The sequence below is a fragment of the Diadema setosum genome, chromosome 14 (genome assembly GCF_964275005.1).
Source record: "Diadema setosum chromosome 14, eeDiaSeto1, whole genome shotgun sequence".
NCBI lineage: Eukaryota > Metazoa > Echinodermata > Echinoidea > Diadematoida > Diadematidae > Diadema > Diadema setosum.
In genome coordinates, this window is record NC_092698.1 from 33636047 (window position 1) to 33708135 (window position 72089).

General features: G+C 37.3%; 3 protein-coding genes across 5 annotated transcripts in view; 1 reads left to right on the forward strand and 2 right to left on the reverse strand.

Moving 5' to 3' along the window:
• Positions 1-1064: 1064 nt before the first annotated feature.
• On the reverse strand, positions 1065-22221 carry LOC140237391 (kinesin-like protein KIF28). Its single transcript, XM_072317311.1, has 19 exons — positions 22039-22221; positions 21106-21238; positions 20319-20513; positions 19614-19833; positions 19003-19133; positions 18242-18373; positions 17500-17670; positions 15006-15121; positions 13768-13955; positions 13162-13293; positions 12643-12794; positions 11567-11715; positions 10840-10974; positions 10437-10520; positions 9685-9894; positions 8753-9040; positions 5276-5356; positions 3598-3775; positions 1065-1711 (listed from the first exon to the last, which is right to left on the reverse strand). The coding sequence occupies exons 1-19, from the start codon at positions 22195-22197 to the stop codon at positions 1677-1679; spliced, it is 2889 nt and encodes a 962-aa protein (XP_072173412.1). The 5' UTR covers positions 22198-22221; the 3' UTR covers positions 1065-1676.
• Positions 22222-28291: 6070 nt separating this feature from the next.
• Positions 28292-53345, forward strand: LOC140237403 (uncharacterized). Of its 3 annotated transcripts, XM_072317324.1 has the most exons (20): positions 28292-28592; positions 30376-30561; positions 31605-31691; positions 35408-35531; positions 36305-36419; positions 37172-37300; positions 37649-37841; positions 38525-38598; positions 39287-39344; positions 41763-41852; positions 42663-42673; positions 43655-43780; positions 44418-44529; positions 46936-46989; positions 47628-47822; positions 48260-48438; positions 49068-49193; positions 49873-49974; positions 51022-51156; positions 52714-53345. In XM_072317324.1, exons 1-20 carry the CDS (start codon positions 28523-28525, stop codon positions 52759-52761), a joined length of 2214 nt encoding a protein of 737 aa, XP_072173425.1. In that variant the 5' UTR covers positions 28292-28522; the 3' UTR covers positions 52762-53345. The 3 variants fall into 3 exon arrangements, with proteins under 3 accessions (XP_072173425.1, XP_072173426.1, XP_072173427.1); XM_072317325.1 differs by lacking the exon at positions 46936-46989; XM_072317326.1 differs by lacking the exon at positions 31605-31691.
• Positions 53346-66720: 13375 nt separating this feature from the next.
• Positions 66721-72089, reverse strand: part of LOC140238302 (ankyrin repeat and MYND domain-containing protein 2-like) — a 10421-nt gene continuing 5052 nt past the window's right edge. The window contains exons 6-10 of the mRNA XM_072318237.1: positions 71196-71404; positions 70504-70639; positions 69441-69569; positions 68024-68186; positions 66721-66830 (exon numbers count right to left, since the gene is read on the reverse strand). Of these exons, the coding sequence (XP_072174338.1) occupies positions 66721-66830; positions 68024-68186; positions 69441-69569; positions 70504-70639; positions 71196-71404 (747 nt within the window). The remainder of the gene's footprint in view (positions 66831-68023; positions 68187-69440; positions 69570-70503; positions 70640-71195; positions 71405-72089) is intronic.

Below are 72089 nucleotides of genomic sequence, written 5' to 3' on the forward strand. Positions count from 1 at the left end.
AAGCGAATACCACATGACGGTACATATTTCCTTCTATGGAGGTCAATTTGTTGCAAAAGCCAAATTAAGCAGAGCTTACGACAGCATGACAGCATAAACATGATTTGAGACATATGTCTGGAAGAAATATGGTTTTAAAAAACATGATTCCAGTTTGCTGTTAGACTTATGAAAATATCTTGATTGTGATGATATGTGTCTTTTAACACACATATAACAAGGTCTTTTGTAAGTGTGCAAACCCTCATTGAGATAGAATAGACTACTGTAGTATGGGAAGTAATGCCCACATATCATTTTTTTTCTGTTATTCAGTCACACACACATTCACTCAGATACATACATAAACACATCTTTACAATTACGTGCAAGACAAAAATAGACTCTGCACCTGTTATTGCCATTAAAGATCAAGCACTCGGATTGTCACATCTCATTGCAGAATAAGACTGTGTTTTGCGGACCCACTACGCAATTATCAAATGAAATGCAATACAGTGCTGCTGTTGGTGCGGCTGCACAGAAGCACATCTTATTTTACATAGTCACATAATCATAATAATTTGTTACATTTCATCTCTTTCACAACCACTTTCAAGCAAAGTAACATCTTTACAACCAATATTCCACACATTGTTATCAGGACCAGCAGGTCCGAAGATCTAAGATTAGCATCGCACGCATCTTGTCGTACAATAATGTAAAGACCAGTAGTCCGAAAGAGTCTCTAAAAATAAGTTTACAGGTACATATGAATAACAAATCTTGATAAAGTTTTCAACATAGCCTCTATGAATGAAAACAAAACAAAACAAAAATATGATATTGGTAGATCCTCTCAGTTTTGTGATACTTTTTTTTTTCAGTGTAATAAATCACTCCCAGCAAAATATAATGCCATCTTTTAAAATTTCTCATTAATATCAAATATACAGATGTACGCTATATACATTACAAGGTGATAACAGAGTGAGCACTGACTTCAAGAATTCTAATATCTTCAAATCTGGTACTGTCACAACACTTCAAAAGGGATCTGACTAAATAGAATTTGATCAAATATATATTTCATATACAGCATTCATTCTTTGGTATCAGTCAAAGAAATGTGTCTTCTTTATTTTGAGGTAATACAAGATTCGGACGGATAGATTTTTGATTTTGTGTTTTTTATTTTTGTGAATTCATACTGCCCAGTGATTGCTTCTGTCAATGACGATGTAGAGGTATTTGTGGTACATTTTGTTGTCACTTGCATCCAGTGACATTTCTGAGGAAGCATTAATGAAAAATTCAATCTGGCATCATACAACATTGCTACGATGTTTCAGTTCATTTATCATGTTCAGCAAAGGAGTATGCGTGTCTTACACCTCCCATTCATTCATGCTCCCTTGTGAAGACAGTAAGTTTTTACACCATGAAAGACTTTTCAAGGAAAACATTGTGATAGATATTCCTTTCACCCTATTTAGTGAAGAATCATGATGCAATCACAGAAATCACAGAAAAACAATTTTCTGTGTCAGTTCATAACATGTACCATGATCGTAAAAGCTATGTAGTGCCTGAAACAGTACTAGTATTCATTTTTGTAATGTAGCAGAGATAAATAAAGGCAGAATGCAACTCTCCAGTTCATCTTGGCTGGAATGTTCCCCCAGACCCACAGCTGTTTACATAATGGCGCACACTGATGAGCTGGTTTCTTCTGTTCGTCAGACAAAACAAATTGTACAATTGAATATGGTTAAAAACATTAAAACAACAAAAGACACACACAAAGACAAAAGCAAGCTTACACAATAATAATTACATGTACTGCAGCACATAACACCTAGAGTTGAGTGCACACGAACAGAATCACAGTTGGAGATATACATATATTATATGACCTATATAGATACCAATGTGTGATTGGTCGAAATGCTGTCACGTGACCATGTTCACAAGGATGAAAAGCGTTATATTTCATAACATGACGTAAATTACGTACAATAATGGAATATAACAGCGACTACGTTAAACAAATGGCGTTATATCTGGAGGGGTGACGTAATCAAAAATCAATTGTTATGATGCGAGCAACATACACAGAGACGCTTTGCACACACACACACATACTTACGAATGTAATCGTGACCGGTCGACCGACCACACGCACCATACCACTTACGTTTACAGAATGCGCTAGCGGTAATGAGCATCACACTGACACACGCTAGAACACTGTAAGCGCAAATTACGAAATTGCAACTGATTTGTTTTAGTCAAACTGGCATGGCAGCTTTGATGAGCAGCTGCCCTTCGCTTGTGAGAGAGAAAGAATTGTTGTCCTGATAGCTCCTACTCTAATCAATGTTAGACAGTCGTGACAGGAAAGCCAAAGGATTTCCCATGACATTACCAGAGCCTGAACTGAGTAAGTTTTTATGCTACTTGTACTAGCGCAGGACCTGGACCAGGGCCAGGTCCGTAGTCTAAACAGCTCTTGTACCAGTGACCGCAGGCAGAAGAGATTAGGCCCTACATTATCAGAAAGTTCACATTCTCATACATCACCACAAACAAAATGTCAACAAGCTTGCTTTACCCAGACCAAAAGCGGCATTTGGTCTAGTCTTCTACAATTTTTACATCTCTCATTACAAAATCTGGCTCTACCGCTACGAAACTAGGCCCTACGTACGATTGATTAACGACTGTTCTAGAAATTACTTTGTGATAAACAGGCAACGGTCGTACTCCACGGAAGAACGAATTCCCGGTAGGCCTACGTGAAAGCCATCGGAGTTAGATCTACGTATCAAAAGGTTACTTGTGGCTCGATTGAATACCACTGGCACTAGCGCACTGTTGTCATGCGGTACGCGCGTTCATGCAAAGGAGTAGTGTTTCTAGACCTAGTCGTTTTGCTTTAGGGCCTATACAGCAGTTTATTTCTTGTACTGTAGGTCATATAATATAACAGATATTGACTTTTTCCTTCGGTAGGAATATAACATTTAATTTCCCTTGGGAAGTTATATTTTTGTCTCGGAATACTATATTTTTCCTCAGCGCTACGCGCTTCGGAAAAATATAATAATCCTCGACAAAAATATAACTTCCCGCGAGGATCTCAAATGTTATATTCCATCTCTGGTAAGTCAATATCTGTATAATATTTCAGTCGCGCCTGATAACTTCTCACGCTATTCATCGTTTGATGGATATACACATTCATGAGCATGAATCTTATCTGGAGTTGATTGCATACTGCATCTCAGCACTACAGAATGTACAATACTCCTTGCATAGGGTTGGACTTATGCTAGAAGAAGGCAAAGATAGAAGAAAAAGAACAAACAGAAGAAGAAAATGCAAAAGAAGAACACAAAAAGCTGGAAGAAGATGAAACAGATGGAGAGACAGACGAGGAAGATAAAGAGGAAAACAATAGAAAACAAAGACATGGAGAAAGAAGGAGAAGCAGACGGAGAGGGAGAGAAGGATGATGAAAAGGAAGATGAAGAAGGAGATGCAAACAAAGATGAAGGGGAGGGAGATGATGCGGTGATAAAGAAGCTTGAGGATAGCAGAAAAATGTGAACTTACTTCCTCCAGCAGCCCTGGGCTCTGGAGCGGAGGACCCACGGGGCTCCTTCAGGATCCCTGCAATGATCTTGTCAGCCACCATGTGGTTGGATGCCACCAGGACTCCCTTGATGACCTGTGTCGGGATGCTTCTATGACCACTCTGCTCAGCAGCATCCAACATCTTCTTCAGCAAGGCCTGAGGGTGAGACATAGTGAGCAAGGAAAATAAGGACAGGGGAGGGGGATGAGTCTAGAAGTATGGATGTGTACCATCATTATAGAAGTAGACGGACTTACTCCAATGGGTTGTTCGTTTGAGCCTGTGTTTTTTAGAGCATTATTACATTCCTGCTTCTCAGCTGATGACAGTTCGGGTCATTGCAACATTGCACGGTTAATCTAAATCAAAATTTACTGAGGAAATTCAAAGAAGACAAGGAAAAGTAGAAATTACGCGGTGCGTAATATATGTCCCCGCCATAAGTAGCATTTAGTAGCAAAATGTACAATATAGGTAAAAAGATCAAGGTCAAAGGTCAAAGAAGTCAAAGGTCAAAATTCTATGTAGAAGTTTTGAAGCCCTCACCTAGTGCCATCACATAAAGCAAACAGAATCGAAATCCGGTTAGAAATGGCGAAGGAGTAGCATTTTGTAGCCAATGTACAATATAGGTAAAAAATCAAGGTCAAAGGTCAAAGAAGTCAAAGGACAAAATTCTGTGTAGAAGTTTTGAAGCCCTCACCTAGTGCCATCACATAAAGCAAACGGAATCAAAATTGGGTTAGAAATGGCGAAGGAGTAGCATTTGGTAGCAAAATGTACAATACAGGTCAAAAATCAAGGTCAAAGGTCAAAGAAGTCAAAGGTCAAAATTCTGTGTAGAAGTTTTGAAGCCCTCACCTAGTGCCATCACTTAAAGCAAACGGAATTGAAATCGGGTTACAAATGGCGAAGGAGTAGCATTTTGAAGAAAAATGTACGATATAGGTCAAAAATCAAGGTCAAAGGTCAAAGAAGTCAAAGGTCAAAATTCTGTGTAGAAGTTTTGAAGCCCTCACCTAGTGCCATCACATAAAGCAAACGGAATCGAAATCGGGTTAGAAATGGCGAAGGAATAGCATTTTGTAGGCAATGTACAATATAGGTCAAAAATCAAGGTCAAAGGTCAAAGAAGTCAAAGGTCAAAATTCTGTGTAGAAGTTTTGAAGCCCTCACCTAGTGCCATCATACAAAGCAAACGGAATCAAAATCGGGTTAGAAATGGCGAAGGAGTAGCATTTTGAAGCAAAATGTACAATATAGGTCAAAGGTCAAGGTCAAAGGTCACAACTGAAATTCTGTATAGAAGTTTCAAAGCTCCCACGTAGTGCTATCATATAAAGCAAACAGAATCAAAATCGGGTTAGAAATGGCGAAGGAGTAGCATTTTGAACATTTTGATCACACACGGACACACGGACGGACAGACGGACAGACGGACACACGGACACACAGACACACACACGTACGGAGCCCGTTTCATAGTCCCCTGCTCGAACTCGTTCGGCGGGGACAAAAATGGCTGTAAAACGAACATACTGTATCTGTGAAGCTTGTTTTCTGATTTCTTTTCAGCTTATGAACCACTTGTCAAGATTCTTTCACTGTTAATGAGTGAAGAGGGTCACATGAGTGACAGGGATGACTAATACTCACCATCTTCATGTCCATGCGTTCCTGCTTCTTCTTGTAGATCGCCAGTTGGAAGTGGTGCGCCACCTTGTTTGAATCTACAGTCTGGGGGACATGTAGGAAGTGACAAAAAAAATGATGTTATTAAAGGTGCTAATCAATAACAAGGTCTTATTTACCCAGGGTAGCCTCTTCAGTGTTACCACTGCTCTACCAGAGGGCCCTGCCATTATTATTACCTTAGCATCGCCAGGTACCCATTTATACACCTGGGTCGAGAGGGACATTGGGAGCCAGGAGTCTTATCCACTATGCCACAGCACCCCCATGTAAATTGACACTTGAGAACCACCCCATTTCCATGATAAGAGACTTTGACATCTCCTTATAGCACAACCCTAACTTCTTACTTTTATGCAAGAAACTATTTTTTTCTAATGGTGGCCTGATCAAGCCACCAAAACATATCTCTTCCTAAAAGTGGTGGCCTGATATCTATTTCTGGTGGCCTGGGCCACTGCTATTGTCTAGCGTTGTGTTATAGTAGCCTTTATTTTCTTATTTTCAGCATATAACAGTGTCATGTGCAGGTGATAAATTTTTGGTATTACAGTTTTGAATGTGACCCAAGAGCAAAATAGATTGTAAAGTTCTCCCAGGATATAAAACAATAGTCACAGATAATATTACTGTCACCTGTGGATATGTAATGCAATATGTTTATAAGTGTTTCCACCATACTCTTACCACAGCCTGCTGAAAGAAACTGTGCATGATTTTGAGCTGGTAAAATGCTTCAATAGTGCATTTTTGTTAGCTAGCTCATGGGGCTGTTAACAGCTGCGTCAATTTGCTTTGCATTGAATACTTTATCAGGATAGAATATCAGTTAGGAAAGAGAGCTGGCATTGAATCCAGACACAAGAAGCCATAAAGTAAAACCACAAGAGGGGAACAAAGACAAAGAGACAAACTACAACTAATTAGTATGCCCGTTTTTTTAAAACAAAATATTTTTCTTTCTTTTTTTCTTAAGAAAAAGAGTGCTTTAAAGTAAATGCCTTGAATATTAAATACAGCACATGAAAACTAGACCTCCTAAAGCATAAGAAGCCTTTTATCTAACACCAAAAGGAGTGAATATACTCATCCGAGCAAAAGTGTGTGCATTTGTGCATTCATAATTGGTGCAACTGATTTGGGGCATTAACTGATTTGTACTGAGACAGTGTTCACTATTTTAAATGCAGCATAAATGATTGATTATTCCTTCTTTCTTTGCTCACTCTCCCCGCGTTCACATTGGTCCCCGCAACGCGGGGACAGCCACAAGAGATCTTATCTTTTTTACGACTGACCGTTCATATTGGTATCTCATCTGTCCCCGAGCTGTGGGGGCATTTTGGGGCTTGGAGCGAGCTCTGCCACTTGAATCCAGGCATAGCGCATGCGCACATTTGATGACCACAGCTGGACGCTATCAATTGCGCCCCAAGGTCACTCTCCCCTCCAAATCTTGTCCCCGTACCCGACTTGCTTCGCGGGGACGAGGGGACAAGTCCCAGCGAGCGTTCACATTATGGTTTTTGAGGAGAAAGTCCCACAGCTCGGGACTTTCCCCGCGTCGAGGGGACCAATGTGAACGCGGGGTCTGTCACTTTTTTTCTACTTTATTAACATTCTTTAGTATGTCCATATCAGCGGTATGGATTATGATTTATCAGGTAATCTTAAAATCTACCACTGGAATTACATATAATATTTGACTTTGCATCGGAGGTAGAGAAAATTTTTGAGCAAGGATCTGCGGGATGTCTTTCAAAGCGAAATGTGATAATCTTGGGTGGGTTATCTATTGTAATAATGACAAAGAATCAGCGGCGGCATCTCAGCAAACCACACAGTTCATATTTACTGCGGCACTTAGATTGAGGTAGTTCGCACCAACAAGTGCTCTGTGCTGGCAAACTGATTACCTCTTATCCTCTTGCATAGCAAACACAACCCTTCGCTAACTCTGCCCCCTTTGCAATCAACGATCACTTGTGAATTTAGTCGAACAAACTGTGATTATCCAACATTAATAATGTTATTTTTCCTTGACATTCAACAATCCAGTGGCATCACAATGAAACAATGATGCACTACCTACTCATCAATCAACGAAATCAACAACCAAGCGGTGCTATTTCTTTAGAGCCCTTCAAGCACCATGAGGTTGTGGCAAGGCCTTCTACAAAAACAGCCATCATAACTCTTCTTAGAAGTACACCTATTACAAACTTTTTACATAAGAAATATCACCAGTGACTGAACAGTCAACACCTAGGAAGATTCATGCAACTGAAAATAATTTCATCTGTGTGTATTCAGCCAAAGACAAAAATCCAAATAATTCCAAATATTTAGAATAGAGAATTTCATGAAAGTCATCATACTTGTTGATGAACACTGAGATACACTATCAAGACAGCAGTGCATGGTTATGACACAAGGGCAAAATCACAGCAAACATCTCTGACATGAATGTCATCTGTTAATCACTCATCCACCATAAGTCATAAGAAAAAGAAAAAACAGAAAAAGAAATCAGACTAAAACTTACAAAAGGATTCCCGTCTGGAGACTAATAGGAAGTATTATGGAATCAGTGAAAATGGATTACAGAAATGTCTATCACATCAGTACCATAATAATGATAAAAGTTAGAATAGGGACTATTTGTATAGCGCTCATGTCCATCTTTCGGTGCTCATGGCACTAAAATCAAATATATAAACAATGCACTGCCAGAATTGTAAGAGTAAAAAATGACTATAACTTAGAACAGTGACACACATCAAGCATTTCCTATGTTTTGACAAAAATCCAGACTCCAATATTGCCAAAATATTAATCAAACTTATTATTACCTCATGTTACACTTATGATCTTATGTCTTGAACAATCAAAGTTGAATAGGATATTTGTCTTTATCAATGCAGCAGGATATAAAAGGACAGTTTATTTGTTTTTAATTCCCAAAATATGTAATTAGAACATGCAAGTAGTGCATATTCTTTCATTAATCAAAGAGGGTTACAGAAAACTACAAAGTTACAGTCACCTTAACATTTTGAAAACTGTGTCATGTGTCAAGTTTTCTACAGGCAGAGAGAAAAAGGGGTCAACACATAATAATTTACTCAGGAATTACAAGGAGCAGAAAAAAGAGAATAGGGAAAAGATCCCTAAAATATCAAACAGAAATAATCTGAGTTTACATATTCAATGAAACATGCCATCACTTTCAGTTCTATCAGTCTAGCAGTACAAACGAGATGTAACATGCTGCAAAGTGCTCTGAGCAACATGGCATGGAGAAGAAGTGTTTTGTAACAAACGATTGTATCATTACCATGCTATACTGTACAAAGGAACATGAAATCAAATAAAAACAATCAGCTGCTAACTTCTACCAAAAAACAACAACAAAGCCATAGCGACGCAAAGTTCTTTCACCTTCTCGATGGCCGCCACGGACGACGAAGACGCACCCTTGGCCAGCGTCTCGGACATGTTGATCTGCTTGGTGTTGAGATTCTTGGTCCGGCTGGACGTTTTGGGTTCCTGCCTGCCCCACACCTGTATCGTCAGCATGCCGTTCTGGAGGTAGTCCACCAGCTGGGAGGTCGCAACCTGAAAGTTGTAGAACTTCCGGTAGTTGAAATCCGAGCTGCCGGCACTGTCCTTGCAGTCAGTCTTGTTCTCCTCGTTGTCGAGGTACATCTTGTACATGCAGAACACGTCCTGTGGACGACAATAAAGAAGGCGGCAACATTTAGCTCTCTAAGGAAATCATACTTGATCTCTAGTCGGTTATGTTGGCTTTGCAGCGCTATGATAAGTCATAACGTGACAAATGATTGCAACATGAGAGGCAAATGTAGCTTACAATTCATATACAACACAACAAAGGACATACCACAGTGACAGCAAAAAGGATGATGATAATCATAAAGATGATAATGCTGATTATGATGATTATCATCATCTATCATCATCAACATCACTATCAGCAGCAGCAAAATTATTATCATCTATCATCATTATCATTATTATTACCACTCTCTCCTCCCCCACTTTACCACATGAGAAACAAACAGACACGTACCTAAAGGCAATGGCATATGAAATCTTCAGTTTTGTTTCATTTTTTTTTTCCAAACTGCTAGATGTATTTCAACCAACCTCTAGCAAGGAACACCAAACCACTTTACTCAGGAACCTCAACTTGTTTCTTACCTGAAATGTTTTAAAATGGTAATTTACCACCACAATGTTAAAAAGAATGATGTTTTTTTTTTTTAAATCAAAAGGGGAAAATATATCACACAAGAACTACCAAAAAAAAAGAAAGAAAAGAAATAAAACCACACACACAAAGCCATTACCTTGTACTTATTTGGGATTCCAGTGACTGCTCTTATCTTCACAACAAAGTTCACACATCGTCCAATCAGCTCCTTGGGGTCATCCACGAAGACATCATCAGCCTCTGTGAGTTCCTTGCCATTGCTATCACAGGGAACGATCTCAACGTCGAGCAGACCTTGTTGCTTACCACGGTAATCGCTGACCTCGATGGACTCCTTGGTTTCAATCTGTAATGTGGTGGAAGAGAAGTTGCTGGTGGTGATTTTGATATCATTAATTTCTTTTTCATTCTGACAGCAAATTGGTAATGAGGGCCAAACCAATTTTGAAATATCTTCTGGCGAGCCTGCCTCGGTATGTTGAGCAGGCTTCTCAACAGCAGCCAGAGAAGAAAATTTGCCAAGCTACTGGTTCAGCTGAAATATCTGGCTGGGTTTAATTAGTGTTATCTGCTTGTGTGTGTGTGACTGGTACAACTAAAGAATGGCTACAAGCTATAAAATAAGTCTATATCTCCAAAGAGAAGAAATATGACAACTGTAATGGCAGACGACAAAACTAGTATTGCTCTTGTTAAAAGTGTTGGGACACAGTTCATTTCTTTGGAGTCTACACCTCAAGAATCTTTAACGACAGGCAAACTGCAATATCAGCAGAGAGGCAGTACCTCTGCAACTACATGAGATGGGAGCAAATTCTAATGCTAACACTTTACACTAATACAAACACAAACACTAAAACCACTCCTTTCATCAAGGTTGTCACTGACCATGTATGCGAGACTCTGGAGGTAGACATTGACCACTCCAATCTGGACCTTGGTGTCAAGGGGCTCGGTGAAAGGATCCTTCTCCTGTTCATATCAGACATAAATGAGTGGGAAACGAAAGAAGAATCAGACAAATGATAGCATGTCACTACATTTGTAAGTTCAGAAACTGAATGCAGATCATGGACACATTTTTATCATGAAGATCCCCAATCATTATCTTTTGTAAGATGAGTGCTTGAAAATAGAACTCACGTTTCCCAAACAAATCTACTTTCTTTATATTTCAACATACAGAACATCTCTGCTACATAAGATAAGCTAAAGATAGTACAAAATGCAGAAAGAGTTGTTGAAGAGAGTAAGATGCAAACTGAAGTCAATAGAACAAAGGAGAACTTACATCAGGCAGCTGCCAGTCAGATCCCTCAGCAAAGTTCTGGTACATCTCCTGCATTAGGTACTTTCTCCTGACAAACTTATCCCTTGGCCAGATGTACTCCAGCTCGTTCTCCAGGTTTCGCACTTTCACACAGACCTGGCAACATCACAATAATCAGCTCAGATTAGTGCTTGTTACAAAAAAAAAAAAAAAAAAAAATGTGTGAAATTACATAAGTGGCTGGTAACACACACTCCTTCATATTCTTGAGGATATACATGCACCTAAACAAGCTAACAAAAATACAAACTGAGTTGTTATCAAACATGCATTAGCCTGTGATATTTGCTTAGTTCTTTAATCTGGCCATATATGGAAACAAAATAAGTTCTACTTTTGGAGAGAGGCACAATGCAAGATGGGCCCCATGTTTCCACATACATTTGTAGAGTGACATGTTTTCAATATGCATTTAGATGTGATTTGCAGTGTAGTGGCTTTATCTAGCAAGTCTACAGAGCAAAAATGACATTGATGATAATATTGATGGTCATGCTGCTGCTGCTGTTGATAAAGTTTATCATGGAAATGATAATCACAATAAAAATTATAGTAAGAATAACAACAATTTATGATGCTAGCAACAATGACAATACTAGTAACAACAACTTACAATGCTAGTAACAACAGTCAGATTAATGCCAGTTGTTTCCTTATGGCCGGTGTATACCACACACTTTTAACTTACCTCTGTGCGACCATGAGTGAGCCCCCTGGACTTGGGCGACATGACGATGACCTCAAACTTGACCTTCCTGTCCAGCTCTTCACTGATGGCGTTGGCTTCCTCGACCAGTGGGATCATCTCTACCAGCTCTTCCTGGAGCAACAGGTCCTCTGCAGCAGACAAAACATTTACATTCACCCATTGAGGACAGACTGATTTTGCTACAACATGCATTTCCCATAGACACTTGCCCGAGTATACTGAGGACTTGTCTGCAACGGGTTAAGGGGATGGTGCAGTTACCGTTGAAACAGGGCTTCAGGTTTCCTTTGCTTTTTGATGATGATCTTTTTTATATGGTTTCTTTTTTTAATAATGAGAAACTTCTTATGAAATATGAGGTAAATAGCATAAAATTCTAATAGGAATTCAAAGTTTCTTCGATGAAAATTGGTTTTGAAATGGCCAAGACATCCAAAACAAAGTGATCATCATAAAAGATTGGACCCACCTTTTATTAGGATCACATCGTTTTACTTTATTTTTGGAAATCTCAACCATTTCAAAACCAATTCTCATCAAATACACTTTGAATTCCTCTTAGAATTGTATGGTCCTTATCACTTCATAAAGGGATTTCTAAGTATCTCACAAAAAGGTAAAAGCTGAATCCTCACCTCAACCAGTACTATGACATCCCTTATTTATCAATATAAGAATAGTGGGCTCCAGAACTGGAGAACCAACAGTAAGGCCCCCAAAAGAAAATTGTTGTATTCGCATAATCCACTCAACCCTAAAATATTTCAACCCTATACTTTTTTTCTTTTTTTTTTTTTTTTTGGGGGGGGGGAGGGTTAATTATCAACATTGTGCAGTACTGCTGAACTCCATGATCGCGAATTTAACCACTTGCGAAATTGTTGGGAAGTCCCGATTCACAAAAAATTAGACTCGCTAAATATATGGCGTATACTAAGAAAAGTGCACATACTTGGCAACACATAAAATATGATATACTAGCAAAAATGAATAATAGCCAATTGTAGTATTGTGTGGACCTTCCATGAGAATCAATGACAGCAAAGTCAAATCACCTCCTGATTTTTTGGAGGACATGTCAAATCCATTCTTCTGGGCAATCTCCTGCTGAGCCATCTCATATGTGACAACGCCATACGCAGAGGGTGTGGCAAGCTTGAGGGCCGGATGTTGGAACACATACAGGTGGTTGGACCCAAACATTATCCTGGGGGAGAAGAGAAGAAAAAAAAAAAAAAAAAAAAAAAAGGGTGATGGTTATAGGACATACCAGTACTTGACAATACGACTTTTAGTGGAAAACTTATTACCTTTATGTATATTGAATGGACTAAGAAAAATTTCACTTTGTTCAAACACTCCTACATGTAGACTCCATCCCTGGTGTAATCGGTATCAACGAGTTGAGCTAACAATGTCCGGTTCAGCCCTAGAAGTAGCCATCAGACTGTCTGTCTGTCTGTCTGTCTGTCTGTCTGTCTGTCTGTCTCACAAACACACACACACACACACACACACTCACCCACACACATACACACACATGCTGCATTGTCCAATCACTTTCTGCTCCTCACCTGTCATTATGGTCCAGTTCCTGCCTGGTGGTGATGGGGTCGCCGTTCACCAGCAGCTTTGCCTCTGGGCTGACCTTGTCGATGAACACCTTTCCTCCATCATTGGTGATCACTGCATGCTGCTTCTGGATGCTGTATGGTGTAACATTTGACATGAAGTAACGGTTTAATAATGTATACCAGTAAAACAAATTGTATATGTACGTATGATACATGTAATCATACATTTATCCATGTTGCGGTGAAAGAAGAACATGAAGACTGATTTACTGTATTCTAATTAGCTATGTCAAAACACAAAAAATGGTTATTTCTATTAACCCGTTGAGAATGAGCTGATTTTGATAAAACACACACTTCCCATAGACACCTGTGCGAGTATACTTGGGACAGGTCTTCAGTGGGTTAAGTGCTCCACGTGGGTGAAACTTTTCTTTCCTCCCCCTTTCCCCATATGTCAATTAGGTAACTATTTTCCTGAGCTGATACAATAAAGAATTTTTTCACTGACAAGAAATTCAAACGAGCCATCTACAGGAATATTTCAAGCAGGCATAAATACAGACGATAGGCCTTTGTTTCCTTCACTTTTCATGTAACACTCACTTTAGACCATTGAGGACAATCTCTGGTTTGACATCAGCCTTGTCGCTGCCAATGTTGTACTTGCCGGGGCCGAGGAGGTGCACGATCATACCGGTCAGGGCGGGGTCAACGTTGAGATTGTAGAAATGCGGGGTAGTCTTGCACGCCTCTTTCTTAGCCCTTTCTGAGTCATCTCCACTGTTTGCAGCCTGTAGGAACCATAGAGGAGGTAAGACATAGATTGAATAAAGCATACTGACTGCTGTGAAATGATTGAAGTATGCCAAATTGGGAACTTCTGTCCCTAAATCCCTGTTGCCAATTTAAAGATTATCTTGAACACTTATGGGATTAACATTTCCACAAAGGAAGTTGCTCAATGGAACTATATTTGTACTGTCTATCGTACAAAAACAAAGATGAAGTATAAAAAAAATAAAGATTTGTTGAAAAGATCTGCACTTTTTTTGGGGGAAAAAAAACCCAAATCTCTATGAGCATGCATGATGAAACTATTGCGCTTCACAGATTGCAAAGCAGTGCCTATACTCTGTACTCTTTTTCTGGCACTAAAAGTGCATTTTCTACATGCATCTGACATGTGAACCTTTGCCTGAGTACCACCAAAGTGTTAGATGTAAATATTAATAATCTGTACAGTCCTAGATATTCGATCCTATAGTGGCTGAAGAGTAAGTTTTGTGATCACCCAATGTCCACATCATAAACTACAACTTAAGTAGGCAAAATAACCTTATTGAATAGGTGGAAACAAATTTATAAGGAAAAGAGTTTACTAAGACAATTTCCTTCACTAATCTAATGTTACTTCATAAGTAAACAGTAACAGAGCTGTATGAAGAGCCATAAGATAAGCATAAAAGTAGAACAAGTGATAAATAAAACCTAAAATCATCAGTAAATGTAATAAATATTTATTATGACACCTTTGTAAGAAGAAAATCTAGATTTATTTTTGAATAGGCCTACCTTTAATTGCAAATGCTAGACGCATAAAACACAGTGATAAACAGACCAAAAAAAAAAAAAAAAAAAAACATGTCTTGCACATAAATAGTACCATAAATGATTTACAATGAATGAAAACCATGTAAGCTGTTTTACAGCAGGCTGACATGCGGATCATCCAAGAGCATGACCAGTGTATTCCTAGATGCCCCCTCCCAAACCTTTAGGGGGTGGGGTATAAAGAAGGTGATATTTCTATTACTTTGGATGTAAAATTTGCATTCACTCACATGAGCCTGTCTGAGTTTCTCTTCCCAAGTCTTCTTCATCTCCTCCATCTCCTTCTCGTTGTCAGCGAGACGGGCCTGCATCTCTTCCTCCAGCTCAGCCTTCATCCGCTCTTTCTCTGTGGGCCAAGAACAGGACCACTGACTATTACTCAATTGACCAGCTCACAATCACGACAAATTCTTCTTCTTTTTATTAAAATTCTTCTTCTTTTTATTAACTAATCTTTAATTTGTTGCCATGTGGGAAATGTCTGATTTGCATAGTTCATGCCCCATCTACGAAATATCCTTAATGCACGTTCTATATTCCAGTTTCCTCAAGAGAGCAACTTCTTTGTGTTCATGTGTCCAGAGTTAAATGAAACTAATAAAAGTATTTTGTGAGCCATGCAAGAATGGCTACATATATAGCTGTTTGGATCATATTCACTGATCTGCTAGAGGACACTTTGGACTAACTCACACTTCCACTTAATGTTACAGTTAAAAAGAAGGTACACCAAACAACTAATAAGCCACAAGGATTTACACATTGGTCATAAAATGATGAACTGATGCCAAGCTGCACTTTCTTGATACTGTATACGCCATATATTTCGCGAGTCTAAATTTTCGTGAATCGGGAATTCCTGGTGATTTCGCAAGTGGTTAAATTCGCGATCGTGGAGTCCTGTACTCAACAGAGAAGTCTACACATGTACGTCACATTCACATTGGGATCAGACAAAGTCAACATTTTCGCGTGTCTTTAATTTCGCGAATAGCACCTAACTCGCGAAATTCGCAAAAATAAAAACCTCGCGAAATATTCGGCGTATACAGTACTTGAGCTGCAACTGAAAAAAAAAAATCATGATTCCTTTTTTTCTGCTCACATTTTGGATACTTACAAGCAAACAACAGTTACAATGCACAACAGCAAAACACAAAGATCTATATCATCATTTCAACAAGACTCTGCTCACTCATTTTTTTTTTTTTCAACAGAAGTTAATAAATCAACTTGGAAACACAGAACAAGGAGAAGTGTATGGGGGGTGGAGTGGGATGAGAGGTGTCGGGAAGAAATACATCAATTTAGGATGTGAAACTGCTGCATTACAGAAATTTTGGGGAAAAACCACAAAATACCTTTGTAAGATATTCACCTCCAACTTGTGGTAATGAAATGAAATTAGGGTCAAAGGGGACATACAAGCACCACAATGTCACAATTTTATTTACCCTTATGCCATGCTTCATCTACAAAACACAACATCCAACTACACAGAACATGTTTGTGACACAGTATAGCTGCTTTATTGTCTATGCCAAATATTTCAGAGGGGTTCTCTGTTTTTGTGAATCAATTAAATACTGATAATTGAGATTCACAAATTAACAAGCCAGAGTACTAACACAATATACAACAATGAAATACAATTACTGTATGTACTACTACTGTAATACTACTACTGTATGTAGATACTGTCCATGAAACATACAACTAGTGGCAGCAACACTGGAATATCCATGCTTACTACAACAGTTCTTGATCATTAATCTAACCTCTGGCAAATTTGTCTTTCACATCCCAATATACACAAACAAAAAATGTTCATAATACAAAAGTAACGATTATGCAAAATATTTGGCATAGACAGTGGACACAAAACACAAGATGTGTGCTGTGAGAAACAACATGGAAACCAGAGAAAGGGAAAGGTAAGCTGTTGTGAAATACTGCTAGAGCACAATGAGTGATTTCTTCTTGATTTGCTGTACGAGGTGAAAACAAAGCAATTTTTGTGCAAACAAATTGTTGTGTAATTTACCTGCTTCAATTTCTGTCAATGCAGGAGACAGAGGTTAATGTTGGCAAGAGGCGGAAAGATGCAAAAATCAGAACAATGCACAAGTCAGTGACCTAGTGACTCAAAGATCACACCTAAAAGACTGTAACTTCAGTAATGTTTACTTACAGGATGTTTATCATGTGTACTAAATCAAACTGTATGTATAATTAGTTGATTGTACATTTCCATGTTGACCTAATAGCAAAGACTTTACACCCACTCATTACAGGATATTTGTTTGTGTTTTTGTTTGTTTGTATAATTTGATATCCTCTTTCATAAAATATGCCAAACAAAGCTTTCATGAATTGAAAATGAGGTACTTTAAAACATAGCAAACATATCAGATTTTCATTCACATTTAATACCATACACTCAGAATTTCAAATTTTAATGGGCTCCATATGTAACTTTTTGCATCAATCAACTTTTACAATTTTCTTCTATCAAAGACAACATCAAAACAGATCAAACAGCTTGTTCAGTTTTAAGTGGGTGAAGGAGAGAGAGAGAGCAATAGTCTTGTTTAATTTTGTTATGTCTTCTCGTTTTTTTTTGTTTTGCTTTTTTTTTGGGGGGGGGGGGAATGGGAGGTGTAATCATTTTCACTACCTTAAGATTGTTTTTCTAATTTGGAGTTTTGAGGTTCGACTACTGACCTTCTTCTGTCATCCCAGCAGTGTCCGAGTCGCTGGGGGCGATGGCGGATATCCCACCCTTCTTGATAGCCTCCATTAGGCGGGCATTCTCTTCCTTCAGCTCCCGGATCAGCTTCTCCGTCGGGTCCTCATTCACCATGGCAACGGTCTTGATCTGCTTGGCTCTGTCAGCTGGTGAGGGCAGCAGATAAAGGACAGATGGATGAAATAGTTTGCACCATCTTTTTTCTTTTTCTGGATGTGTTTCTAATCAGTTCATGCCATCACTTTGCGTAGTTTTTGTCACTCCCCACATGCCAAATATTATTTCTTATTTTTGAGCTCTTCAATTAAACCAGTATTTTGTCTGTCCTCTTATACTGTACATCACAACTCAAAGGCTCACCTTAGACACCTTAGATGTTGTAACCATCTGCTTCAACATCTTTGACTCTCTAAAATTCATTTAGATTTTGATTCGATACATTTGGATAAATCCTTGTTTGGATAAGATCACACTTATCATCTGATTCCACCCACACAGGTGGACACTTGTGGAGATGCATATATGCTGTGTTGATCTCAAAGACATTTGACATCAAAACCTCTGGGGTCCATTTCATGAAAGTCTTATGAGAGGCTTCATGTAATGGATTTGAAAGTCTCATATAGCTACATATGAGCGACTTTGGCTGTTCTGAATATATACAGACTTTTGATACGTGATGACTTCATGAAATGGACCCAAGGAAAAGTTTCTCACCATATCGGAGTGTCGAGAGGGTTTCCTCGTAGTTGATGTCAGCGGGAGAGAGGGCGGCCACCATGACGGTCTTGCTGTTGCCTCCCAAGGCATTCTTCAGCAGCTTAGTCAGTGCAGAGTCACGGAAGGGAACTACAGAGAAATGGGCACATAGTCATTCAAATTACTTCAAGGATGAATTTGTCATACTGTTTTGCCTTGCACGAGCTGAGCATCAAGTGTGTGATTCACACATACACATAGGCTTGATAGCACATAAAGACCCTACATGGCGAGTTTGCAGATCAATGAAATATGGCCCTAAATTATAACAATCTATATGTTGATTTAGGCTGTTTTAACCAGATCACATTCATTACGCTTCATTTTATTTCTCTTCTTGAATATGAACAATGTGATTCTTTCTACAGCATTGAAAACACAGCGAACTATATTCAAGAGACGGTATGTCAAGTATTCTTTGAAAAAATAGTCGATGACTTACTTTGGAACTAAGTCACAAAACGTATAACTGTTGTTTTCAGTGGGATTATAGTATATTTGTGTTTGCATTGATCATCTGATTATTATTTCAGTGAGCTGCTGATCCAGAAAATTTAGTTAAGAATGACTACATTTGTTTTTCACTTCCCTTTCTGCTAGTGTAAATTCGTTACAGCACATTTCCATTGGTTTTGCATAGAGACATCGACAACAGTAATTGAAATCAAATCAAATGTTGAATTGATAAGATATGACATTCCATCAAAACTGGTGCTAACCTTTGACATTCATTCCTTTGGCCTTGTCTGCCAGTGCTGCGATGCAGTTTCCGAGAGACGACAGGGACTTGTTGATAGCCGCACCCTCCTTCAGCCGATCCCCAGTGGCTCCCGTTGACTCAGCCCTCTCACTGGGTGAGAAAAAAGCAATGATAGAATGCATGACTTGGTGTGACTACAAAGAGGATGATTATGCAAACATATTGTTACCTGTGCTTACAGATTTGTTGTACTCAAGCTAGTTCATTAGCACCAAGGCGTGAGTAACTATTATGCTCCGACATTCATGAAATACATTCATCACAAATCAATGCCTACACCTACTCCAGGGACATATTCTACATCAATTTCAATGTCTACATCACACACATATCTTCTTTAGACCAGTTTTCCTAGACTGAAGTAAAAATTGCTGCAAATACAAGCCTTTGTATACAGAAAATTTCTACCTCACAGCTTTCTACACACAATCAAAGGTATCTTCCTTCTTGAAAGTTCATGTCGTTATACTTGCTAATTTACAAAACCTTTCAAACACTCTTCCTTACTGGTGTTGGCACACAGGCATGCTACGAAGTTTACATGATTCCTAAGCCATTCTGGTGACTCACCTTCCGGCCAAGTCCACAAGATTTGCAATGGATGTCTTGGCCATCTCCTGTCCTGCATCATTGATTGTCTTCTGCGTGAACGTGATGCTCATGATGGTGTGGGCACGGCTGCTGGTGGCGTTCATCTGGGTGGCAGCCACGGTCCGGTTTCGCATGCCCTCTTCATTACGGGCCTCAATCTCTGCATAGCTCTGCACTGGGGTGGCTCGTAGTTGCTCCACTGTTTGAGAGAGAAATAAACAATAACTTACTTCATCTCTCTTGCTACATTGCAGTGTTGCCTGAGTTTTGTGTTGTGCTTAAAATATTTTAAAATATTAACAGCAAGCTACATGTTAAGAGACAACAACTTCTGGTGCATTCCATGAATGCTTTTCATATTGTAAGTCATTCAAATATTTGTACATACAGATGTGTGAACTTATGTAAATAGAGGATATATATACAATCTACAATGTACGAGAATAAGCTTAACATAGCAACAACAATGAAAAAAGGCAAAGAAAGTTTAGCAGACTGCCTAAGGTACATGCAACATTATATCAAGCAGCAGTATTAGTATGTACAGGTGTGGTTTTTCAGATGCTAACACAGAAAACCAGCACCTGTTGTGCTACATGGGTCAAGGCGGGATGTCACAACGCTCTTGCAATGAGCAGCAAGTCATATCTATCTGATGCTGAGCCTCCTTTTCTGCTGACTCACCATAGAAGCCCTTCTTTGGGTGCTCCCTGATCTTCAGCCCTCCCTTCTTGTTGGAGGCGGGGTTGAGGAGGTCACGCACCTGCTCGTTGTAGATCTCCAGCAAGCTGCAGGTGACCTCATACTCTGCCTTGACCCCCTCACTCTTCTTCTGGTCTATCTCCTGGAAGATCTTGTCGCAAAATGTCGGCATGATACCTGAATGGCAGATGAGGAAATAAATATAATTGGTGACAGAATAATAACAATAATATCAAATTTATAAAAAGGTGCGGTATGCAAAATACTAAATGTATGTCCCTCATAAAAGACTCTAGAAGAACATAGCACAGTCCCCAGTTTTTTTACAAAGCTATTTCTATCTGTGTACAAAGAGACAAAGTAGATTACTTCTGCATTGTATTACCATGGTTTTAAGATGACAGAAATCATCAACTAGGGGCTTAAAAAAAAAAAATGTCTGTGTGACTCATTCCTTCATTCCAAATGAGGAAATTTTACACAGAATCATTTCTTGTCTTCAACAAAAAATTTGCCATAGGCAGTAATGAAAATTTGATAGAAAAACCAAGATATATCTCAGATGGTCATCATTGCTTACCACACATTCCTTACGGACATTCGTATCGATCACAATTTCCAAGACATTTTTTGTCCAATCGTGTTCAAATTTTCACTGATCCCTTACTTTTGTTTTCCCTATGGATATATTCAATCTCTGCCCATGTTTTATTCCTTTCACTTCCCCTAGTGCTTTATCAAGCACTGCCTCAATCATCATTATTCATACCTTTATTTTCGCCATATCCTTGCATAGAATAGGACTTTCCTGAACCTGTCTGGCCATAGGCAAACAAACAGGAGTTGTAGCCTGCCCAGGCGTTGGCCAGAACTCCACGGCCAAGATCCTCAAAGACCTTTTTCTGAGGTGGAGAAGTAGATGAAGATGAGGAAAGCAGGTAATCAGGAATGAGATTTTTCTGTATCTTTCATTCTGATGTGTATAATATGATACACCACTAAGTACATGTAAGGTACATCTCAGTAGGAATAAGTACATTGCAAGATAAAGTTTGTTCACCTCCAAATATCCTAATTTTTTCTGTCATGAGCAATGGAAAGGGGATCAGGAAAGGACATACTTTGAATATGCATAAAGTGTGTGAATTTACATACTTGCTATTGCTGAATCGTTTCTTATTTGCCTATATCTTAGATTATGAGACGGTAGTACAGCATGTACGTGTAATGAGTTCAGGATGCATGTGTTACTTTGCTTACAGCTTCTGTCAGCACTATGATCACAACCTGGAATGTGAAACCTGCATTCTTCATAGGAGATGCTAGAAGTTCTTTCTTAACCACTTCTTTGAGATTGGGCTTTTGAGAAGAAATGTATATACTGTAAAGACAAGTTATGGAAAAGTGTCTGATAATACAAGCCATGTGGTCTCCTGAAACTAGACTCCTCTAGAGCAATCAAGAACTCTAAATCAATCTATTCCATGCACAACGTGTACAGATAATCACAATCATGGTCGAAAACTGGAGGGACAGATGCACATGTCTATCTTGGTTGTGACCGCAGCTAAACTCATTTGAAAAGGAAAATGTCTTGCAAGTGGTTACACTCAATTTTTGAAAAGAAATTTATAAAGAGAATATACTACATGAATCTCAACACAGAAACAAAGAAGTAATGGAAATTATGAAGCATTTATACCTGGTCTGCATATTTGCTATTTGCCGGTGCCAAGTATCCATCGGGCGTGCTGGGTTCAACAAAGCCGTCATGTGACCAGTAGCTGAAGTCAAAGTTGAATTTGCGAGGCTCTTCGTTCTTGTCTTCAGGATTCCTGATGATTGTCGTGTTTCCATTCATAGCAATGATCAGCTCAGCATTGCGGGCCTTCTCTCTGGAGTTGTGCACTGGAGTTAAGGTCCAGCATTTATTTACCCATTCACTCTATCATGGATCTGCTAACATGCAGATTTTACATGCAATGTACGGTACGGATTATCATTCAAGTCTGTAAGCTTAAAGTTAACAGTTCTAAGCTGTAGAAAGTTTAAAATGAAGTTTATTTCAACAACACAGGGTAGCTGATCGAGCATAAAACATGAACTGAGATCTGCAATATCTCAGAATTGCAGTGAGGCATAAATTCTGTGTATAATCTGTCTTGTTGAAATCTGCCATATTGTGTGTCGGGGGAGGAAGCGGGGTAGAGTATTTGTAGGAATATTGTACAGCTGGGGGGTGTTTCATCAACGTTTGTCGGCACTGTCAACTTGAATCACCATAGTAACAGTCAGTGACCAGAGCATCTCAGCTAATCAAAACCAAGGATTTTGCTGAAATTGGTCAGCGGCGACAGTTGTCGGCGCTGACAAGCGTTGATGAAACACCCCCACTGGTCTTCGAAAAAAAGACCATAAAGCTATTAACCATTATATTGTACAAAATACTGCAACTTTTAATAGTAATAACCATCACAGATAGCAGAACTAACAAAAAGAAAGTTACATTGTACAATGTATTAAAATTTGTTTTGCTCTTGGGAAAGGAGCATACTTTTGTTTGTTTGTTTGTTCATTTTCCATCTGAGAAGATGGCTGGATAGCCCATATTCAGCTACGTTAAGCTGGTTCTCCATGGGGTCCAGTTCAAACATCAGAGATATTTTAAAAAGCGTTCCTTGTTGTATCTTCATATAAATGAATCGTATACATGTAACATTGTCACACATTGCTGTGGTATATTCTGGCTGCGAAGTGTTAATTTCAAAGGTTTAACTGTACGGTACTATAATCATGAGTGTAAGGTCACTTCCACACATGTATGGCCTGCTTCAATAGAAGTAATTTTAGCATCATTATTGTCTTTAGTTTACTGTAGCAGTGACCAAAATAAAAACAGCACTGCCTTGAAAACTGTTCATCTTTGATCATGAGTTCACATGGCTGTAGATGTGCAGTAAAATCTATCCAAGTATTTTTTTTTTTTTTTTAAATTCATGAAATATCGGTACCGGTTACAATACAATGTACCTCCACTACATGTACCTGAAAAATAAAATATGTTGTAGTTCTAGGTCTTGATACTTTTTTCTTCTTGTTTGTCACATTAATGTTTGGGAAGAATGGATATCAGTAACTGGTAGAAAGGACTCACTATTAATTACTTTTGTTGTTGGCAAGAAAATGCTGAAACTTGCCATCACCCAGAACCAGGAAGCGAAAAATCAATGAATCAATTTGGACAATTCACCCCACACACTGTAGTTGGTTGCTATCTCTCACTCCAGTCTCACTCTCAGTCTTATTTGCTACAAATTAAATCTTGGATGCAATCTCACTGCAGTAAACAAAGATAGAACACTCTAATGTTAGATCCTATTCAATCATTTGTCAAGTTTCAATGTATGATTGCTGGACAAATATAAATCGTTATACTCATGACAAATGGAAGCCATTATTACTACTACTAGACTGTGTATGTGCTAGTGCCACTGCACTGTAAACCTCAAAACATGGCTTGGACAATTATTCAGTCATAATTATCAGACCTTTTTTTTTTTTTTTTTTGATCACTGCAATAAAAAGTCTAAGTAGTATCGGCCCTATCTAAAGTATATTCATGTGAAACATAGCAATTCAACCATTGCATTAATCTGTAAACTTGAGAAGATTTGAAGTGTAAATTTACTGTTGTTAGAACACGAACATGCTAGTGCTAGGTAGGGCCTACGTACATACATGTACGCCACGGTATTATTGAATAGGTGGATTATCGATCGCTTGAAATTGAAAAGGATATGAATGGCCGCACTCTCACTGCTACTTTGACGCTTTCCTCCGACATCTTCGCAGCTTATATCCACCGAATTCTTAGCAAATTCCGTTTAGAAGCTTTTGAAGACTGTGAGATTGCAGTTGCACGGAGGTAGATGGCCTAGAACACGAGCAAATTACCTTTCCAATACTCTGCACGCAGTTTTAGGCAAGGGATTCGTCAGCCATTTTCCCCGTACCCATGTGTATGTTGTTTATAGTCATCGCTATAGAGACCCGTGCTAGCCGGGGCCAGCTGACGTACGAGCCTGAAAAGGCTCCCATTGTCCTGCTCAAAGGAGTTTGGTTGTCGGTAGGAAACACTGCGCGAGGCGCTAGGTGCATCTTCGTTGTTGACACTTCCGATATAAACTCTCTCTGAAAGGGTTTTTAATTGAATTCGATGTAGGCCGAGATGCAGTATGGGAGGGGCACATTTTAATCGGTCAAATATTCTTCTTCGTGCAAATTTCTCAAAAGTGCATAATGTGATGTTCTAACTACCAATCTATCGACGTATATTATGATTATAACTATTTATCTACTAGTACCTCTGCCAATAAATCCATAATCTCGATCTGTCTCCGTTCGATACCTTTACTGTTACCTCTTTATCTATATCTCTTTATATATCTCACCATGTGTGTACCATAATGTTTGTCAGTATCCTGTATCCATACTCAGCATAATTAGTAATCTGTACGCATTGATGAAAATATAAATGAAAATTATCAAAGAAAATGGGATTCCATCGGGATAGTGAAAAGTATAATATAGCACTCAAACGTGGTTTGCATCTTTCAATTTCCCATTCAGAGGACACTCTCTCACTTTATTACTTCAGTATAAAACATTCATAGAGACAGGGAGAAATGGGTACAACATCACTCTTTCGAGATCCTATTTGTGTATATCTGTTTGCGTATAGGCCCATCTGCATAGCAATCTTGGGAGCTCGTTGTTAAATAATGTCGCAATTTAATTTCGGAATCAGAATATACTTTTATTGTGAACAAGGACAGTGGAAGATTTTTACATTAACATGTAAATGTCTTGCTTCGAGAAAAAAAAATTATATTGTGTATGTTATATATCTTAAAAGATATGGCAAGTCGTTATGCATTTTTGTTAGGTGTTTGCTTTGTTTTCTTTTGATTTGTTTTTGTTTGTTTGGTTGGTTTTTTTTTTTTCCTGATATACTTTCTTCGTATTTGCAACAGTGCTCGTAATCGCATCAGTATGCAGGTGCCGTCTGTGAAGGCAAGTGCTGTTCGTTATTCCTAGGGACGGTAAATCCAAAAATGATTGAACCAATTAGGATTATCTCTTCCGAAACACTCAAATTCCGTTTAGCCTACCTCGATGTTAATCAAATATGTATATAATAGATTTTTACAATGAATTTATTTATCCGAACATTTGTGGCGTCATTCCTAAGTTCCTTAATCCGACAATGAAAAAAAAAAAAAAAGAAGAAGAAGAAGAAAAATCGCTATTCCGAAGTATCGTTAGTCCGTTAATGAAATGAGGTTCGTTAATCCTAAATTGAAAAGAAAGGTGATGCATAACGAAAAGTTCGGAATAATGAGATTTATTTCGTTTTCGGATTACGTTCCACTAAAACTTCGGAATAACGATTTTTTCGGACTAATTAATGTATTTTCGGAATAACGATTTTCTTTTTCATTTTCGGAATAACGAATCTTCAGAATAACGAACTGTATGCCCTCTGTCTTGTCATAGCGGAAATTATGGTTGACGCTTCTATGAGTTTCAATAATCATATAACATGGAAGTTATGACATGTTGAAGTTTCGCTATTTTTCTGGAAAACAGTCCTTGAACGGTCAATATGAATATGCAAATGGAAAGTGAGCTTGTCATCCCCTCACAACTTGCCATCATTATTTTGTACATCGCATAAAATGTTGAAATTACTTGTTTTTCATTCAAACGCAATTCCGCTCGAGGCTCAATCCTGATTTATATCTAACTGATCACTATTCTGAAGTTACTATAGTATTCAACCAGGGATGTATAAATGTAGCATCATGTTTCAGACTTCAATGACAAAACATTGAATTTTTGTCATTTTTTTTTTTTTTTTTTTTTGTGCACGATCAATGGAAATTGTGCAGGTTATGACATGTCAGCTCACTCATTTGCATATCCATATCCACTGTACAAGAACTGTTTTGCAGAAATTAGCAAAACTTCAAAATGTCATAACTTCCTTACTTTTCATCCGATTTCAGTCAAATTTTTACCGTCAGTTGAACTCGTAAGAGTTTACTCTTTCTTAGTATCAGACAAACTTATATTTGGACTGGATTTACGGTTCATTCTTCACTATTATGGGGTCTGCAGTGGTGATATCAGTCAATCGTCGGAATAATTTAACTCTTTTACATTCAAACAAACTTTCAACCATCTGCTTCAACACTATACTACACAATCGATATGGTGCAAAGGGAGGCTTCCGGTGATTTTTGTTTGTTTGTTTGTTTGTTTGTTTGCTTGCATGTTTGTTTGTCATGTTCTTAATTGCAAATGATAGGCCCCTATGTATAATGGGTTGTTATATATCTTGTGTCAGAAATTGATTTTTTTTTTTTTGCTCTTAAAAAATGTGAAAAGAAACTACTTCAAAACATACAATGACCACGAAATAGTTTAACGACTTGTGAGGCATATAGGGTATTATACATCATGTTCCTCCCGTCACAGGTCTTGCCCGTGTAAAATAGACAAACAAACAACCACAGAAAGATTCCTACAAGAATGTATAACATATTTTTTCCTCCGGGACGAAGATTTCGGGTTGTCCACTGAAGAGCAATTAAGCGCTCAAATAATTATCCATCCTGCATGGTTTAATAAGGTTTATAGGAACATGTTTTCTATTTTCCCTCCTTTTTAGAGGGGTATCAACAATTCGGTGATTGCCAGCCTCAGGTATCGTGTAAAGCTTTGTAAATCTGAATTAGATTTCAGGGTTACATTTTCATGAACAATCAATTCAAGAATGACATGGCAATGAGAATTGACAACCTCACCTCATCTATCATGCTTACGTTATATAGTGACAGAAACCAGTAATATGTGACAGCAACATATTGACTGAGACAATAAATTTTGCAACTGTATTTTTCCTTTCATCTGCCTGTAATTAACTTCTGTAATGCTGTTCGTTTAATGATAATTACTCAATAGCCTATGTCCGTTCTTCTATCAACGGTGGGCCGCGAAGTCCTCACAGACGGACCGCGATGTCGGTAAAACGAAACAAAACAAAACAACAACAACAACAACAACAACAACAACAACAACAACAACAACAACAACAACAACAACAACAACAACAACAAACCCCCCCCCCCAAAAAAAAAAAAAAAAAATATACATTTTAACTAAATGGGCCTCAAAAATGGAGGAGCCAAAGTGGGGCTTGGATTGAAAAGGGTGAGAAGCGCGGCTCTCTGTATTTTGATAAATTCAAGACTTCGACTCACGCTGACGAAACAACTGTCCGCCTAGAAGTTATCTAGTATTATGACCTGCTCAATCGAGCACCCAACCAAACCTCCCCATCCCCATCCCATAGAGCTGTATTTACTCTACGCCCCATCCCCACCCCCCCCCCCCAAAAAAAAAAACAACAAAACAAAACACGAACATTATTATAGAGGATCTATGCAATATACAAATACATGCATAGATGTTTTTTCTCCCGCCTTTTTTGTTTTTGTTCTGCTTTCTGTTTTCTTATCAACGATTTTTCCAGGTAGTACTAAGTATTTCATACCGCATACTTTGTACTGTTAGCATTGCAAGTTACTGAGTACCAAAGAGCTTTCCCCACTAAAAGAGAAAAATCTCTTTGCTGAGTACCGACACTGTGAAGAGCGTCCTCATCCGTTTACTCTCAGAAAAGTCGTCTGCGAACAGAGTACTAGTATCCACACGATCTACACCTGTTCCAGAGACTGATCTACCTGCTCCTTGCCGTGACCGTAAACACTGTATCTGTAATGGTTACACTTGGCAGAACCCGCGGCTGCTACTGAGTATCTGTCGACGCGCCCAACACACACACGCCCCACTGGAGAAGCCCTAGCAACGAGAGTAATCAATGAGCGAGCAGGAACAAAAGGGACAATAAGAGCTGGAAGAGCCATGAATAAATCGGACATTTGTTGTCCTTGGTATGTAAGTGTGTACATTAGGAGCACGTTTAGTGATTGGTGCAAGTTGTAAAGAAGGAACTCGTGAAGTAACAACTTGAATTGTTTTTTGAATCACCGGCAACAACAGTGCTTGATTTTTAACACTGCCTGAACTTAGCTGAGCTGAGAAACACACTGGATTAACAGATGACTGATACAATGATGGCAGGTCTTAAAAACGACCCCAACAAAGGTCCACTGAAACTGGAACATGACAGTAAGTCAAAGTGATACCTTGTAACTTTAGGGCCTAATTTAATTTGTGCTTATGATTCACGATGAACTTAGATGGGGTAAGAATTAATATGTTTCTTTAATAAAGTTTAATACTCTTAATTTGTAACTGTTACATTGAAGGTGCTCTAGCCTAATGACATGTTAAGTTTAGTTTCTACTAGCTAGATCTAGTCTAGCTAGTCATGCTACTAAGTATTCTGGACACAGGATGAACTGGGCCATGTCCAGAAGACATAGGGGCATATAGGCCTAAGTGCAGTTTATTAACACGATTGTATCTAGACTAGAGACCATTACATTTATTCTACATTTTCTAGATCCTAGATCCTGTGCAGTTGTGACAGTCTATTCGATAAAGAGTGTGTTGGTGTTTAAAGTCTCCAACAATTTTAGTCAGAACTTTCTTCTTGATCTGGATCCTAGTTATCAAATTCTACGATAGATCCACCTAACTGTTACACTGCAGCTACAGTCAATGTAAGATCTAACTTCACAGCCGAGTCACTGTATAAATAGCAATATTCTAGCATTGAAAACACTTGACCCAACTCTGTAGATCTTGTTCTTCTGATGTTTTGATAACATTAACAATAAAGTAACGTACAGTACCTGTCGTGGATCCAATTTCTCCAAATTTTAGACTTGCACTTCTTGTAAAATCCCATTGTGTACAGAATGTAGACCCTGTTGCCTAGCGCATAAGTCAGTAATTCACAGTAATGTTTTGGTGCTCTTTTAGAAGGGGCCAAGACATAAGATCCTAAAGTGCCCATGTGTTAATTTCTGATGCTTGAATGATTTTAATAACTTTTTTTTTCTTTGTAGACTGTTCATTTGATCTGTATCTCATTTGGTCTTGCAGAAATAATCCACACAATAACTCAAAGGATTGCTTTTCTTGGAAAAACAAGAAGGAAATGTACTAACTATATAGATATAGACCATGTACAAGTTCTAGTTTCCTCTGTATACAAGAAGCAGGTAGTAGAATCACATGTAAATCATAGACATTAAAACATAAAAAAGTTGTATAAGTATCATTACCAGGTAGTAGACCCTGTTATGAAATTCAAAGATTAATCCAAGTCCTGTTTCAGCATGTAGAAACAAACTGTGATTAGTCAAGGCTATGGGTAATTGCTTTGATAATAATAATTGCTTTATTGATCATTTAATAATTGCTTAAACTTTGCTGCATGACAGACATGGGTTTCTATCACAAGTCAGCATTGGATGACCTGCTTCACATTTGTGATTTTTATTCTTTCGTCATTGTCACTGTTGGCACGATACAAATGCCAGTGGCAGATCCAGAGGGGGGCGCAACCGGCGCACGCCCCTCTTTATTTTTCGTTAAAAACAAAGAAATTTTAAAAATGAAATGAAACCCGGAAGTGGCACCAGAAATATTAGTTGCGCCCCCACCCCCCTTTACAGAATTCCTAGATCCGCCCCTGAATGCTGTGGTTCATCGTCATCATCACTGTGAACATTGAATCAAGGAAGAGTCTGCTGTCATGACAGATTTTCTCCCAACATATCTAGGCATAACTTTTTGCAATTATAGTGTTGAGCATGGATGCAAGAAACTGGTTCAGTTCCCTTTCCCCTTGCATAAACCCCCCAAATTGATGGATAACCCCCCAAATTGATGGATTCTATCCAAACTGTCACACAGTATGACGTATATATGTCACACTAATTAAATCAAAAAAATAACACAGATTTGATTGGTGCCTTATGAAATCAAATTTTGTTTCCAGTTACCCCACGAGACCTCCACCACATCAACACCATTGGCCTGTCCAACTCCTTTAACCTCGATGACTCGTACCGCTTCAAGGGATTTCCCGACTCCAACTTCACATCTGGTAGGCATCCTTTGCTTGGCTCACCAAAACCTGTTGAAACATCAGGCTTCTACAGGAGACCCCAACATTTTGTGAAAGGTAAGGTGTGAAAATTACCTTTTAATGCAGGACTTGTGACCAAGGTGTGGCATTTCTGGTTAAATATGTCGAATTTCACTGAAATGTTTCTCTTTCATGTTGCTTCAACAGTCTTGAAATTTACAACCAAATTGTTGTGATTTACAGCATATTGATTTACAGCTTTATGAAGGACAACAGCATCTTCAAACTTTTGTTAGTGCATTTATTATCAAGATTGACTGAGATAGTATTACATCAGTTAATACTTTCTTCTGAGCTAATTATACAATGTTTATATTTTGTGTATGCATATATATAGGGGATTTTTTTTTTTTTTTTTTTTTTTTTTTGCCACAGAGGAGGAGGGGCATCAATGAGGGTCCCTGATTCACATTATTTGCTTCATAAGATTTTTTTTTCTTTTGTACATATTTTTTTTTTTTGTTACTTCCTAGAAAAGTAACATCAAACTCATTCCAGGCCATAAATATTATTGAAGAATACATTGTTCTCATATTTTTCCTTTTTGTTCATGAAAAAAGAAATCAATAAAATGTGCACACATGCACTTTTACAAAGTATATTACAGAGTGTGGTTTGTAGGCTTTTTTAATATAATTTCCAAAACAATTTTAGTTTTATATACTGTTCACAAGTTCAGTTTTAATAGGAGACACACATACAGACACTCCTCAAATATGAGCATTTTACACAGCTTGTACACAGATTACTATAGATACATACCTAGTAGTCATATTCAGCGGTTACTCACCTTTCCTACACAGCCAAAAATCTCAGTCACATGCTGTGTTTGTTGAAAAAAAAAAATGTTACCCTTAAAAAGAATAAAAACTTACTCCCCCACCTCCACTGTACTGTTTTTAAACAGCAGATAGTGAATTCATCGACAGCGCAGAATAATTTGCATACAAATGCATGTATTTATGTGTTATACCTAATCACATCAAGAAATTCTCTTTTCTCTATCCTATTATGAGAGATGAGTATGAAGGACTCTTTTATGTTCTAATGCCGCAAGCTTCTCTTTTGACAAATGTCAGGTTTACCCTATGATTACAAAAGTCAAACCAAACAGGATATTATTGAAGCTGAGATCACCACGGAAAATGGAGTACATCCCGGCACATGTATGTTCAACACTTTATGGGATCATTATATTATATAGTCATTGATGCTTATTAAATTCCTAATGTTACATGTATCTATAGCCATTAGGCTACTTTCAGTATATATATATTCAAAAGCAATATTTATCTGGTTCACTTCATGTTCTTCATATCAGCATTAACAGCTTGGACCATTTGGTGTTGGGGACAATATACTTTTCATGTGTAACAAACCATGCTGTTTGTTTGTTTGTTTGTTTGTTTGTTTGTTTGTTTGTTTAGGTGCTTGTGTACACGTATGAGTACCCTGCATATTAGGGGGACTTTAGGATCAAGTGCATTTTCAGAAAATGGACAAGAAAAGTTGAATCATGTCCTCTGCTAAAAGAATAATACCACAGAAAATTGCTGCTGCATGACATTGACAAATTTGGGTTTTTATGCTTTTATGCAAAATTGTCTGTGACATCTTCAAGGCAAGCTTAATCACATTATTAACAATTTGATCAGACAGCCATTGTATGCTAATCTACAAAATTCAAATATTTTATTAAAAAATATCCTTTTATCAAGATGATAGGGCATTTAGTGGATGAGGTGAAATGTGCATAGAATGTACATGTAGTTTAGAAAAACCTCAACACATTGATTGCTGCACATGGTCAAATGTCCAGAAGTAGCCATACACCTCTGTTTCATTTTTTTTTTCTTTTGAAATTATTGCTGAGTGAATCATAACTGCTTATCCCATATGAATTTACAGTTGTACATACAAATGAAGAGCATTTTCTGTATCTGCCTCAAACTGGTGTTGACAGATGTAGTTTTATAATCTGGGAGGCTTATAAATGTGTATGTTGTGAATTAAGGATTTAAAATAAACACATGTTTTGCATACAGAAAATTTTCATGTGCAGTGAACAAAGTTTTTTTCACCTTATTGTCTACTCTTTTGGGCCGAACTGTATGGGGGTGTTTATGGCTTTCTCACTCAACATTATTACACATTTCATAAATATAACCACTAACTTCAATATTTGATTTTGTTGAACATTACTGTGGCATGTATAGACATAGGTACTTCTAAAGGTATGCAATATTATGCATGCTGACTTAAATGCAATTAACTGAAATATGCCTGCTTTACTCCATCCCTGATTAACACTTTAATAAGCTCATTTTTGTTGTGTTTCATTATATCCCCAAAGGACAAAATAAGAAGAAAAAGAAATGCATCCCAAATCTATCATGCAAATACTTTTTTTTTTCCCTCCAAATTTCCCTTTCCTCACTACCCTTTAGTATTCATATGACGGCTTCATCATTAGTTAGCTGATGCTGTCATTATCAGTGCAGGATCCCGTGATGAATTTAGCCCTGCAGTACAACAAAAGATTTTCATCTTAACTTTCAATCACTTCACCAACCGTACTTGATGGTATCGTCATGAATGGATGAATGCTTGTGCTGTCCTGGTATCCATGGTTACTAGGTTACTCTTAACAGGTTTTTCCATTGCTGATTGAAAAAGAAAGCAACAACCCAGAATAAGCTGCATTCGTGTGGAATGAAATTCAAAATTAATAGCACATCATAGGCAATTCCACAATGGCTTCTGTTGCATTTCAAGGATATGATGTGACCCCAAATGCATGCTTCATTTAGTAATGGCTTGATTAATCAGTGGGAGGGGCTTAAAATGGAAAGCCATTATTAGTTGTCAATTATAAATTAGTTGCTACATTTGCTCATCTAGTGTAGATGAGTGTAAAATTGCAGTGTACTATGGATGAAGCTGCACTTGCATTGACTTGATGCCTTCATTGAATACATGTACATATTTAATCTGCCCTTTACACCCAGCATGATACAATATCTGTAACTGGAATTGATTTAAAAGAAATATTTATATAATAATTTTTTTTTTTCTTTTTGTAACTCGTTTATGACCAGCTGATTTTGATATTTTACAAATTGTCCATAGACACCTGCCCGAGTATACTCGGGACTAGTTTCCAACAGGTAAATGGTCAAAATGTCCAACTTTTTATTTCCTGCCTGCATGTGATCATATTTATCAGCAAACTTGTAATGAAATTATTTAAACATTGTATGCTAAAATCAGTTGCACTAAAAAAAAAAAATCACAAAATAATATGAAATTGTGCTGCTTAGTGCCTAGTTGTGTGTACTTACACATAAGAGTGCAACTTGTGGGATGTGACTGCCAAAATCTACAAAGTATTATTTTTTTTTTAATTAGATTTTATATTCCCATGCCAATTGCAGTATTTTGACAATTCCTAATAAATGATATCTAAAAAGGTATGCAAGACAATTTCCTAGCCTAAAGGTGTTGTTTTTATCATCAGCTGCTTGTTTCTATATCATTACTTTATTGATTTGCATGATCACTTCAAATGGCCTAGTGGTCAGCAACGAGATAATGAAGAATTTATGTCAGAAAATGACTTGGAAATTAGCAGCATGCCATGAGAATATCGAGACACAGGCATCAGTACCATAATTTGCAAACCAAACAGTGCATGCTATGAAGCTAATGATTGTCATTGTAGTCAATTATCAGTGTGGTTTGTGTGAATGGTTTATTAGTAGACAACCTTGGGCCACAAAATTATTCATTAGTGTTGTACAGGGTGTACAATGTACATTGTGTATTTAAAGTAATCTTTCTCTCATGCTTACTTACAAGTTGTATGTGTTCCTTGACAAACAACCTTTCTATACATCTCTTGAATCTCATTATTTACTCTATATGAGATGCCTTTCTGTTGGCATCTTAGTGTTCATTTCCATATTTTTTTTTCTGTTATTATGTCACAATGATGATAATAATAAACCACATCACCACAGATGTAGTTCTTTCACTGTATGTATTATAGTACACATAGAGTAGGTACATATACATAGCTCTGTTCAAGTAAGAAAATGCAGTTTGACTTATTGCCAAACTGACTTGATATAATATACTGTTAAAGGACAAGTTCACCTTCATAAACATAAGGATTGAGAGAATGTGGCAATAATAGTAGAACACATCATTAAAAGTTTGAGGAAAATCGGACAATCCGTTCAAAAGTTATGAATTTTTGAAGTTTTTGTGCAGTCACCGCTGGATGAGAAGACTACTGCAGTGTATGAATAACTTAGATGTTACATGCGTACAACAATATAAGGAAAATATAAAGAGAATTTCACAAAATTTCATCTTTTGAAAAAAGTACACATTCCCTTGACTCGTTACCGACATATGTTATGGGTAATATTATTCCCCCTGCCTTTAGAAAGAAGCAAGTCAAGTGTTCTTTTACTATGCGAAAAAAGTGAAAATATGTTGAATTTTCTGTACATTTTCTTTATACTGTTGTACGCATATGAAACCACAAGTTGTAGTAGTCTCCTCATCCAGCGGTTCCAACGCAAAAATTTAAAAAATTCATAACTTTTGCATCGATTATCCAATTTTCCTCAAACTTTCACTGATGTATTCTACGAATATTGCTGCATTCTCTCAATCCTTATGTTTATGAAGGTGAACTTGTCCTTTAATGATGACTGATTTGGTATTTTATAAGTGTCCTCTGCACATACACATCTGCATCTTTTTTTTTTCTCTCTCTCTCTCTCTCTCTCTCTCTCTTGCTGATTGATCATTCATTGTGTTGTACTGCCTCCAGCTAGTCAATAAAGATGTCTTTTTTTCTTCTTTCTCAAAGGGAGACCCAATGTGATTGCCAAGACAGGAGTACAGTATGGCTCGGAGGAACATGATAGAGTCACCAGTACCGTGCCTGTTTCTCCTAAGAAGAAAAAAACTCCATTCTGGAATGAAGACAGAACGTAAGAAATAGATTTGTTTATTACAAATATCGGTAAAGACAAAGTGTAATATAGTAAATATATAAATGTATAAGATAGAGAAAAGAAAGGGACAAACCTGTCTTCCCAGTTGGTCCCACATTGCTGGAACAGTATGGAGAGATCTTACCTTTTTACGACTGATCATCCGCACTACTATCTTGACTGTCCCAGAGCTGTGGGAGCAATCAGGATTTTTAGCAAGCCCTGCCATTAAACACCAGAGTTTGCACTTCGCACATCTGATGAAAACAGCTAGGCACTGTCAATTATGTCCCTAGGGTCACTCTCCCCTCCAAATTTTGTCCCAAGACCAACATTCTTTAAGGGGACACCAAGAGAAGTCCCAGTGAGTGTCCACACTGTGGTTTTAGAAGGGAAGGTCCTGCGGTGCTGGACTTTCCGCACAAAGTGATACCTAGCATGAATGAGGGGTAGAGTAGAGTTCAAAGTTTTGTGAATTGCTGACAATTAAAGATTAGAGTCTCTGAATTGTATGCTTTGTGCAGGACATGAATTATTCAGATATGATATAGAATATTTTAGCATTGGGAGGCATGATTAAAAGCCTAGAAAAATAATGAGTAGGCTTGTTAACTGGGATACCGAAGTGAACAGGGATGCAGTATAGACATACGAACAGGAGAGGAGTACTTTGCCCATTGCTGCACGCTTTCATAACGATATGCACGGTAATGTAATGTACTCACCAGAACTTCTAATTGTTTGTAAATCTATGTTGTGGATGTGATCAGGTCAGCTGAAGAGAGGAAGAAAGCTAGGCAGCAGAGGGATGCTGACTGGGACAGAGCCCAGTATATGCAGCAGAAGGAACAACAGTCCAAGGCTACCTATGAGGAGAAAAAGAGGGTAAGATGTCTGCTCAACTCTCCACATTATTTCAGAATTTCGTTTGAATGAAAGGGCATATTTACAGTTCATAATTTGTATACCAAATCTTTTTTTTTTCTTTGTGTCTATTTAATGTGCCTTCAGAGTCCATCTATCTATATTCATGTTTTTTATGTATCTGCCTCTCTATGTGCTATATATGGCTGTTTAACTGCCTATCTATTTTTCTAGCTATACATTTTCCTTTTTTTTCCTTAAAATTCTACAATCTCTCCTATTTAGGAGACTTTGCCCAGATTTTGTTTTCCTAATTTGTAATATTTTAGACCAATTTGCCTATTTTTATCACAATTATGTAAGAGTTACCTTTATCTCAGTTTGAAATAAGATTCAACCATCAGAAAATGAATGTTGCTATAGAGACTGGGATATTGCCATCACAAATGTAGTTGGTGTGTACAATTATTATGATATGATGAAACAGTGTTGTACATTTATAAAGAGGGATGCTGCAGGCTAAGTGTTCTTATGGACAGCGGCAACAGATAATCATGCAAATATAATTCTTTTGTTTGTCTGTTTGTTTTTGCATTGAGTAGAGACATTTTAGTTGGCAAAGAGCTGTTTTTATACATTCATTGTAGACAGGCTTTCCCACCACACTCATCTAGCATCATACTGTTCCCCAACCTTTCCACTGTTATTTTGCTCACACATACCTTGTACATTATGGTACTCATCAAACATGTTGCCTCATGTCTCTGGCCCAGGATCTGAAGATGCTGCGAGACTACAAACCCTTCGGTCGTCCTGGGGGTGGGGCACCCCGACGAGAACAAGAGGCATACAGGACTAAAGCTGTTACAACAAAAGAACTGGATAATCAAGGCCCTGAGATGGTAAGGAAGAGCCCTGCAAATGTTCTAGCTAACTATTGCATTATCAGTTCAAAAGCAGAAAGATTTAGTAGATTTGGTTAAATTCAGATGAGTGCTATTCAAAATGCCCTTCTGCTTGATAAAATACTCTCCTTCAGTCTTTAGTAGAAATCTTCTTATTTTTTCATCATGTTTTGTATGTACGTCTTTTTTTTTTAATTAAGTCTTTTCTCTCCCCTTCTTCAAGTTCTAGTATATTGTATCTTTTAATGCATACTAGTGTGTGGTGCTTCTTTTTTTTTGTGTTCTTCTTCATTCCTACATCTGTTCTCAATCTCACGCTCGGTTGCTTGTCTATCTCTTTCCCAGCTCATGTTTCCCCAGTTCGGTAAGCCAGGGCATGGTGCCCCGATCCGCACCGATTCCGGCAAGGTTAAAACCAGCATCCGTGCCAACAATGACATCCGCTTCAGGGATGGTCTAGGGCTGAGAAAACAGGTGGAAAATACAGTGAGGTATACCAACAGCAAGGATTTCGGCGACAAAGTCAACGAAGAGCTAGGTGGGTGCATGATGTTTGCATTTTGATTTTGATTCACGTTGCTCTATCTCTTTTTATCAGTCCATGAATGCTTTCAGATTTCATTTCCATCTCAACACACAGAAAAACATCATTAATGAATGACCTTTGCTATGCAAGATGCAATCAGATTGCTATTTCATTTTTGTCACATATCAGTATGAAAATTATCACTCTGATACCTCAAATCCGAAATCCATATAAAGTTCTCTATCAAATTGCAAGAAATCACCCCATCATTCTTTACAACTTCTAAACTAGAAATGAATTGTTTATGGACCCATTCAGTCACTACGTTTACAATTAATGTTATGCAGTAGTGTTGTGTCTACAATTGTAGTTGTGTGCAATGTGTGTGCACTCTCATATACAAGCCATATGTGCCTCGAAACGTGTGAAGAATTACATAAATTGTAACTGTTACAGATGGCTCCTATTCCATGGCAAATGCTTGTTTCAAAATATGCAAAAAAAAAAAAAAAAAAAATTGGTGGTAGATGATATTGTTGTGTCATGCGTAGAATGATATAAGAACAGCCGACAATGTTTAACCTCAAGGATAATGTGTGTGCCATTCTTTTTGGAGATGTCACTGTCACAGTGCATTTGTTGTATAATTCTCCATGATGACCTGTGGATTTTTATCTTAAATGCATCCTATGTAGGTAACATGGCACTTGAGAAGAAAACACAGAAAGAAATGGAGAGATACCTGGAGAAAGAAGAGGAGAGAAAAACTGTAAGTGCTCGTAAGATCATCAGTAGACACTCAATACTTAACATGTATTGCCTCTCCTGTACTCCCCCACCTACACACTCACACGTTTTATCATTTAGTGATTTTTTTTTCTAAATTTCTTCTCAAATTACTTGTCTTGTAATGGTGCTTAAGTACCATTTCCATCTTCTGACAAAAGTTAATCATTTGCAACCAGTGGTACCAAGGTATCTGTTGAAACATTATCTACTTATGCACATAATAGTTTAATCTTTATTTTGTACAGAATAGTGCTGTCTCAGTTTGTCTATTAATTTTCTTTGTGCAGTGTTTTTTAATTTCTCATTACCCGTGAGCATCTTGCCAGGTGAAATTTTTTGCACAATGAATCCTCTTTGCTCACCTTCATTTTCTGTGCAAATATTATTTTGTCATGTCAAATAGTAAAATGAATATGACTGTGTAGAAGCTGCTGAGAGCAGAACATATACAGATTGTATCTTTTGCAACCTTCATATTCAGGAATTGCAAGTGCAAGATGTAGGTATACACATGTTTTTAGATCAAATGAGATAATTCTGTTGAACATTAAAAAATAAAAACAACAAAACATCCATTCCATGCCTGTGCGCACTATATAGATGTTATATAGTATTACTATGTAGATAATACATGTGCTGAGGACACCACATCTCTTTCATACCAACAGTGGGAGTTCAATCCTTTTGGAAAGTCAGGGGCTGGTGCTCCAATCAAGACAGATTCAGGTAGGCAAGATTTTGTGAACTCGTGTAAAAGCAGGAAAAGCAATAAGAATTCATGCTCTTCATACGTACTCTAAATATGCCTGATGTCTAACTTAACTCAATATATCATGCTCACATGCATACTATGGTAAAATATATGCATACTGTAAAACCAGAAATGTTTGCATTCTTGAAACTTCAGCGAATTTTGCAAGGAGCCAAGAATCGCAGAAGTAAAATAAATGTTAAGATTTTGGTCTACACTATGCATTGAACTCTAGTCAGTCAATTTGGGAAATTTCATACTGCGAAAAAGACTGTTGGCTCCAATTCACAAAGTTTCATGCCGTGAATGTTTCTGATTTTACAGTACATGCAAGGATGTGCGTAAACTTTTTTGGTCTTGTTTTATCTTCTTTGTTAGTTGTTGTTGCTCTCTTATTGCCCTTACAATGTAGTTTTACCATGGTTACAAAGCATGCATGAACAAACTTTGTGCCTGTAAAGATGCTATGTTGAATTATAGCAATGCATGTAAATCATCAGAGGACAATGCACCTTGTGTGCAGCTGAAATGATCTTGCAACAACGATTTAGCTATGTTCGCATGTAGCTATAATATACGAGGGATGATAGACAACATCTGAATATTTCATGAGCCTCTGGTGGTATATGAGCCTCTGCGGTGCGTATGAGACTTGAGATCAATACTGCTCTTTGTGAGGGAAGAAAAGTGTTCCTGGCAAGGGGGGCATAGTTCTTCATTGATTAGCCAGTGTTGCGCAGAAAAGGGCCTCCTTCAAGATCCAGCAATAATACACAGAGTTCAATCTACCGTATGTAAAATGGTAACATGGGTGGAAGGGTGGAGGATTTCAGATGTTACTGACTGCATGAGATTTCCTGCCAATGATTTTATATGCTTGTAACTTTCATGGATTTGATAAAATATGCAAATAGCAATTATGTGCAAATGATCGAGCTTCATGAGATCAAGGCTGTAGAAGTGGCTATACCCGAATTGCGCTCGAGTCTCATATCATGATATTGTGTTTTATTGCCCCAATGTTCAGTTGACAAAATATGTAAGTACAAATGCAGTAACAGTCTGAGAAAAATGTAACAAAACCAAAACCACAATGACAAAACATGAAATTATCCATCAATCAGTCAAGGGTTCGGATGTGGAAGTTCAGCTTTGTGGTGCTTATTAGGTTATTTCTATGCAATGTATGACTAAAATCCAATTTGCAGTACTGTGGGTTATTTGGTATAGATGAGATACCAAGCCATGATTTATTGGTAGACATATACAAGTAGTGGCAATTTCTTTAATGATATACAACATGTTTCCTGGAATATCGGTAAACAGGATGTGATGAGCGTAGTTTGTGCGAAAATGTGTTTATTTTGCACACATTTTTGATATTCCCCTGTTTTGTGTACATCAAAACATTTACCCATTGAGGATGGGCCAATTTTGCTGCAACACACATTTTTCATTATAGCCACCTGCTCGAGTATACCCAGGACTCGTCTCCAGTGGGTTAAAACAAACATACTTGTTTTTGAGACATCTCCTCCTCTAAAAATCACCTATCCATTGTAGCAACTTGTACACTGGTGTTGATACAATCCCATTTGCTGTCAGAAAGATGCCCATAAGCCTCATCACTTTTGTTACGTAAGCCCCATCACTTTTTGTTGCCCGGTATACTGTCTATTCATAGATAGTGTCCCCCTTCAAGTTTGGCTAGTGTTTACTTTGTGCAAGCCAAATCTCTAGTCCCTCCCCATGCCACACCCTCAACACCTGAGATGATTGTGGAAGTTTGTTGAGTAAACTGACCATGGAGTCTTAAACAAACATGGACCAGTGGTTGGCAAACAGATAAACAAAGCTGATGAAGACTGACTGCCAGATCTGTAGGAGGCAAATGGGTAGTAATTGCTTTTGCAGTGTATCCTTAAGAGTGAAACTGTGTTTATCATTAGACAGGCTTTAGGAGCATCACTTTTACCTTTGCTGTGATGAGTCTTGTATTGAAACTGCAGCTCAGTCAGTGAGATTTTGCTTATGTTACAGGACGTAAACACATTTCAGACAGAATATCTGGAGAATGGTCTTGTTAGATTTGTGTATTTACTCCTCTCCATCCATCAAGATTGTCAAAAAAACAAAAACAACAGCTTTCAGAAAAGTGGCCACTCAGGCCAAGACATCCCTCTTTCTCTCACAAGGTTTTAAGAGTAGCGTTTTGTTTTGTTTTTTCTAAGACAAATAACATCCATTTGACACTGAGTGTCAAACAGTGATCTCGGTGTTTGTCCCTCTCCCTCCAGTCAAGATGGACTGTTATTATTGTTGTTTCACAGTTACTCTGAATTCTAATCATAGTATGTGACAAACATCCTGTTATATCGTGATACTGTACGTAGGAAACCTTGTAACAGGGAGAGTGAGGACATTGGTGAAGGATCCGGCCGAGATGAAACAGATTGAAGAGAAGCCACACATGAAGAAGCTGGGTGAGACATAGATTTTATGCTGAATATATGTGAGTCTGTGCATGGAGGGAGTCATGCACTTGGTGTTTCATAAATCACTGCAAATCATGACAGTGCACACACAAACACCCAGTGCAGACTTAGTGGTTTCATTGTTAGACACACAAAAGTCGCCACGCTCGCTTGCAAAAGCCAACAAAAGACCTGTAATGTCTCACATGATGCAGTTTTTGTGACTCCTACTTTATTGTTCACTGACAAAGGAACCATTTAACTGTGAAGACATGGAATCTAACACTTTCATGGTTGATTTAACACAATGGAAAGCATCCTGGACTTATAGAATCGACACACTTTTCTTAAGCAAGAGAGAGAAAAAAAGAAACAAAATCGATAATGCACACCTTTCATGTTAATTGTTCTTTCAGTGGCAGGTGTGAAATTACATGCTTCACTGAGGGTTCCATTTCACTGTACTTTAATGTCTTTAATTTGCCATTTGAAGAAATAATGTCAGTGGTATAATTACGAACAAGGCAGTATTGTATAAGCGTTATAGAGACAAGTGTTCATGGCTATTGCAATGGATAACATGTTTTGTGGTCTTTAATAGCACTTTCTTACATTGAAGCATTGTTTAGTATTTCAAATTAAAGGCAACAAAATGCTACATTAACAATGTCACTCTTTTTGTGGGTATAGTTATCTTTGTATTTTGAATAACATGTACTTCTTTGGGATATTTATGGTAAAGGTTTTTCATATCAATATCTGCTTCTTCTCTCTTTCCATACCCCATTCTCTCCTGCCTACTTCTGTTGTCATCCAAAGCTCCTGAAACGGTAAGTAATAGAATTTTACATTTTTCATAAATTTGTGTTCCTTTATCTCCATGTCTGCCAGAACACTTCTTTAAATAAAAAAAAGAAAAAAGAAAAGTAGTATTTGCTATTTCTTTGAGGAAAAAGTTATGTATGATCTTCATCATTTCTGAAGTTAGAATATCGGTATTGTCAAGGGTCTTTGTCAGAATGTTCAAAAGTCACAAGTAAAACAGGGGTGTTAACCCATTACTGTCATGATGAAAACAATCCTTGTTAAAAGCAAGATATAATTACTGGTATTCTAGGGTAGAGTCTTTTCTCTGTCTCTGTCTGTCTCCCTCTCTCTCTCTGTCTTTTTGCCTCTGCGAATGTTTCTCTCTGTCACTATATCTGTTCCATATTTGCTGTTTGTAATGAACTATGTGCCCTTATATGAGTTTAGTGTATGAAGTCAATATGTATGGGGCATGCCCAAAGAGAATGAAGCCAGAATGAAGTGTTTAAAAAAAATGTGCCCATTTTTTGCTCACTGTATCTCATGAAGGGAGACATTTATGTGCAATGAAGTTTTACAACTTCATTTTTGATGCCTTTTAGTAGCAAGAACAAAAATGAGAACACAGTAAACATCTGACTAAAACAGAACAACACAGAACAGAATTTGTGCAATAGCTGTTTAGACAAAGTTTATTGTGTGAGTCTCTGAAGACAGATTTAGGACGGGTGCCAGATTTTGAGGGAAGGCAAAACAATGCAATTTAGCCTATCTCAATTTGAACATGTAGAGAATAATGTCTTCATGACAGTTGATAATCTCTCATTGTATGCAATAGTAATGTCAAGTGAGTGTTGGAAAGATGCTTACTTGATACAAAGTCAGAGATTATTGCTTCCTGTTATGAATTTTCAGACATCAACAACAATTATTCTTCCTTCATGTGTTTAGGCCTGTGCAGATACATATTCGAAATGTGCTTCTATCTTGTTGATCAATAACAGGGTGGAGACTATGACCCGTGGGGCAAAGGTCAAGGAGCACCGGTTCGTGATCCAGAGGGAAATACAAAGAGGTTGAGATGGTCCGACCCTAACACAGCACCAGAATTCTACGTCAATATGTCAACTGTAAGTACCTCTTTGTTGTTTTCATGATTCAAGTGCTTCTTTCTTTGATGACATGGTTTGCATGACTGCATGATTTGTGTCCTAGTAGTTTTTCTGGCACAAAAGAAAAAAAAAATTACTGTGTGCTAGCCATTGGCTTTGGTTTTATGGTGCCGCATGAATTTGTGGACAAGACTTGTTGTGAACAGTGTAAAGTGATGCACTGCCCCTAATGGGATCAGAACTATTTGATTTTAAAATCTTAGTGGTTTGTTGCAAATCACAGGATGTCCTCAACTCTAGCATCATCATGCTTTGCTATGTCAAATGTTTTTAATACCCAAAGTGATATTGCAAGCAGGAAATATGCAATTCTCTATACCCAGATATTGCTATTTTATGATTCACATTTCTCTTGAATATTATTAGTACTTTGTCATTTCTTTTTACAGTATCAAAAATCATATGTTTGACGAGCAGATATCAAACACTGCTGTTGATGATTTGTGTGTGTGTGTGTGTGTGTGTGTGTGTGTGTGTGTGTGTGTACAAATCCCAATAGAAATAGAAATTCATCATTTATCTTGATCTGGTTTCAAAACTTGCAATATAGAATGAAGCAATTACGTTTTTCTCTTTTTTTTTTCTTGTCCCCCAGGGAGTTGCCTTGGAAACGAAGCCAGTTGGTGGAGGGGGTCACCTGATTGATGAGAGAGGGGAGAGGAAGACACGCCTCCAGCAAACCTTACAGCATGATTCAAATCCAGGAGGTATGTTTGTGTGGTTTTTTTATGAAATAAATAATCCAAACTTCAATTAGGAGTGCATACTGGGATTTCAGGGCCGTCATTGAGAACTTGTTCAGTGTACCTAGAGTGGCGCAGTTGCTTAATGGTTGAGTGTTACATGGGATATTCTTTCATAGCAAGTGAAACCTTGTGTTTCTTGTGATGAAGTGCCTCTACCCATCTCAAACAGTGCAAATGATGAGTCTCTTAATCTTATTTTCTTTATTACACTCAAGTCTGACATTTTTTTTTTCAACTTCCTGCCATACATTCTTAATTACCTGTATTTATTTCATAGACCCTGTGAATGCATATTGTTTATCTACCTATTATCTGCCTTCCAGTAGTCTTATCATGATTTCTTTTGTAGTACTGTTCAGAAACTTGTTTAGAGTCTTGAAGTTTCCTCCTTCGTTTTTTCATCCACCCCCAACCAAAACTTTCCCCTTCACCTCAATCAGGAGGTGGAATTCGAGGGCCACTCCGTCAAGCAGGTATCGACTCTATTTGCCGAGTGTTTGCAGCATGTAGTTCCACCCGTGTTCAAACTACTATCACAGGAATGCTGTGTAATTGATTGCCCCACACTTTGTTTGCATGTCAGTGTATCTTCTTCCTCTTTTTTTTTTTTTTCTATCACACTCTCTTTTCCCCATCCCCACATATGTACAAACTTTTTGTGTTTGACCTTTTAATTTCTGAACCTTATTTGTTTCTTTCTTTGTCATTTCCTCCTTTTAATCACGATCCTTGGTTATTGCTGTGTTGCAACCGCTATGTCAAGTAATTGTATGTTCCTATCATGACAGAAACTATTTTCTTATATATGTGATGTGTGCCATTTGGTATACTTGCTGCTTTTTGCAGTCTACTTGTGCATGTGATAGAGACTTTGCCAAAGGTATTACGCGCCATATAAGAATGGTAATAATAATAATAATGATAATACTTTACATTTAGTTGATGATATAGAATTTTATGCCAGCTTATGAAACACCTGCCATCTGCAATCTGCCTCACAACTCAGAAACAAACCTGCAAAACTCCCATTCATATTGCAGGAGAGTATTTTTCCTGTTTACATAACAACCGAAGAGTATTCAGCCTCTGAAGGCACATCTTACTTTAAACACGCATGGTTACACTGTGAGGGTAATTAGCCTGTAATTGATGTATGTTTACCCTGCCCATTAACAAATCAGTGCTAATTTGCTGAATAACTACGGCAACTCTATCAGTGCGCATGGAAACATAGGCAGAGTCATTTAAGACTCTCTTCATAGCGATGGCTTTGTGCAATAATCTTTTATGCAATAAAACTACAATGTTTCTTGTTTATACTCAAGTATGATTTTGCTGCCACTTTGTATTTCCTGTTTCTACTCTCTCAGTGTTTTCCCCCTTTCTTTTACTCCAAAGTCACACATTTGTTGTCACCACCATTCAAACAAAGCTTTGCACTTGTTGTCTCTTATCCAATCATCTTATAATGCACAAGTCACACTTTTTTTTGCATTCACTGATTTTAATATTTCTACTTTCTCTCTCTCTCTGCTTTCTCTTTATCTCTGTCTTTATATCTATCTCTATCTTGCATATATCTCTCCCTCTGTGTCTTTATATCTATCTCTATCTTGCATATATCTCTCCCTCTGTGTCTTTATATCTATCTCTATCTTGCATATATCTCTCCCTCTGTGTCTTTATATCTATCTCTATCTTGCATATATCTCTCCCTCTGTGTCTTTATATCTATCTCTATCTTGCATATATCTCTCCCTCTGTGTCTTTATATCTATCTCTATCTTGCATATATCTCTCCCTCTGTGTCTTTATATCCATCTTGCATATATCTCTCCCTCTGTGTCTTTATATCCATCTTGCATATATCTCTCCCTCTGTGTCTTTATATCTATCTCTATCTTGCATATATCTCTCCCTCTGTGTCTTTATATCTATCTCTATCTTGCATATATCTCTCCCTCTGTGTCTTTATCTATCTCTATCTTGCATATATCTCTCCCTCTGTGTCTTTATATCTATCTCTATCTTGCATATATCTCTCCCTCTGTGTCTTTATATCTATCTCTATCTTGCATATATCTCTCCCTCTGTGTCTTTATATCCATCTTGCATATATCTCTCCCTCTGTGTCTTTATATCTATCTCTATCTTGCATATATCTCTCCCTCTGTGTCTTTATATCTCTCCATCTCTCATTTTTCTCTTCTCTGCTTGTTGTGTATATACTTTCTGCTTTGTGTATGTGACTCTCTCTTTTTTGTCTCTCTCTTTCTCTCTCTCACTGCCTTTCACATTCTCTCTTGTTTATATGTGCTGGCTAATGTTTGCTTGTATGTCATAACTTAATGTTCTACATGTTTCCAGGTGTCTATAGGAACACTGCTGTCTTTATTACACAGAGGATTTCTCACAAACCGGGTAACCTTAAATTTGAGAGGTTGGGAATGTTGTCGATCCAATACATGAAGCACCATAAAATTTCTCTGCCAAATCTGTTTCAAATACTTTTTTGTTGTTGCTGTTTCTCGCTGCGTAGTTCAAGGGAGAAATGAAAAGGTATTTTTCCTTTATGTTGGTGAACTCTTCTGTGATTTAACAGAAAATCTATAAAAAAAAAAATGTCCTCTGATAGCAATCAAAGTGGGAGCTGTTTGCAAGGACTGTGTGAGTATGTGTGAGCACATAACAACTTTGGATGGAAATGATATGATTTTATTTTTTGTAGTCTTCCTTTCACCACCTGGAATTGATTACTGTTGATTATGGTTAGGAGTAACAAATTCACAAAATAAGCAGAGAGACAATGATTACTTGTTATTGTCTAAACACTTTCTTTTCAGCTACTCAGATTTGAGTACCGGTAGTCAGGGTTATTTTACCCTCTATTTGAATGTTTTTGATACAATTGCAGTGATAACCTGTGCACTTGCCAACAAATTTTCTATGCTTTGATGATGCATCTGTAATGTTTTATATAATGTTTGTTGCAGCCTTGTTATGAAAATGGTTGACTTAAACTGGTATCCTAAACATCCCCCTTCCATCCTTCCTTTCAGAGCACATTAAGATTGATGAAAGCACAAGAGATCCCAATGAACCCTGGGGCAGACCTGGGGGAGGGGCACCTATCTATCGGCCAGACGGCAAGGTGCAAGTGCTTGTGAGCGGCAAGGCAACCAAGGACAAGATGGGAGTGGATCCCCCTAAAGCAGAGGAAGTGGAAGCCAAGCGCAAATATCTCAGCACGCTCAGTAAGTAACTCAACTTTCTGTTGCAAGGCCCCCTCCAAGAATCTCTTGCCTCCTGTTATTTGTGTCCTTCTTTATGCCGCAAATATTTACAGAACCATTTTGATTACATCTGAATCTTACAAAATGCTCTATATGTGCATCACCTGTTCCTTTTGCAAGTGTAGGTCATTAAACTCTTGCTTATACCATCCATATGTACAATATGTCTGTATCCTAGTATTACTATAACTATTTATGATATCAACTTGTACATGTAGGCATAAAGACAGACATACATATGTAGAGGAATAGAAAGATGGACAGGGGAATATATAAAAGAGATGAATACATATATACAGAGATATAGGTTTGTATGTGTGTAATACACAGATGTGAGAAATATATCAATATGTTTATCTTTCTCTTTCCCTATCCATCTATCAATATCTTTTTAATAGAATCAAATATGGAGGAACAGAAGATGCAGCGTGAGTTTGAGGCAAGGGAGGTGAAGAAACCCGGAGGAGAGACGGTGAACTGGATGAGGAGCAAAGAGGTGGGCTACCGGGCCCGGGATCCGGCCACAGGCACCGTGCTGCCCATCCATCACAAGGCCTACTCTGACGTCACAAAACATGTAAGAATAAACCCCAGCACTGCGCTTTCATCAGTTTGTCGTTATTGCTTCCAGAGTTGTGTTGAGATTTGATTCCATCCAGTGGTTCACAATTTGGGCCTTTGCTGTAGGATGTACTGCATGTATTCATGTACAGTCATTATCATGTGAGAGCACTCAAATCATTCATGATGATTGAAAGCAGGTTGATGTGACTTCATCTTTACACATTTTAACTAGCAAAGGTCGTATGAGTTGCATTCCTTGCTTTTAATTTAGATATGTGCCTCCTATTGAGAGCAACTAAAATGATTTTTCACCTCAACTCTACAAAATGTAATATTCAAAATTTTCCACTCCATGAAACATTTTTCAAAATTAGAAGGTCATCTGTTAGTTACTGCTACTTCATGAATACTCTTATTCTTTTTAATGTAAAGAGCAATGAGATATGGTTTGCCTTTCATAGCCACTCTGTAAATGTACAAAATGTATTTCAACATTTAGAATTAAAGGAAATCACTATTAATGACAATGATATTTTTTATAGCTTCAGATGATATATCAGGAATATTGTCATGATTTTATCTTGATAATTTGACAGGAAACATGTGCTTTATGCTATCTGTGTCTTTAAATCTTCTCCCCAGATGATGGACGTTAGAAGACCAGGAATCGAGGCTCGGGATTACAGAACAGACCTAGTCCAACAGGCTGAACAAAGGGCCCAACAGCGAGATGCAGAGAAAATTGTATCTAGACAAGCCGTCAATCAGGTAGGCAGTCAGATTATGTCAGATGGTAAAACAATTGAAATTGTTTTTTTTGTTTTTTTTTTGGGGGGGGGCACATTCAGTGCAAAGCCATTGATACATTGAATCTAAACATCTGAACTTAGTCTAAATAAACTGCAGTACATTGTATTCTGCTGTGGATGATCAATCCCAAAGACTGTACTGCTCCATGTTTAATTTTGCTGCCATTACCAGCCCATGTGATTTGCGTAACATATTTCAGGTGACTTACATTACTTGATGCATGTGGGACTAGAAGTTGATGTTGGTCTTAACTTTAAGCTTCATATTGATCACCACTGTTCAAATCACAAACTTGATCTTATTGTCTGTTGCCACTTTTGCAAGCAGCCAATAAATGTCAAGAATGTCAAAGGGTTTTAGATCAAAGTATTACACTGTATCACTGTGCATTCTCTGTATTTTGCTTGAAAAAGAATGAGGAAACAATAAAAGGTAGAATAACTTCATTATACTTCTACATAGAAAATATGCATGTTAAAATTTTTCATACACAGACTATCATAACAGAAAGGAATATGGCTTTACATTTAAATAAGGATTGTGATATCAAAACTGCTTATAAACCATTTCTGGGCAAAATAGAAAAATAATAGAAATGTTCATCAAGCATTGCTTTCATGTGAATTGTGCTCTGCAGCATTATGACACCTTTGACCAGCGCTGGGGTAAACCAGGCCATGGCGCCCCCTACGAGCCAGCCATGAAGAGGCACTCACTAGACCTCAACAAGCTACATCAGGTGAGATACTGCTCTCTTTTGTGTGTGTTGTGTTGGCATTCATGTTTGCATGTGTTTGTATGTATGTGTGTGTGCAATGTGTATGTTTGTTTGTGTTTATTTCTCTCATTACCCCAAATTGGCAATTTGTCTTTTGTACAACGTCAATGACATAATGAGCTGTTGACTCTGGAAAATTAAAAGGCAGTCAGAGAGCTGAAGGGGAGGGGTTGCCAAATGTTTGATTCAAGAGATTATGAGATACGTGCCGGGCAAAGCAATATTGCAGGCTATTCAGACTAGTCTTTCAAATAATAGAAACTGTAATAATGAATATTTCCTTGTGAAGATGCTCTGTGAGGTCAATTAAATAGCTATGTGGGAGGTTTGAAAATGGTAGAAAATTTCAAGAAGGCACGACCATTATGCAGCCATTAAGATGTCCTATGTGGCATTTAGTTGGTATCTTTGAACAACTCCAACATTGCTCAAATATTGTGGGTATTATTTTGGGCACTTGCTAACCTATCTAATGCCATACAAGTCTATGCTTGTAGAAACTAAATTATTACTGAAAACAAAAAGACTTCTAGCCACTTATTTTGCTTTTGCCTGTCTTGGTGTTCTTGTAAAATCTTGCTCATGCTTGAGAGTAGGCATTATTTCCTGAATTAAGTTTCAAAGTTTCTGTTACTTGCTATAGCTTTCTATTGCATGCCATACCTATGTTTCTCAATGTTATTCTTGTGTCTTTCTGTTTCTTTGCATGCCTCTTTACAACTTTTATCTAACACAAACAAATACATCCTCTGCATGCTATCTACACTCTGTCCTGTGTCAAACATTCCTGAACTTCATATCAAATGATAAAAATGATGACAATATTCCACATATGCCACAAAAACAACAAACCTCATTCCAAAACATACATGAATATCTATTTCTACACCCATAATCTGGCCACTTTGACATATTTTAATTTGCTCACCATACCACATCAATGGCTGTCCCATGCACCCCCATCCATTTCCATGCACAACACACAAAACGCACATGAACACAAAACAGATGGAAGGTACTCCCCGCCACGCTGGTCAGCCAAACGCCCGGACCAAAGCCCTGGAGTCCCGCTTCAGGGACCCAACCCAGCAACCGGCTGTCCCGCGCCAGCAGCCCACGGTAGGGGCCGTTCCTGCAGTAGTGGTGTGTATTGTGGTGTAGTGCCAAAAAACACTCACACTCAACCGTCACTTGTTTGCTATGTTTTTCCTTTTAACCCAGTCATAATAGAGAGCAAAATGTGTCTCACAGTACAGTGAAAGACTGTGCAGATTTGTGGTCTAACGTATTCTCTTGAGAGTAATTTCAGTTTACAATAATAACTTCACTCATCAATAATTTCTCCTATTATCTTACCTAACCATGTTTCATCATTCTTTTTGAAGATATCAATACATATAAAATAGTTGCCTTATTTCTAATTTTTTTCTCATTCTCCACTTCCTGAAAGTGATTTATATTTACAAATACATGCAAGTAGGGCAAGATGGTAGCAACAAAGTTATTTTTACAATGTATTAAAAAACACACACACATCATAACACTCTGTCTGTAAATATTTGTCAGTTGTAAATTATCTCCTTGGGAATACTTCATGTTTATTTGTAGTGTCCATACTGTCTTTTCATGTATGAATTTCAAAGGAGAATGAAGTTTTGCAATATTTTCATTTGTATATGATGTGCAAAATATTATTTTTGCTTTTATCCTTTTGGAGAAGTTGACATTACCCAGTACATCATGATAATTTATTCCCATTTTCTGTGTTTCCTTACTGCAGTTTCCTTTCCCCACTAATGTCAATTCTCTATGATAATACTGTACCTTTTGAGTTGACTTTGTGACACATATGCAAAACTGTCATACCACTGGTATATCTTAGTGAGCCATGCACTGTATCACATGCATTTGTCACAAAGAATGAACTTATAGAACAGTTTGATAATGTGTTGCTTGAAGGTTTGATAATTTACCTTATGGATTGTGTTTGTTGATCTAAGTAAGTGTGAATTGTCATTTTGTCGATTGACATCCTAATGAAGCACCTTTGAAAATTTCTGTGTTACCCAACTGTAGTGGAACTGCACACTTGTCATAGTGTTTAAGCCATAAACAATTGTAACTGAATGCATAAAGGAAAATGAGGCAGTCTAACAACAACAACAACAACAAAATATACTGTGGTGTCATTTTGCAGTGTGTAAGTCAGTTATGCCACCCCCCCCCCCCAAAAAAAAAAAAAAAAAATGTCTGCTGACAATAACTTTTGCATACAAGTATTTAAAGGATTCATCTTCATTCTTGATCATGAGCTGTTTTTTTTTTTATTTTTATCGTGAGCATATTAGTAGGGAATGAGAAAACTGAAGGAAAAAATGAATGGTGGGAATGTGTCTGCTTCCTTCCATGGGTCAGATCTGTCATCAGGAAAGATGGAAAAATGAATGTACCATAAGTTATAAACAAGAAGAATACAGAATGAGGGAACTGTTAGATTATTTGCTCGTCCAGCTGTTCTATTTCTAACCTCTTCAAAAGTTGTCCCTGGATTTGAACCGTGCCAGTGAAAGATTTGGAAACAATGACCTTCATGCTTTAGGTAATGTCAAGTGTGTGAATGCTCAGTTATCCCAACAAAAGGTTATGGCATCGAATGCTAACATGGTATTTGTTTTTGTTTCATGTCTTTCTCTTGTTCAGAATGGACAATACCAGCTGAGAGCACCGTGGGCGGCGTACACCTTGTAGAATCTGAGATTTGATATCATATATTTTTGTCGTAAAATAAAAACATTTTATTACAAAAAGAGGAAGAGTAAATCATAAACCATACAGATAGAAATCAACAGGGTATCCAGTCACTACTGAGGAGGCAACATCACAGGTCACATGCTTTTTCTGGAAGTGCTGAACTCACAGAACTTGCCACAATCAAAAATGTAATGTCAGATAAAATCAAGGTATGGATCTGGCTAATTTCATGAAGCTGAGGTGAACCACACTTGGTATCACTTACTGGTATTCTTCTGTATTTAGGGGGTCTGCTCCTTGTTCTAAAAGAAGCAGCTTACCAAACTTTATTCGAAGAGAAGTTTCACCACTTTCATTCTGATTTGTTGCTGCTATGCTTCTTTTAGAAAAGATGAATGCAGTTGCAGATCTTATGTGATTTGATAAAACCATTACAAGCATCCATTGACTAAAATTATTATTTTTTTAATTTATCATTTTTTTTTTGTTTTTTGCAAGCAATATTGTTACTTTATATACACTTTTATGTGTCACATTCATCCTCCATTGTTTGAATAAAGATGTATATATTGTAAATTGCATCTTATTATCCCTACATGCATATGTTACTGTGATTGAACACGGCTGAAATTCATGGCTGGTTTTACAAAATGTGCTATATACCACAATCTTGTCAAATTTTCAGTGCTTTTCATGCGATTTCAAGTGGCATTGTGATGTGTAATGGGATTAAGTAAAGATTCTGTTTTATTACTGTTATTACCGTTGTTTCCACTATACATGTTATGACAAACAAAATCTTGAACAAGTACATGCTCCAGCTAATTTTCTAGAACATAAAATCTAAAAATTAATGTACATGTATGTATTTAAAGTCATATGCATTATATCATGTAGGTGTATGCTTTAGCCCCAGTCATTTAGCGTGACTCCTGGCATGGTTAACATACTTGTGTGCTATCATTTGCAATATAAGATATCAGCTATTTATTTACAAAACAAGAGAGGGAGAGAAAGAAATTATGGAAGGATTAATTTCTGAGGAAATTTTATGTTGAAAGAGGAGGTTGAAAATCTCTCATTATTATGCAGAGTAATTGCATCATGTGGCTGACAGGAGGACTTTGGCTGGGATTTGGGATCTGATTTTTTTTTTTTTTTTTCATATCTACAAAAATACAGGAGCTCGTAACACAACAAGTGTAGAAATAGAAAGAAGTTTGAATAAAGAAAGACAGAGAGAGTGAGATAACTAATAAATTGAGGCCTTGGTCAGGCAAACCAGTAGCAGCGTATGGTTGCATGTAGGAAGATCTGTTCAAGTCGTGTGTAGCAGAACTATATCAGTTCTTGGGCATCCCACTTTGGGTACAGTGATAAATCATGACTGACATTGATCATAGTATTGCAGGAAGCTGTCAGCTCTTGCATCAGATGCTCTGTATAAGTGGGTACATGTATTGATCATTACTGGCATTGCATCATTTTTTTATTTTTTTTTTATTTTTTGGTCATGTGACACCCTAGTCCTGTATTAACAAATGTATGACCTCACACTGTGAGAAGGAATAAATGTTTGAATATGGATGTTAAATTCTATGCAAGAGATCAAAGGCAAATTAAGAAACAAATTGGCGAATTACTGTTGTGCAAGATGTTGTATAGCATCACAATAAGTTTTGTATGTTTCCTTCGAGGTTTCTCCTATGCAACACAGGGGCACCGTTGTATCCCACAGTACCTGTAAACGTGTACTGCCTTTCAAATTACTTGAAATAAAAAATCATTAAAGGTTGAATATTATCTGGAGAAATGTTTCTTCAGACTTAACATGTTTTAAAAGATGTTCTCTTCCATAACGTCTGCACATAGGGCAGTGTAGAATACAATCACAGTTATGCATGGATGTTTTAAACTTTTTTTTAAAGGTAGCTATTAATACCTTTCTTCATTTTATGCGATATTAAGTGAAATAATAATGGCAATACGTCAGATATTATCCTAGGAAAAAATGCGCAATCCTAGACCCTGTATTTTTATCTTAGATGCATGCAGAAAGAGTGCAGCTGTTGTTACATGTCTTCATCATGTTTGTGCAATACTTGTAGTAAGCTGTAAACTTGCTTGTTGAAATCTACTTTAGTGCTATGTTTACCTGTAATTATCTTACTGCTTTATTTGTTTTTTTTTTAAGTGTACTTGTCTTACAGCTTTGTTTGTTTTAGTGTAATTGTCTTACTACTGTGGTATTCTTTCAATGCGACTATGTCTGTGCTTTTATATGACAGAGAATCTTTATGGCCAAACCTGATTTTTTTATTTATTTTTTTTTTTTTTGCATTAAGAAATTATATTCAGCTTCTCTAAGTACAACAAATCTTCCACTTTAAGGTACTAATAACTTGTGCATGATGATTTGTGTTTGAGGATTTGTGTGTATCATGGTTATTTATATGCCAACCATAGATTTCAGTTATGAAAAGTCATATTCAGGCCTATCATGGCTACAATGTGAGTATAGTATTCACTCACTTAATGTTCAAAAGTCTTTCAGTGGCGTCACTGGATAAGTTGAGACTTTTACAAGCAGACCTTGCTGGGCAGTGTCTTTTAATGGCTGATATTTTTATCGAGGAAATCATGTATATCTTATGAATAATGAATGTACAGTATCTTTGTGCCATTCCATGTACAATGTACATATATATTTATTACCATAGAACTATGCAAGCATGCTTACCTTAGTACATTGTACATTGAGAAATGCACATAGTAAACAAAGGGAGTATGAAAAGATGATGTCATTCATTGAATCATGGAATTCCTGCCTATGCAAGTGCACATAAGATGTATTTATTGGAATTAATGAAGACATATGTATATGATTGTACAGTTTCTATTCATGACAAGTTGACATGAAAAGTTTGATACATGCATGGGTTGCATACAATAAATATTTTTGATGATCATCGCTATTGATAGTGTCTAATGTTCATTCTGGTTTTATATTAACCCTATTCTAACTGGGCTATTTGAGACCAAGTTTTTACTGAGGGGGGGTCAATTTGACCCCCCCTTCAGATCTCGGCCGCTGATCGCGCGATTGCCGCAAAATTTTGCCTGAAGATAGAGCTGGATGTCAACTACACGATTACATGGTCATACAATAGAAAAATATTGCCTTTCTATTTTTAATAAATTAATTATGCAAATTTGTGCATGAAATCATATTTTCACCTATAACTCCATTAAAAAGACTGGAGGATTGCTAAATTTTTGTGTCAGAATTCCTTAAGACACATCAAACAATTTTCGTGGAAACAAATAGCACAATCGAAATCAATTTCTTTTGTTTTTTTATTGTTTTGTTAATTTCTTATGTATTTTACTGTTTTTTCGACCTTTTGTTTTCTATTGTTTTTTTGCCAAAATTTGTTGCAGGCACTTTTTCAGGCTTATCTACACTAGAATTGATTAATTTTAATGGTTAAAAGTTGAAATAATCTAATTTATATCAGTTTAACCAAAAAACACAATTTGCATTGGATTTGCACACGATATCATGAATTTGAGCTGTTTTTTGGTTGACATGCATATGCAAAACATTACGTAACTTCAAAACGGTGCACCCAGACGTCCCAAATTTGGTCTCAAAATATGCGGGAGACTTCAATGAAAAAAGTCGTGAAACGACGCGGCAAAATCTTTGCGCGTTGCGAAATCGTGGCGCGAAACGTCGAGGGGGGGGGGGTCAATTTGTTAGAATAGGGTTAAAGGCTATGTAAGATTTAATACAATTTGTAACCTCAGGACCAACTAAACAAATGCATTTAACACTACCACATTTTTTCAAAGAAATAAATGATGGTATGTTTATCTTACAGACAAGTACAATATCGGCAAACTTTGGTATGAATCACATTTGGTCAAATTACTTTGTAGGGTTATACAATGTAATTGTGTGTTTGGTGTGCTTGCATTGGACCACAAGACTATAAATGAAGACACATGCTCAGAAAATTTAGTACATTTCTTGACAAATTTATTCTTGAATTGCACAAGTCAAATGAACACATAGTAATACAACTTGTGCTAGAGAATTGTGTACATGTAGTAACTAATGTACCAGACACAGAGATAATGATTATGTAGTGATATTTCCACTAATTCTGAATACTTTGACACTATCCTGCACATTTTTCTATCTCTCTTTTCCTCTTACAGTGGAAACTTGGTATAACAAGATCCAAGTTGAGACCAAGACAATACGTTCGTTATATCGAGATGTTTTGTTGTATTAGGAGTCATTAAACAATACAAACAAAGGATATAAATTCACTGGGACCAGAGAAATGAGTATGTTTTATCAGGTATTTGTTATAACAGATCTCTTTATATCGAGTTTCCACTGTACTTACGCACACACACACACACACACAGACTCAAGACAAAAACAATATTAAAGCAGAAAGTACAAATGTAATTCAGGGAAAAATGTGGTGGTGAAATAACCATTTTGAGTGCTCACCGTAATAAGCTAGTACATTATGTGAGTACAAGGTGAGGTGTTCAAGCATGGAGCAGTCACTTGTGACAGTAGCCATCCTATTACTGTAAATGCAAAAATTTTGTGGTACATTAGTTTTCCCCACGAAAATATCTACACAATTTTCTCTGCACATTTTGAATGGGTTGACAATTGCACAGCACAGATCCAAGAACCTGCGAATATTTTTTGAGGCTTGGCATGAAAAATTACACAAAAATATCAACGTTTACAGTATGAGTTATTCATTTAAACTAAGCAAAAAAGAAGAAAAACAATCAATTTGGGGTTTTACACAATATACTCTGGAAGGAACACAAGGACAGAAATAGCAAACATGTAACATACAGAGTTGATGTAAGTATGTGAATATTAATTCTCAGCAGGATTAAAGAAGTTTGGCAGGTTGAGAAGTACAATACTGGAGAACACCTCATTGAAAGGATTGCTGGTTCAGGTCCACATGATGGACACTGAGAAATATTCCACCCTCCCAATGATACTTTGCACACATCATGCATTTTCAGCCATTACATATCACAGAAAACATCTGCTCATAAAATTAAATGAATTGAATGAATGAATGGGCCATTGATAGTGATGATGACAATGACCATAATATCAATAACAATAGTACATGTAGTAATAAAAAACCCCCGATAAACATGTACATATCACTTCTGAGTCCATATCCACTTACTGAGTATCAATGTTGGTCTATAATTGTCTTTCACTGTGGATGCCCTGTACTTAGTTCAGTACATGCACCCTCCAGCGCACACACACACATACAAACACAGACTTGCAAATAGTTTGGGATTTTTCAAAATCATGCACCTTCAGGTTGGCAATCTTGCACATTGACTGCAGCATGTTCCATTTACAGTGTTTGTGACTAGTATTCGCCGGGCATGCCCTGCTATTGGCAACGTTACATGTGTACAAACATTCTGTCGATGAGTAAAGCACAAAGTTAGATGCTAGTCTTTTACAGGCACAGATGCTGCAGAAGCACACTTGGTATTGCGTGATACTACAGTGAAATCCCTGCTATGACACACTAGGGGATTTAGCAGTGCACATCGACGTATAGCTACATGCAGCGACTTGGTTGTACTTTTTCTGAAAGTGCGTAGTCCGATTACATGCACTTTGTCATTGCTACCTCTCCTGGGCTGGCACACATTTCAAAGTTCAATTGAGGCAAGTGATATCACTACATTTTCATCCCCTGATTTTTTAAAGTAATTCACAGGCACATGTGGGAGTAGTGTCATGTGTATAGTGAGAGTTGACTTGTATGTATCAATGTTGCACAGTCCCACACATCAATTTAATTGGCATCAATATGTTTATAGCAGAGTACATCATACAGCTAGGAAAAATAGTTGTTGAATCAACCTGGTGAAGACAGGCTTTTACCCAGGACCTGCACGTTTTTCCCAAGTCACAGATAATTTGGTATAAAGTCAAATGCAGCCTTGCACAAAAGTGAATCAAATGGATATTTTTACTACGTTTTATCTAAATGCATAGCTACCTTTCCTTGCATGTATTTATGAACTTCATATGCCCAAGATATTTTGCTGTCTAATCCAGCGTGCATCCAATAAAAGAAAAGATAAGAATTATTATCCATCGTGGACACTACGATATGACAAATGTCTGAAAGTGATATTCCACTGGCAAGACCTATCTTTCGTGACCTATGACCTTTACAACAGATAACCAATCCGATGGTGGATGGTGCTGAAAGTTCATTACCATGTCACATACCTCATGTCTATGCTGGCAAGAAACAAGCTTTAAATGGCAACTATCAGTTTTGAAGGCAAACATTATTCTCAGAAGCAGTGCAATGGCAAAACATGTCACTATTGTTGCATTCATGAATACCTGGATTTACACATAATCAGTCTCAGCAGACACAGTGTAGTTTGTATGCAATGGCAGTAACACATATTATGACACCTAACCAGTTGAGGACGAGTCCCGAGTATACTCGGACAGGTGTCTATGGAAAATGCGTGTTGCAGCAAAATCAGTCTGTCCTCAATGGATTAAAGCCTACTAGTTTTCATAAAGCCAGACTTTGTCTATTTGTAACACATCATGACATGCTCGTGTTGTTGAAACAGTGTTAAAAAAAAAAAAAATGAACATAAATGTGTACCGAACCAAAAGATACACAGAGTATGTAACACAACAAATGAAACAGTAAATACAATCAAAAGTTAAAACTGCATGTGGTTTAACACAATAAATGACAACATTTACCCTTGGTTGAGACAGTAAATCAAATATCAGACTCCGATTAATAACAATCACCCGACTTCCTACAATGCATCCTCAATGCAACCATATCATTCCAAAAATAGAAATTAAAGAAATGTGAAGAGTAGGGATAATATTTGTGCACACCCACCACAGTATCCAGAAAATTAATCATTCTGTCAAAGATCAAATAAAACTATGTATGGCAATGCATTTCTACAAAATTGCACAATGCAGCTTTAAACACTTACCATGACTAGTTAATGATCGCCAATATTTGCCACATTTAATTTTCAAGAAATGATTATACTTCCCTACACAAACTTTTTTTAAAAACTTCCAAGTGGTGAATAGTGTGTACACTGCTCATAACGTGTACATGTAGGTGTAAAATAAGCACACACATGGTACACACAAAATAAGTTAATACAAAATATTTACATGTGTATACTAATACATGTTAGCTGCTTAGACAAATAACAGAGATAATACATACACATTTAACTAATAAAAAAAAAAACTCTTTCTCAGAGCTATGTGGTCTTGTTTCAGATCAATAGTGTAACTTTGAAAATGACTACTTACTGAACTGTACAAAGTTGCATTGCCTTCTGTTTTGATGGTATGAAAGAACACCAAAAGTGCTACCTCCAACAGCATATGAAGGGTCCGTGGCCATTCCTTCTCCTAATGTTACATTCCCACTATCACAATTCACACCACAATCAAAATCGTGGATATAATCATGGAGTATTCATGAAGATCCTATCACATCTTTATTTCAATATCAGATCTTGATGTCAGTCATGTGAATCATGTTGATCAAAGGAAAGTTTTGGATGTTACAAACATTTGCACGATCAACATCATTAATTGTAAATAGTGATCTTTGCATCAGATTGTATTGGACTGTAACAAGGTGCGATAGATCACATTTAATCCTGATTTAAACCATGGTGATTAGGATCAACCTTTAGACAAGATAGGCACCAAATGGAACATAAACTTTAAATTTCTGTTTTGGATGTGCCATTTTCCCATTAACACTGTGATAGGGTCTTACAAAATCAGCACTTGGAAATAAAGTAATTCAAACAAAGAGCATCAAATGAGTGCCCATAATGTATAGTAAGTGATATGTAGTTTTACATTGCAACAGAATTAAGAGGTTACCCTTCCTTGAAAAGAAAACTCACTCACATACATTTCTGTTAAGATTTTCTGTTATCTTTTTTGTCATGTTTCACAAATTTCAAATTAAGATATCTAATATATAAAAAAAAAATATTACATTTTCTACTTCTGCTAAATCACTGCTTTTACCTTTTTTATGAGTCTGTCAAAATTGGGAGATCATTTGATTTTAAATTAAGATCTTTTAATGAAGCATAAGTTTAGTGATGACTTACCATTTCCAAAACAAATAGAAATGTATCTCATATCATTGCAATTATTATAATTGAATATAATTAATTCATCCATCCATGGAGGGAAAAGGGGAAAGCGTCTCAAAATAGTAGTGTACTATCTTCAATGTATAACTCATATTTGATATCAATTTACATCTCCTCTCTTCAGTAATACAAAATCTTAGTTTTTCAATAGTTGTGGTTGCTTACATTTAGATAAGACAGTACTTCATGTGATACAACAGTGTTAACATTAATTCATACATTTAACTATGTTTTAATTCAATTTCAGTAAATTTCCCATTCGAAGGACACTACTGAAAAAAATTCTGACTTCACCACCATCTATTTCCCTTTACTTTTAGCCTGTATTCTGTATGAATATCCAATACCTGTATGTATGTACGTATGTATACAAAACTGTCAATGTATCTGAGATACATCGACGACATATTCATGATTTGGCCACACAGCTAGAATGACCTAGCAGCCTTTCATGAGGCATTCAATAAACACAACCCAAACATCCAGTTCACAATGGAGAGCTCCAGAGAGAAAATCCACTTCCTGGATGTCAACGTATCTAGGAATGAGAATATGCTTTCTACTAGTGTGTACATCAAACCCACGGATTCTTTCACCTAGCAGGAATACAATTCGCTGCATCCTTTGCACACAAAGCAATCAATTGTTGTGTACAGCCAACTACTCAGATAAAAACGCATCACTTCTGACCCCAAAGTATTTGAAGCAGATGCTATAAATCTGGGAGAACATTTCATCAGGAGGAGCTATCCAGTTCACCTTTATAAACAATGCCCTCAAGAGGGTCAGCAAAAAACACAGAGATGACCTCTAAAGCACTAAACCCAAAGATGGGGAGAACAAATGTATCTCTCTTGTTACCACATTCCACCCATAGGTCAAAAAGTTTGCTTCCACTACCAAGAAAGAATGGGTGAACATTCAACTTGACCCTAAACTTTCTGCATGATTGGGTGAACCCCCTCTACATTCTCAAAGACAACTGCCCAACAAAAGTACTACAAAGAAAGATCCAACAAGAAAAAAATTCAGCATCCGTGCCATCACAACTATGAAGATCAGCACCAGACAATTTTCTTGCATCTGCATCTCCTGTCTGCAGATGGAATCTATTGACAAATGTCAGAATGCAAGTTACACTGGTCCATCTGTGCAGCTTGCCTTGAGGAAACAGATCTAAATCTGTGTGTATGATAATGTATGGTATATTGCTATAAGAACCTCCCTTATATCTTATGTAGATCATATTAAATTACTTAAACATTATAAAGGAAATATTGTACTACTTTAAAAAAAAAAAAATTAACAGTCACACACAAACACGCACAGTCACACACAAACACGCACATACAGTGGTGTCCTCTTATGTGACATGTATGACGTTCAATGTGTACACTGATTCTATATAATATAAGGTGGTGTTGTTATTATCAATATTGTTATTATTATTATTATCATCATCATCATCATCATCATCATCATCATCATCATCATCATTATTATTATTATTATTATTATTATTATTATTATTATTATTATTATTATGATTATTATTATTGTATTATTACCATCATTAATTTTATTTTTAATATTATTATGTACTGTTAGAAATTGAATTATATTTTGTTAGCATTTCTAATTTAAACAGGTCATACCATCCCAACTGAAGACTCCAGGCAGCAGAGGTCGACAAGCAAGACATTAAAATAACTCTCTCGGCTCCAGCCACACAACTCATGAACGAGAAACCTCCTGACACCTCAAATGAGATAGTCAACAAGTGCATTCTTTCCATGAAGAATATATACCATAAGCACAGGCTTCACACTATAGCATCACTGCCTGGCTGCTGAAATACTACCTCTGAAATTCCTCTGAACATCATTAAATTCCTTAATGATGACCCACATGCAGCTGCACAACCAGATGTTTTGAAGCTACCGAATCTTCATCTCCTCAGATTTCCCCCCACAGAGCATGGGTCCTGGGTGGCAGTCATCCATGACAACAAGTGGTATCCTGGAGTAGTCGAGGGCATCACTGGGTAAAATCTACAGATATCGTTCTGCAACCCACAGGATCATCCAATTTCTTTGTTTGTCCACCAAAGAGAATGAAAGATGTCATCCCTCAACGGGAAGTACATTATTGCTTTGACAAGTCTCCACTTCCCATATCCCAGGAACATTTTGGAATTGACCGGCTTATCATCGATATAATCCAAACATCAAAGAACAGCATTTCAAACATAACTATAGATGCTTGAAGCTGCTTATGGACAGAAAATATAGAGCTATTACAGGGCTTTTCCCATTTTAAAGGGATTGTACAGTTTTGGTTGAGACCTAATTTCAGGTTTCTAACATTTTTTGCTGAGATAATGAGAAACCTCTTATGAAATATGAAAGAGCATGTAATTCTATGAGGAATTCAACATTTATTTGATGAAAATTGGTTTTGAAATGGCTGAGATATCCAAAAAAAGAGCTATTCTGATAAAGTGTGGGACCCACACTTTATTATGATCGCTTTGTTTTCCTTTGTTTTTGGATGTTTCAGTCACTCCAAACCCGATTTTCATCAAATAAACTTTGAATTCCTCTTAAAATGGTATGTTCTGTACTATATCTTAAGTGTTTTCTTGGTATCTTGCAAAAAGTTAAAAGCCCAATTCTCATCTCCACCAATACTGTACCATCCCTTTAATCTACAGGGAAAGAAAGTAACACACTATGTATGATAAACTCATCACAACAGTGTTCAAATGAAGATACAGTGTTATGTCACATTATTCTATGACAGTGGAGTGGAAGATCTTAAATTCAAGTATTAAATTCAAGTTCATTCTGTCCTATAGACATTCAAATCTTGGTGTTATTATATTGAACATTCTTTAGCTTGTGTTCCTACTGTTACAAATACTGTTGTAGTATAATTAGCATTTTAGTAGAAGTAAAATTACGAGGCACCTTCACTCATTACTGATGATGGAGTCCAGTACCAATTGTTACCAGCAAGTCAAGTTCGAAACATGGAGTCAAAGTGATCATCACCACACATTAAAATGACTGAAATCTGGTGATACCTATTATCATTATGTTACCTCCTATACATGTTTTGTATGCACTGTCACTGACTCATTTCTACCATTTTAGGGGTAAACCTTATGAAAAGAAAGTGATTTTGTAAAAAATGTCACAGTTTTAGTTTTCCTTCTGCAAATACTTGAATTTCTTTATTTGAAAAAAACAACAACAAGTAGACTATAATTCTAAGTCCATATTACGAACACTAAATAATTATAAGGATGGAAAGAGAAGTTTAATACTTTTATGCTTATATATCAAGAACTGAGAAAATGGCAAAGAGGTTCTATATGTAATAGAGAGCGTGCTCGCATATAGAAGCGGGGCCAATTGAATGACCTGCTGCCATTCAATAGCAAAAAGGTCGAGAAGTCGAGCCTTCGCGAAGGTACCACACGTAATACCTATCACTCTCACTTCTGCTGACATGATTAACTTTGTTTAGGAGCCAAAAATGCCTCAAAGATGTGCAGCATTTGGGTGTTCTAACACCAGAGGGAACAAGATTTCTTTGCACAAGTAATTTATACATTCACATTTGATTGTCTATACATATTATGTGAACTTATAATGGAAAGGAATTTAAGAGAGGACAGCAGAAAGTGTATTACAATGATACTGATATAACATGCCAAAGTGTGGTCTGTATACATGCAAAGCTTTATATTACTATAGTATCACGAGTGAGTGTACTGCCTTTTTCACAATTACTATGATGAGGCACTCAATGAATAACCATTGAATGTTTGTGCTTACTGTCAGTGAATGAATACCTACCGGTACTGGCTAATAAACCCGTGCCACAAACAGCAGAATCGCACACAATTAGCTGTCCATTTATGTGTACCATGCACTAATTATATGCAATCAACTTTAAAGCCTCCAAGGTGATAGTGTACTGCATCTAATAGTGTTTTTGCAGTCCTTTCTGCTGTCTGTGCCTTGAGTTATGCATGGTCTGGACTCAAGACATGCATTGTGTGTGTGTGTGTGTGTGTGTGTGTGTGTGTGTGTGTGTGTGTGTGTGTGTGCGTGTTGAAATTGAAAAACAAAAAAAGTGTTTGTGTGTGTGTGTGTGTTGTGTGTGTGTGTTGGAATTTGAAAAAAAATGTGGTTTGGTGTGTGCGTGTGTGTGCGTATGTGTGTGTTTGTTGTGAATGTGTGTGTTTGTTCTGGGTGTGTGGGTGTGTGTGGGAGTATGTGTTGTATGTGTGTGGGAGTATGTGTTGTATGTGTGTGGGAGTGTATGTTGTATGTGTGTCTGATGTTTCTAAGCGACATATATTATGTGACATCAGTACTCCATACCAAAGAGTATACATTGTACCTTTCTGCAATCTTTATGAATGCATGTTTTCATGTATGAATGCATGTTTGGCAATTTTGGCTTCATGTTAAGGCACATATTTGACACATTAGAGCAAGTCCTTTTTTCATCAAAACACGTATACTGTGTTGAGAATGTATCTCTCTTATAAAATCTGGAGGCATATGGACAAATATTGATTTTCCTTAAAATTAGAATGATTTTTCCAACCCAACCACATCTTCGAAGCTGTACTTTACGTGTATTATTATAAGCACTTGCGGGTTCAGGCTTCTGGTAGTCGACCTCTTTCGTGCGCGCGCGCCACTGTTCAATTGGCCCCGTTTTCATTTGTACGCACTGAATGGTGAGCGCTTACTCTATTACATACAGAACCTCTTTGGAAAATGGATCATCCATAAAATCTGCTGCCCTCTTCATTTTACCTCTTTGTAATTTTTTTTTTCCTTTAGTGAAATGGGAGCTCTAAAACATTTTTCCTCTTAAAATACCAACCATAACTATCTAATAAATGTCTAACAACATTTCATCACTCAAAAACAATTCTAAATTTTAGCCATTTTGTCCCTCAGTTACACCACTGATATGAAGCAAGACCATACATTTTTGTGTTTTTCACATTATCACATTAGGCTGTGCAAATTGTGCAAATTTTGCTGAACAAGATGTACTTAATTTTGACACATTTAAAGTTTGTGAGACTGATATGAGCAAGGGTAATTTGAAATACAATTCTCAAGCAAGGGCCCAAGTCCCTCAGTTTTCCATTTGCATAAACATATCTAATCATATAGGGTAAGTTGCCAATATTTTAAAAAAGTTATTACATGGAAAAGTTAACAAAGAAAACATTTCCTATATTACTGGACAAAACTCAGCAACACCAATATCCAGTACTGAACAGAAATCAGACACATTGTGAACAGAAGATTAAATAGAAGTAAATTGAACACCACAGATGCTATTGAAGAGTGAACCCAACAACACAATAAATACAAAAAGCTGTCACAGAAATAGCATCATCATCTCGACAGCATTTTTGGAAATGTTTGTGAAGATTTTGCTTGTTGCTTTCCCAGTGAAAACCCACTCACCCAGTCACACTGTCTAGTCGGAAGTCACACGAGGGCGCCGATCAAAATAGTCCAACACCCGAGAGAAGCCACATTGTGAGCTCATTGCCACAGGACGTCCCAAGCCAAGGTGTTTCTCATTGCACCAAACGTCAGGTTCCTTTCAAGTCCATATGGGGGGGGGGGGGGGTGGGGTCTACCCTACCGTTGTTCCCGCAAGCTGCTCAGTCACCCCTTGCACTGTTCCATCTTCAGAGGAGTTTGGCTTGTCACTCTCATTTGTTTCTTGCTTCTTTTCATCAGTACCTAACAATGCATAAAGGACAACCCGATGAACTTACAATGGTAGCATGGAATGCTTGATTTTCAGAGAAATTGCTAATGATAAAAACAAGTTTAGAAATTTATAGAATACATCAAGCATAAACATCCTGTGTGATGCGAAAACATGTATGCGGAGGATGCAGGCACTGTGCGATGCTTGTGAAGCCATATACAATCTATGATTCGAGAGCTCACAAACAGGATATTGCGGTAAGTATCGGAATACAGTGGTCACCGCTTAATCAGGAAAAGTCAGGAGACAAGTTTTTCTCAAGTTTTTTTCTCCCATGCTACTGCTTAAGCGGTGGCCGGTATGAAGCCTAGTCTGTGGACATTAAACTAAATCATGCAGTTATGCAACCCATGCAGAGACAAAACACCGATAAAAAAGACACAGCAGTCTCATAATTTTGGCAAATGCATCATCGAAACAACCCTTTGTTCATTTCATCAAAAAAAACCAAAAAAAACCAAAAACCCTTTTTAGCAGAAAAAGAGGCAGCACTGCTAACTTGAATGTGTTAACAACATACACATTACAACAATGATTGCGATGAGCACATTTTTCTGATATTCGGGCCTCCGTCTTACGTTGTCTGTCACACACAGACAGTCACACACTACATGCATACTATGTACAAACAAGGAGAGTAAGGGTCGCATGTAAAGAAGGTGACTCTCCGTATCGCACCGAAGGGCTGGTAAGTGCATGAGTAGAACCTGACGACACTCAATATGACCGCCTGCACTACGTCCTTTTGCGTAACTGCAAATGCTTACATTGTAGATTGTGCAATAGGCATAATCTATCTGGAATTGGTTAGAAGATAACCCTTCAGGTAAGGAAATGGTATCCCTGTGATTATTTCTATGGATTTACTTATCATTTTTTTTAGACACTGATGAAAGACAATGGAAAGTTCCAGCCACACTATGTCCTGATAAGGTGGTTTATGGGTCCAATTAAGCGGTGGAAATAACACATGGAAAATTTGCTGCACTTATTTGTTTTGTTGCACTTATGCGGGGTTCCCACTAAAGTGGTTTGTGATTAACGGGCGAGTACTGCACCCCATCTTGAGCTGCACGGATAGCCAAGGACAAGTTGCCACTCCAACTTCACCCACATGGATATGACCCATGCATTGCCATGGCAACCCCTCCTTCCTACTCACCATTCAGTATCTCCTCCCTCTGCTTGCGGACGATCTCCTCCTTCTTCTCCCGCTGCTGCCGTTCCATCTCCATCTCCTCTTTGTGCTCCTGGGCCAGTCGCTTGCACTGCTTCTTGTGGGTGAACCATTCCAGCTTCTGGCACGTCTGGTCACAGTACATCACCTGCCAAGGTCAACCAAGGTCACAAATCATCCAACTGCGAGAGGATACGCAGGATAGTGCTTCTCATGTTAGTGCTATCAATTCTCCCTCTTTTGTGGGTTCATTTTGAAATCAGCATCAAACATGTCTGAGGCTTGTATTAGATTTCTAAAGTCTGTTAGTACTAGTAAGGACATTGACTTGAAGTTGCACTGCATTAAACATTTATTATTTAAGGCTACAATGCTGGAAGATTTTCAGTACTCTATTATGACTGTTTTGAGCATTAATAAAAGAAAAAAGCTTACAAATGCAACAAAATGTAGATTTTCAATTTTTAAAATCCCTTTCAAATGTAATATGTGGATTTAAGTTTGTGTTCTTTTTCAGAGGAGTAAGACACTAATGCAGAGACAAAGAAAAGAATGATCAATACTGCTCTCTCACAGAGAGTGCTGATACTTTCGAAAACAACACCAGGGTCACTGCTAATATTGTGGAGAAAAAAAAAAACCCTAGAAAACACTATGAAATACACAGTCATCCTGTCAAGTCTGTATTTACCTTGGGAACTAAAGGATTATGTAAAGATCTGTGACTTTACACTCACACTATTAATTAGGATCTAATCATAGCATTATTACACTTTCTATGTGGGGCCAAAGTCAGATAGAGAGTTACTGATGAAGATTGTTTGGGGTTTTGTTCAGTTCAGTTTCATTTTGCTTTTTGTTTCTTTGTTTGTTTTTTTCTTGTTTTTTTGTTTTTGATTTGTTTTTGTTTTGTTGTGGTTTGTTTGTTTGTTTTTTTTTGGGGGGGGCAGTTAAGTGGGACAAGTCTGAAGTGATGACATCATCAACTCATCTAATATGCATATTTGATTATGACCCCTACTACAATTCATGATTTTGAACCCTCAAATTCACTATCAGTTTTAGTTTTCTGTCTGAATTATTTTTAATACCATTCTGAAACGTAAATTTGCTAAGTCTCTATGAGCCCCTTTTCATTATGAACCTCACAATTGCAATTTTCATACAATTATTACATTCAATACAGCACCAACTAGATGTCGACCACTTGGCTGTGAGGTCTTTGTTTATCATGGTTACTGTAATCATGGTCACTTGCAATAATTGTACACATCTCTATCAAACAATACCAGATCTCTTAATCCTGCTTTACTTCACTCAGTAGTCTTGTGAAAAACAACACCGGATAATTAGGCAACCTGGATGCAATGTTAACATCTCTGCATGTACACTGGATACTTACAGCTTTGCAGGCTGAACATTTCTTACTGGCCTTGGCCTCTCCACACGTGTTGCAAGGGTTGGGGACCTCCAGGCTGCGTGCCCCATTCACTGCCTGGGTGATAATACCAAGCGCTGTTGGGTCGTCACCCTGAATCCACACACACACAGAAACAAACAAAGATATTTACAGCACTGGTCTCATACTTTCAGGATTATTGCATTCTCTCTCTCTCTCTTTTTTTTTTTTTTTTTTTTGCCAACTATAATGTGTTGGGCAATTCTGAGAATAAGTCACCTCGGGCTTTAATACAAAAAAAAAAAATAATAATAATAATGAAATAAAAAAAAAAAAAAAAAAAAAAACAGCCAGTAGTTACTTTGTTGACATCACAAAAAGCCCACTAAATCTGTTCAATACATCTCAAAAAAAAAAAAGGGGGAAAAGGGAAAAAAGAAAAAAGGGGGGCAGACAAGAAGAAAGAAATCTGACAAACATTCACTCACTTCATAACAGACAGATGTAACATCATGTCAGACCCTCCATTGAATGTTGGTCAGTTTTCATCTTATTCTTCCTCATCAACATACAAGTATAATGCACTTTGTAATGATACTTTGGGTGCGATTTCAAATACAAAAGATCACTAATTTATGTCTAATGTAAGAACAAAATGCACAATTGTATGTCATGAATGAGCATAAAGCTTGAAAGATGACGAACACAAACTTGTTTACAATTTCATTTGAAGGAGGAATGAGACATGACCTTTGAAGAGGAAACCCTATGCATGAAATGGCTGCACACTCATCAATACTAACACAAAAAGTGACTGAAACTTGACGTAAACATTCAGAGAAAGCAGAAAGCACAACACATTTCACTTCCCAAGATTAGGTGGCATCTCAGACTCTGATTTGACATTTGACATAGAAAATGCCATCTACATTATCATGTTCCGTAGAAAAATAAAGAGAGCTTGTAAATGCAAGTCAATACATTGATGTTATTACTGCTTCTGCTATATGTTCAAGTGTAGTGCACTCAGGAGCAATTGAGCAGGAATTTCAACCACTGTACTCACTACTTTGACATCAGCAAGATTTCTGACAATCTGGACAAAGAGCTCGCTCTCGTGGTAGGGAAATTCCCGGATGATCTCACGCAGCATCTTCTCCATGTTCAGCCGCGCACCATCGGACTCCCTTGCTCGCAAGAGGCTGATGAAAGCACAGAAAGGCACACAAAGGGTTAGAAGTCAGATGTAATAACTATGATTGTTCAATCTATTTTTTAAAGTATCAATATTCATTATCAATTCAATTCATTTCTTACTACTATATGTTACATCAAGAATAATAGCACAAATTCTTGAACCTTGTCAGTAAAGAAACAATGGAATAAACATACATAATATCATACACAGTAATTATAATAATAACCGGTCAAAACCGAAATCGGGTTGTGTTAAGAGAAGTATGACGAGACATACATAAAAGCAAGCTCCTTTGGCTGTAAGCCCCAAATGATCAGTGCTTATGAATGAGAAACGGAGAGTGGATAAGAGGTTCAGACCAGATAAATCATTAATGCCAAATAAAGGAAATGAGAAATGCCTACATGATAACAACTGTAATTAAATCAAATTAATGTACAATCAAATTCATCTACTAGACTCAAGGATTCTGAGGAATTTAAATGGCAAAAAAATGTACATCTACACTAAGTTTGAAGAAGATTTGTTGAGAAAGACATTATCAGTGGTTAATTTCTTACAACTTGACAAATTCGTCTGTTCCATTCTCCTTCTCCATATTCCACTTGTGGCACTGTCGGATGACCTCGCCTAGGTAATGCATCTTGACAGCGAGGACGTCGTTGGTGTCCGATGCCTTCATCTGCCTTTCGCAGATGTGCTCAAGGACCTTGCCCACCTTGTATGCCTCATTGAGGAGGTTCTCGTTCCTCTTCAGGTATAGGACGATCTACATAGCAAACACAAAGTTGCATCAAATAGAGAGAGACAGCATAAATAAACATTTAGGAGAATACCTCTTTTTTTCTACTTCAGAACTGGATGAGGGAGACGGATTCTAATGTATAGTCCACGTTTTTAAACTGCTGGTACAAAAGTGCAATTCATGATGAAATCACTTCCCATGCCTTTCACCTGCCTTCATAAAGCATTAGTGCTGGCTGATATTCCCTCAGCAGTTGAAGACTAATAAATCGGATGTACAGTTTTCTTTCTTTTTTCACTACAATCAGTGTAATATATCATCCCTTTATACTAACTATCATTTAAAAGAAATAAGTCACTGGCTACAGTTCATTTTGTCATTACTTGATAAGACTAGAAAAGCACTCAGAGAGCGCAGACCTCCACCAAGCAGCTCATTTCCATCCATATAGACATGGTGATAATCGCCCAATTTTCCAATGATAAAGAAGCCTTGTGTTTACGTACCTCATCAGCTTCCTGCATGCTGCGCGGTGCCTCGAGCAGAGCATGCGTTTTATAGTGCGTGTATGCAAACCTCAAATACGCGCAGCTTGAACTCCCAAGTTCACTGACCCTATCTGCCAAAAGATAAAAAATCCTTCAAAAATTCATAAAAATTCCCAGATCACTACCAAAATTCAATCATCTGTTCCTTGTGACATTATAAA

What these genes read in the sequence shown, in the direction of transcription:
- LOC140237391 (XM_072317311.1), bottom strand. Translation starts at nt 22,197, where the DNA reads ATGAATGGAAACACGACAATCATCAGGAATCCTGAAGACAAGAACGAA. An exon ending in AGGATATGGCGAAAATAAAG is followed by an intron (nt 20,514 to 21,105) that starts GTATGAATAATG and finishes TCTGCCATTCAG; the next exon opens with GTATCATGCCGACATTTTGC. An exon ending in TCCAGAGTCTCGCATACATG is followed by an intron (nt 9,895 to 10,436) that starts GTCAGTGACAAC and finishes ACCACATTACAG; the next exon opens with ATTGAAACCAAGGAGTCCAT.
- LOC140237403 (XM_072317324.1), top strand. Translation starts at nt 28,523, where the DNA reads ATGACTGATACAATGATGGCAGGTCTTAAAAACGACCCCAACAAAGGT. An exon ending in ACCCCAACATTTTGTGAAAG is followed by an intron (nt 30,562 to 31,604) that starts GTAAGGTGTGAA and finishes GACAAATGTCAG; the next exon opens with GTTTACCCTATGATTACAAA. An exon ending in AAGAAGAGGAGAGAAAAACT is followed by an intron (nt 38,599 to 39,286) that starts GTAAGTGCTCGT and finishes TCATACCAACAG; the next exon opens with TGGGAGTTCAATCCTTTTGG.